Raw genomic sequence first — 72,089 nt, 5'->3', positions numbered from 1 at the left:
TTCAAAAGTGTTTTGTTTTCAAAATAAAGTTGCACAGAGGCAACTGAAAGTTAAGAAGTCTACCACACCAAATATTTACAAAAAATTAGAGTTTAAAAACCCACAAACTGGGTTGTACAGATAAAACAAAGAGATCATAAGGGTTTCAAAGTTTCCCCAGTAGTAGCATTCGTGGCTGAAGGAGGAGGAACAATATTCATAGGGATGGCGTCCACAGTCCCATCCTCCCAATTAAGAATTCGACAGTCAAGATCAGGTTGGGAATGGTTGACCTCAGTAGAAGAATTTGAAGAAGTCGTGGCCGCAGAAGCTTTGGCTGGCGGTGCAGGAGGAGGCCCGTCATCTTTATCATCCAAAGCAGGAACTATCTTGCCATCTTCCACCACATTGTCCAGGCTGAAGAGAGTGAGGTCAATCTCAGGAGCGAGAACTCAGACTTGTGCCTTTAAATTTTCATAAGCGCCTGTCACGGTATCTACAAGATGACCTTGAAGATTGGCGTAATCCGCGTGGGTTGAGTCAAGCCTCCTCCTTAGCTCCAACACCTCGGCATAGGTGCGGGTATAACTTTCCTTGTGTTTCTTCACCATCTCCTCCGCCAAGTTTGCAGCCGCCTTAGCCCTGGTAGTCCGTGCCTTTTCCTTCTCCAAATTCAACTCCAGTTTAATTACCCTGGCATCAAGCTCATCCTTCACCCCCTTGATTCTATCAAATTCCGACTTAGCATCTCCAGAAAAGCCTTGGTCGCATGAACTGGGGAACCCTGAATAGTACGGAATAAGGCTGCACCCATATGGGCCATCCGAATACTACTACTGGTGATAAAGTTCAAGTGGTGAAGGATGGACACATCATCCATTGGAAGTCGACCAAAAGGAGCAATTTGATTATCAACAAACCCCACAATATCAAAATCAGGGACATCCAAGTCATAAGGTTCAACAGTCTTTTATTTTTTAAGAGGAGGACCATCAATAGGAGAAGAGGCAGCACTAGTAGATGGTCGAACTGGGTCAGAGGGGACAATCCGGACCTGAGGAGTTGGAATAACCATCCTCAGCCCAGAAGCACCCAATGTTGCTTTCTTTGGAGGAACCTGAAGAGACTCTCCCTCCGCAGTCTTGGCCGAGATGTTTTGAGTAGCTGTCGCTTTCTTTGCCCTACGAAAATGCTTCATAGAATTCGTGGACTTCACCATCTCTGAAAAAGGAAAAACAACAAAGATCCAGTTGCAAACAAGAGAGGGACAGATCGACAATCATAAAGCCTGAATTATAAGACAAGAAGTTGGTCACTACCCAAATCAGAATGAAGAAGGGTAGGATCCCCTATAAATTTTTTGTGTCAAGATGAGGGGGCTCCCCCCAATTTTTCTCTAACACATTTACAAAGGCCTTCTCGACCTCGTCCAGACTTTCCCAAGGGTACCTAGCTACTACTACATTCTTCTGCCAGCACAAAGGGAAGGTAGGCTCATCATTTTCATCCAAAAGGAAGGGCCGAGCTCCCTCAATAGCTCGGACCTTGAAATAGTAGTTTTTAAAGTCCCTAAAGAACTCGTCATACATAGAGAAAACTTTTTTTCCTTGAGTAGCTCGGAAAGAAACCCAGGAGACTTTCTGCTTCGCTACCCCAGGCTTCGTCAACACAAAAAGATAAAGGAAGAGAGTTGTGTAGGTCAGATATCCAGTTCCTGACACAAAAATTGGAAGATTTTTATGAAGCCCCAAGAGTTCGGGTGGAGTTGAGAAGGAGCTAAATTGCAGGACCACAACAACTCGGTCTCAAAAGGGGTAAAAGGAATGGTAATATTCAATTGACTAAAGAAATAGTCATAAGTATAGAAAAAGGGACGTTCCCCTTGAGTCATAGAGGGAAAACTAACCCTCTCCTCAGGGTCAGGTGACGCTAACTCATAATTCTTCTCTTAATCCCTATCACTACAAATCCTATGGTGCCTCCTAAGTCACACATAATACTTAGGGTCAGCAACTGTAACACACATCAACACAATAGAGTCCAGCCAGTCAGACATGCCATCTGGAATCTTAGTAGACTATGCTTTCAAGGAATTGCTTTTCATCTAACAATCAACAAGTATTTGATGCATGTATGCAAGTATCATGAGGTATTTAGAAGGTTGTAATGGGGTTGGGGTAAGGGTAAGATGAATATATGGCTAAGTGGACTAAAAGATTGAATCTTTGATTAGCTCAAGTATCCAACTCAACCTATATCAATCTAATCACAATAATGCATTCCAGCCACCCATTACTTCTTTTCACACACATTCATGCCTTAGTTTCTATTCAAAATATATATGCATTTCTTATTCATTTTCTCTTTCTTTTTTCTTTGGGGCAACCTTTGTCCCCTACTATTATTATTTTTTTCATTTTATTTCATTTTTTTCTATTTTTTTTCTTTTTCTATGAGAAATGCATATGGTTAAAGCAAATTGATACAAGAATGTGCACCCATTTTTTCTAAATTTTCAATAAATACCCAAAACAAAATTTTTTCTCTACCAATGCTTCCCAAAATTTTCTTCCACACTTAAATAAAACACACTCTTCAACCTAAGCTAATAAAAGATGCAATTCAAGGTAATTCATGGTTTTCCTCTTAGGGTTGTGATGTGCTAACAATTAGAACAAAGGGGATTAAAAAGCTCAAAAGGGGTTAACAAAGGTAGATGCAAGGGTGGGTCCATATGGGTGAGTAAGTTTAATACAAAAATGGCCTCAATCATGCTAAATACAATCACAACATCAAACATTGGAAATAAAGAATCAAGCAAAACCAAGATTACAATCATAGAAGGAGCATAGCACACAATGAACAAAATTAGTGGTTAAAGTGTATAACCACTCAATATAGCTCAAAGACTCACAAGGTATTTGTTCTATCTCTCTTCTATGTTCCATAAAAATCATTCAAGCAAGTATAAAAATAGTTTTCCAAATCAATTCAATAGATTGCCCTTGAAACAAAATTCTTGGAAATCATTGTTGTTTTTCACCAAAGTTATTTCCTATATGTATGTATGATGTGATGGATGCAAAATTTTTCAAAATTTCCTAGCTTTTTTCTTAATTTTCAACAAGCAAAAATTAACATGAACAATTAGGACAAAATTGAACTAGGTGTTATACTATTCACATCATCCAATCACAACTTCTATCTATAAGCTATATATCATGCAAAAGATGTAAAATGCAATAGATATAAACTATGACTAAACTAAGATATATGTACTAGAAGAAAATGCAATGCAACAATAAAAAACACTCCAAATATCTACAAGAAACATAATAAAAAGAAGCTAAATTAAAGTGCAAAGTGTTTGGAAAAGAAAGTTTACACCCCAAAATGACGAATCTTCCCCCACACTTAAGCGTTGCACGGTCCTCCGTTGCACCTTCAGTTGGTGGATATAGAGGGCTCGGGTTGTAGTAAACTTGCCAAGCTCAATGCATTCTTGGCATCTCCCTTTTCGGCGTCCTCCTCCTCTCCCGGCTCCTTGCCTTTATGTCTCATCCTCAAAAAGAATGAATAAATTATAAGTAAAAAGTATGGGGCAAGTAGCACAAAAAGGTAAACGAGGGAGTAAATAAGCATCTAATCGAGAAAGTTTCCATAATGGTGTGGTATGATGAAAAAATTAGCCATGTGTGTGTTCCAATTATGCGCGCGGTTGGAACACACACAACGGCCGGTTAAAAAGGCATCCACACAATCAAAAAGTGAGCATGAGTTCCTCAATTAAATGGCCTAAGTTTCATGCAAAGAGTAAGCATCAACTAAGGACAAACAAACTTAGGCAACCACCAAAATAGTGAATTGAGTATATGAAGTATTGGATATTGAAATTGTGCAAGTGAAAGTGCAAGATTGATATAAAATAGCACAATAAACAACAACCAACTCAATAATAAACGGAAACTCCATATTCATCACGAAGCATAATAAAAAAGTTACATGGAAAGGTACTTGTTACAAAAAGTGATAAGCTTGATAGGAATCAAGTTAGGTCATTCAAACAAATGCAAAGCATTAATAAGGAACTAGTACTGGACATGTGATGAATTTTAATATGAAAATCATGATGAACAAGTAATTTCAACTCAGCACTTAATCCAATACACTAATATAATTTATCCTAGTGGTACAATTAAAACATGAGTTATCAAACCCACTAAGTACTAGTAAATTAAGGGAAAGTATAAGTGCATTGGTGGAAACTCTAAGCAATAAGCAACCCAATCATTATCACACAAACACTTGCAACTTATTCAATTAACGAACAACTAAAGCAAAACTCATATAACTACTAAAATAAAAATGAGATGTAATAAAAACTAAGTAAAACAAGTAGAGAAACCTGGAAAAGGCAAGAAAAGAGAGGGATGGGGGTGGCGGAAGTGCTTAGAGCTTAATTGGAAGAGAAATAAGTGAAACAGGGGATGGTGTGCGCTCGCATAGAGCGTGCAAATGCTCTGGACAGAGAGGGGGTTGGGGAGTGTCCGTGCGCATGAACATGTGCGCGCGCACAGGTGATGAGCGGATAATTTATACGCTTTTTGGCATTATTTTTAAGTAGTTTTTAGTATGATTTAGTTAGTTTTTAGTATATTTTTATTAGTTTTTTAAAAAAAATCACATTTCTAGACTTTACTATGAGTTTGTGTGTTTTTCTATGATTTCAGGTATTTTTTGGCTGAAAATGAGGGACGTGAGCAAAAATCTGATTCAGAGGCTCAAGAAGGACTGCAGATGCTGTTGGATTCTGACCTCCCTGCACTCAAAGTGAATTTTCTGGAGCTACAAAAACCCAATTAGAGCGCTCTCAATTGCGTTGGAAAGTAGACATCTAGGGCTTTCCAACAATATATAATAGTCCATATTTGCCTGAGTTTTGACGACACAAACTGGTATTCAAACGCCAACTTCCTGCCCTATTCTGAAGTTAAACGCCAAAAATAGGTTGCAAATCAGAGTTAAACGCAAGAAACAGGCTACAACCTGGTGTTTAACTCCGAGAAGAGTCTCTACACATGAAAGCTCAATCCTCAGCCCAAGCACACACCAAGTGGGCCCGGAAGTGGATTTCTGCATCATTTCCTCATCTTATGTAACCCTAGCTACTAGTTTAGTATAAAAACTACTTTTAGTGATTTATTTCACATCTTTTGGATAATTTTATGTTCATAGATCACATTTAGGGGGCTGGCCATTCGGCCATGCCTTGACCACTTTCACTTATGTATTCTTCATCGGTGGAGTTTCTACATCCCATAGATTAAGGTGTGGAGCTCTGCTGTTCCTCATGAATTAATGCAAAGTACTATTGTTTTTCTATTCAATTCAACTTATTCTTATTCCAAGATATTCACTCGTACTTCAAACTGATGAATGTGATGATCCGTGACACTCATCATCATTCTCGCATATGAACACGTGCTTGACAACCACTTCCGTTCTATCCGCAATAGCTTGAGTGTTTATCTCTTGGGCTCCTGGTTCAGATCAGAGTCTTCGTGGTATAAGCTAGAATCAATTGGCAGCATTCTTGAGATCCAAAATGTCTAAACCTTGTCTGTGGTATTCTGAGTAGGATCTGGGATGGGATGACTGTGACGAGCTTCAAACTCACGAGTGCTGGGCATAGTGACAGACGCAAAAGGATCAACGAATCCTATTCCAGCATGAGTGAGAACCGACAGATGATTAGCCGTGCGGTGACAGTGCATTTGGACCATTTTCACTGAAAGGACGGACGGTAGCCATTGACAACGGTGATCCCCCAACATACAGCTTGCCATGAAAAGGAGTATGAAGGATTGAATGGAGGCAGTGGGAAAGTAGAGATTCAAAGGAAACAAAGCATCTCCATACGCTTATCTGAAATTCTTACCAATGAATTACATAAGTATCTCTATCTTATTTTATGTTTATTTATATTTTAATTATCAAAATCCCATAACCATTTCAATCTACCTGACTGAGATTTACAAGATGACCATAGCTTGCTTTAAGCCGACAATCTCCGTAGGATCAACCCTTACTCACGTAAGGTTTATTACTTGGACGACCCAGTGCACTTGCTGGTTAGTTGTGTGGAGTTGTGAAAAGGAGTTGAGATTATAATCGTGCGCACCAAGTTTTTGGCGCCATTTTAGAGATCACAATTTCGTGCACCAAGTTTTTGGCGCCGTTGCCGGGGATTGTTCGAGTTTAGACAACTGACGGTTCATCTTGTTGCTCAGATTAGGTAATTTTATTTTAATTTTAAGCCTTTTGTTTTTATTATTTGTATTCTTATTTTTGAAAAATTTTCAAAAAAATAAATTATTCTATGTTCTTCAGAATTTTTAAGAATGAATTCTAGAGTTTCATGAGATATGTTGAATCCTGGCTGGCTGTTAAGCCATGTCTAATCTTTTGGACCGAGGTTTCAACTATCCTTAGAAGAGCTTCTTTGTCTTTCTCAGCAATTTAGCTGTTGTATATAATGATCTGCTAAAGCTTGGCTGGCCATTGGCCATGTCTAGTGTTTTGGACCGAAGCTTTCACTAAGAGCTTGGCTGGCTAGTAAGCCATGTCTAATTCCTGGACCGGAGTTTTAGACTAACATTGCATGATTCCTAGAATTCTTATTAAAAAATTTTGAAATCCTTATTTTTCTTTTTCCAAATAATTTTTGAAAAATCCAAAAAATTTTTTTTTAAAATCATAAAACCAAAAATAATTTTGTGTTCTTGTTTGAGTTTAGTGTCAAATTTTAATTTTGGTGTCAATTGTATGCTTTTAATTTTTCTTTAAATTTTCGAAGAACACATGCATTGAGTTTCTTTATTGTTCTTCATGATCTTCGAGTTGTTCTTGAGGATTTTCTATATTTGATCTTTAATTTTTCTTGTTTTGTGTCCTTTCTTGTTTTTCATATGCATTTTTGAATCCTTAGTGTCTAAAGTTTGAAAATTTCTAAGTTTGGTGTTTTGCATGTGTGTCTTTTCTTAAAAATTTTCAAAAATAAGTTCTTGATGTTCATCTTGATCTTCAAAGTGTTCTTCGTGTTTATCTAGACATTCAAGATGTTCTTGCATACATTGTGTGTTTTGATTCATAATTTTCATGTTTTGAGTCTTTTTATTGTTTTTCTCTTTCCGCATTAAACATTCAAAAATCGAAAAAATATCTTTCCCTTATTCTTCTCATAAATTTCAAAAATTTGAATTGATTTAGTTATAAAGTTTTAAAATTTAATTATTTTTTTTATGAATCAAGTCAAATTTTCAATTTAAAATTCTATCTTTTTCAAATTTTTTTTCAAAAATCAAATCTTTTTCATTTTTTCTTTTATATTTTCGAAAATTTCAAAATGATTTCAAAATCTTTTTCTTATTTTTTCGAAATTAATACAAAATATTTGATGTGATTGATTCAAAAATCTCAAGTTGTTACTTGCCTATTAAGAAAGGTTCAATCTTTAAATTTTAGAATCATATCTTTTAGTTTCTTGTTAGTCAAGTAATCAACTTTAATTTTCAAAATCAAATCTTTGTAATTCCTTTTTCAAATCTTTTTCAAAATGGATTTCAATCATATCTTTTTCAAAACTTAATTTCAAAATCTTTTCTAACTTCTTATCTTTTCAAAATTGATTTTCAAATATTTTTCAATTAATCTTATCTTTTTGTTTGATTTTAAAGTTTACTATTTCTCATATTTTTCAATTTTTATTTCTTCTTTGTATTTTCAAATTTTTAACTAATATTTGAAATAAAAACAAAAATATTTTTCTTTTATTTTAAATTAAATTCGAATTCTCTCCCCCTCTCTCATCTCCTTCTATTTATTTATCTACTAACACTCCTCTTCCACTCAAAATTTGAACCCCCTCTTCTTCACTGTGTTCAAGTTTTTCTCTTCTCCTTCTTCTATTCTTCTCTTCTTATACTCACATAAGGAATCTTTATACTATGACATAGAGGATTCCATATTTTCTTTTCTGTTCTCTTCTTTTTCATATGAGCAGGAACAAGGTTAAGAATATTCTTGTTGAAGCTGATCCTGAACCTGAAAGGACTCTGAAGAGGAAGCTAAGGGAAGCTAAAGCACAACTCTCTGGAGAGAACCTGGCAGAAATTTTTGAAAAAGAAGGAGACATGGCCGAACCTAATAACAATGGTAGAGATGCAAGGAAGATGCTTGGTGACTTTATTGCACCCTCTTCTAACTTCTATGGAAGAAGCATCTCACTTCCTGCAATTGGAGCAAACAACTTTGAGCTTAAGCCTCAATTAGTTTCTCTAATGCAGCAGGACTGCAAGTTTCATGGACTTCCAACGGAAGATCCTCATTAGTTTTTAACTGAATCCTTGCAAATCTGTGACACTATCAAGACCAATGGAGTTGATCCCGAGGTCTACAGGCTTATGCTTTTCCCTTTTGCTGTAAGAGACAGAGCTAGAACATGGTTGGATTCACAACCTAAGGATAGCCTGAACTCTTGGGATAAGCTGGTCAGTGCTTTCCTGGCCAAATTCTTTCCACCTCAAAAGATGAGCAAGCTTAGAGTGGAAATCCAAACCTTCAGACAGAAGGAAGGAGAATCCCTCTATGAAGCTTGGAAAAGATACAAGTAACTGATCAAAAGGTGTCCTACTGACATGCTTCCAGAATGGAGCATCATAAGTATATTCTATGATGGTCTGTCTGAGTTGTCAAAAATATCATTGGACCATTCTGCAGGAGGATCTCTTCATCTGAAAACCCCTGCAGAAGCTCAGGAACTCATTGAAATGGTTGCAAATAACCAGTTCATGTACACCTCTGAGAGGAATCCTGTGAACAATGGGATGCTTCAGAAGAAGGGAGTTCTTGAAATTGATACTCTGAATACCATATTGGCTCAGAATAAAATATTAACTTAGCAAGTCAATATGATTTCTCAAAGTCTGAATGGATTGCAAGCTGCATCCAACAGTACTAAAGAGGCATTTTCTGAGGAAAACGCTTATGATCCTAAAAACCCTGCAATAGCAGAGGTGAATTACATGGGAGAACCCTATGGAAACACCTATAATCCCTAATGGGGAAATCATCCAAATTTCTCATGGAAGGATTAATAGAAGCCTAATCAAGGCTTCAATAATAATAATGGTGGAAGAAATAGGTTTAGCAATAGCAAGCCTTTTCCATCATCTTCTCAGCAACAGACAGAGACTTCTGAACAAAGCCATTCTGGCCTAGCAACCATAGTCTCTGATCTATCCAAGACCACAATAAGTTTCATGAATGAAACAAGGTTCTCCATTAGAAATTTGGAGGCACAGGTGGGTCAGCTGAGTAAGAAGATTACTGAAACTCCTCCCAGTACTCTCCCAAACAATACAGAAGAAAATCCCAAGAGAGAGTGCAAGACCATAACCATGATCAACATGGCCGAACCTGGAGAGAGTAAGGAGGACGTGAGTCTCAGTGAGGAACGTCCTCTGGACAGAAAGGAGTTTCCCTTTGAGGAACCAAAGGAATCTGAGGCTCATACTGAGACCATAGAGATTCCACTGAACTTCCTTCTGCCATTCATGAGATCTGATGAATATTCTTCTTCTGAAGAGGATGAAGACATCACTGAAGAGCAAGTTGCTAAATATCTAGGAGTAATCATGAAGCTGAATGCCAAGTTATTTGGAACTGAGACTTGGGAGGATGAACCCCACTTATTCACCAATGAACTGAGTGCATTACTGAGGCAGACATTACCTCAGAAGAAACCGGATCCCAGAAAGTTCTTCATACCTTGTACCATAGGCACCATGACCTTTGAGAAGGCTCTGTATGACCTGGGGCCAGGAATAAACCTCATGCCCCTCTCTGTAATGGAGACATTAGGAATCTTTGAGGTACAATATGCAAAAATCTCACTAGAGATGGCAGACAAATCAATGAAACAGGCTTATGGACTAGTAGAGGACATGCTAGTAAAGGTTGAAGGCCTTTACATCCCTGCTGATTTCATAATCCTAAACACTGGGAAGGATGAGGATGAATCTATCATCCTTGGCAGATACTTCCTAGCCACAGTGAAAGCTGTGATTGATGTGGACATAGGAGAGTTGGTCCTTCAATTGAAAGAGGACTACCTTGTATTCAAGACTCAAGGTTCTCCTTCTGTAACCATGGAGAGGAAGCATGAAAAGCTTCTCTCAATACAGAGTCAAACGAAACCCCCACACTCAAACTTTAAGTTTGGTGTTGGGAGGCCACAACCAAACTCTAAGTTTGGTGTTGAGAGGCCACAACCAAACTCTAAGTTTGGTATTGAGAGGCCCCAACCCTGCTCTGATTATCTGTGAGGCTCCATGAGAGCTCACTGTCAAGCTATTGGCATTAAAGAAGCGCTTGTTGGGAGGCAACCCAATGTTATTTAATTATATCTATCTATTTTCCATTGTTATTTTATGCTCTCTTTAGGTTGATGATCATGTGAAGTCACAAAAACAACTGAAAAATAAAAAAACAGAATGAAAAATAGCATTAAAAATAGCACACCCTGGAGGAAGAGCTTACTGGCGTCTAAACGCCAGTAAGAGTAGCAGAATGGGCGTTAAACACCCAGTCTGGCACCATTCTGGGCGTTTAACGCTAGAAACAGGCACCAAACTGGCGTTTAACGCCAGAACAGTGCATCTACTTGGCGTTTAACGCCAAGAATGGGAGAAAAGCTGGCGTTAAATGCCAGAAACAAGCAGCAACCTGGCGTTTAATGCCAGAAGTGCACTCTAAGGGCATTTTGCACGCCTAAATGGAGCAGGGATGCTAAGTCCTTGACCCATCAGGATCTGTGGACCCCACAAGATCCCCACCTACCCCACCTTTTCTTCTCTCCTCTTCATACCCTTTCATAACACTCTTCCCCAAATACCCTTCACCAATCACCTCCATATCTCTTCCCCAAATACTCTTCACCACTCACATCCATCCACTCTTCCCCAAAAACCCTACCTACCTCCAAATTTAAAAATTTCTTTCCCTCCCAAACCCAATCCCAATACACGAAACCTAACCCTCCCCCTACCCCTATATAAACCCCTCACCACTACTTCATTTTCACACATTACAAACACTTCTTCCCCCTTGGCCAAATACACTATTCCCCTCCATCTCCTCCATTTTCTTCTTCTTCTACTATTTTCCTTCTTCTTTTTCTCAAGGACGAGCAAACCTTTTAAGTTTGGTGTGGTAAAAACATTACTTTTTGTTTTTCCATAACCATTTATGGCACCTAAGGCCAGAGAAACCTCAAGAAAGTGGAAAGGGAAGGCAATTGCTTCCACCTCTGAGTCATGGGAGATGGAGAGATTCATCTCAAAGGGCCATCAAGACCACTTCTATGAAGTTGTGGACAAGAAGAAGGTGATCTCTGATGTTCCTTTCAAGCTCAAAAGGAGTGAGTATCCGGAGATTCGACATGAGATTAGAAGAAGAGGATGGGAAGTACTCTCCAATCCTATTCAACAAGTCAGAATCTTAATTGTTCAAGAGTTCTATGCAAATGCATGGATCACTAGGAACCATGATCAAAGTATAAACCCGAATCCAAAGAATTGGCTTACAATGGTTCGGGGGAAATACTTAGATTTCAGTCTGGAAAATGTAAGGTTGGCATTCAACTTGCCAATGATGCAAGAAAACGTACGACCCTACACTAGAAGGGTCAACTTTGATCATAGGTTGGACCAAGTCCTCATGGACATATGTGTGGAAGGAGCTCAATGGAAAGTTGACTCAAAAGGCAAGCCGGTTCAATTGAGAAGACCAGACCTTAAGCCTGTGGCTAGAGGATGGTTGGAGTTCATCCAACGCTCTATCATTCCTACTAGTAACCGATCCGAAGTAACTGTGGATTGGGCCATCATGATCTATAGTATTATGATTGGGGAGGAAGTGGAAGTTCATGAGATTATACCTCAAGAACTCTACAAGGTGGCTGACAAATCCTCCACTTTGGCAAGGTTAGCCTTTCCTCACCTCATTTGTCACCTCTGCAATTCAGCTGGAATTGACATAGAGGAAGACATCCTCATTGATGAGGATAAGCCCATCACTAAGGAAAGGATGGAGCAAACAAGAGAGCCCACTCATGGACCTCAACAGGAGCATGAGGAAATTCCCCATCATGAAATCCCTGAGATGCCTCAAGGGATGCACTTTCCTCCACAAAACTATTGGGAGCAAATCAACACCTCCCTAGGAGAATTAAGTTCCAACATAGGACAACTAAGGATGGAGCACCAAGAGCACTCCATCAGTCTCTATGAAATTAGAGAAGATCAAAGAGCTATGAGGGAGGAGCAACAAAGGCAAAGAAAAGACATAGAGGAGCTCAAGAGCACCATTGGTTCTTCAAGAGGAAGAAGACGCCACCCTCACTAAGGTGGACCCATTCCTTAATCTCCTTGTCTACTTATTTTTTTTCTGTTTTCATTCTCTATGCTTTTTTTTATTTGTGTCTCCATTACATCATCATTAGTGTCTAGTGTCTATGCCTTAAAAGCTATGAATGTCCTATGAATCCATCACCTTTCTTAAATGAAAAATGTTCTAAAAGAAAAAGAACAAGAAGTACATGTATTTCGAATTCATCCTTGAGATTAGTTTAATTATTTTGATGTGGTGGTAATACTTTTTGTCTTTTGAATGAATGCTTGAACAGTGCATATTTTTTATATTGTTGTTCATGAATGTTAAAATTGTTGGCTCTTGAAAGAATAATGAAAAAGGAGAAATGTTATTAATAATCTAAAAAATCATAAAATTGATTCTTGAAGCAAGAAAAAGTAGTGAAGAACAAGGCTTGCGAAAAAAAAGAAAGAAAAAGAAAAAGCAAGCAGAAAAAGCCAAGAGCTCTTTAAACCAAAAGGCAAGAGGAAAAAGCCAGTAACCCCTATAAACCAAAAGGCAAGGGTAAAAAGGATCCAAGGCTTTGAGCATTAGTGGATAGGAGGGCCCAAAGGAATAAAATCCTGGCCTAAGCGGCTAAACCAAGCTGTCCCTAACCATCTGCTTGTGGCGTGAAGGTGTCAAGTGAAAAGCTTGAGACTGAGCGGTTAAAGTCGTGATCCAAATCAAAAAGAGTGTGCTTAAGAACCCTGGACACCTCTAATTGGAGACTCTAGTAAAGCTGAGTCACAATCTGAAAAGGTTCACCCAGTTATGTGTCTGTGGCATTTATGTATCCAGTGGTAATACTGGAAAACAAAGTGCTTAGGGCCACGGCCAAGACTCATAAAGTATCTATGTTCAAGAATCAACATACTGAACTAGGAGAATCAATAACACTATCTAAATTTTGAGTTCCTATAGATGCCAATCATTTTGAACTTCAAAGGATAAAGTGAGATGCCAAAACTGTTCAGAGGCAAAAAGCTACTAGCCCCGCTCATCTAATTGGAGCTAAGTTTCATTGATATTTTGGAATTTATAGTATATTCTCTTCTTTTTATCCTATTTGATTTTCAGTTGCTTGGAGACAAGCAACAATTTAAGTTTGGTGTTGTGATGAGCGGATAATTTATACGCTTTTTGGCATTATTTTTAAGTAGTTTTTTGTATATTTTTATTAGTTTTTAAATAAAAATCACATTTCTGGACTTTACTATGAGTTTGTTTGTTTTTCTGTGATTTCAGGTATTTTCTGGCTGAAATTGAGGGACTTGAGCAAAAATATAATTCGAAGGCTGAAGAAGGACTGTAGATGCTGTTGGATTCTGACCTCCCTGCACTCAAAGTGGATTTTCTGGAGCTACATAAACCCAATTGGCGCGATCTTAATTGCGTTGGAAAGTAGACATCCAGGGCTTTCCAGCAATATATAATAGTCCATACTTTGCCTGAGTTTTTACGACGCAAATTGGCGTTCAAACACCAACTTTCTGCCCTATTTTAAAGTTAAACGCCAAAAACAGGTTGCAAATCAGAGTTAAACGCCAGAAACAGACTACAACTTGGCGTTTAACTCCAAGGTGAGTCTGTACACATGAAAGCTCAATGCTCAACCCAAGCTCACACCAAGTGGGCCCGGAAGTGGATTTCTGCATAATTTACTCATCTTATGTAACCCTAGCTACTAGTTTAGTATAATAACTACTTTTAGTGATTTATTTCACATCTTTTGGATAATTTTATGTTCAGAGATCACGTTTAGGGGGCTGGCCATTTGACCATGCCTTGACCACTTTCACTTATGTATTTTTTAACGGTGGGGTTTCTACACCCCATAGATTAAGGTATGGAGCTCTGCTGTTCCTCATGAATTAATGCAAAGTACTATTGTTTTTCTATTCAGTTCAAGCTTATTCTTATTCCAAGATATTCACTCGTACTTTAACCTGATGAATGTGATGATCCGTGACACTCATCATCATTCTAGCATATGAACACGTGCCTAACAACCACTTCCGTTCTATCCGCAATAGCTTGAGTGTTTATCTCTTGGGCTCCTAGTTCAGATCAGAGTCTTCGTGGTGTAAGCTAGAATCAATTGGCAGCATTCTTGAGATCCGGAATGTCTAAACCTTGTTTGTGGTATTCTGAGTAGGATCTGGGATGCGATGACTCTGATGAGCTTCAAACTCACGAGTGCTGGGCGTAGTGACAGACGCAAAAGGATCAACGGATCCTATTCCAGCATGAGTGAGAATCGACAGATGATTAGCCGTGCGGTGACAGCGCATTTGGACCATTTTCAGTGAGAGGACGGACGGTAGCCATTGACAACGGTGATCCCCCAACATACAGCTTGTCATGGAAAGGAGTATGAAGGATTGAATGGAGGCAGTGGGAAAGCAGAGATTCAAAGGGAACAAAGCATCTCCAAACGCTTATCTGAAATTCTTACCAATGAATTGCATAAGTATCTTTATCTTATTTTATGTTTATTTATATTTTAATTATCAAAATCCCATAACCATTTCAATCTGCCTGACTGAGATTTACAAGATGACCATAGCTTGCTTTAAGCCGACAATCTCCGTGGGATCGACCCTTACTCCCATAAGGTTTATTACTTGGACGACCCAGTGCACTTGCTGGTTAGTTGTGCGGAGTTGTGAAAAGGAGTTGAGATTATAATCATGTGCACCAAGTTTTGGCGCTGTTGAGATCACAATTTCGTGCACCAACAGGACACACTTTTTTTTTGGATCATGTGTACGCGCGAACACAGGTTGTGCTAACGCTCCCACCAGAGGGGCTGCCAACTTGTGTGCGGATGCACAAGTCTGTGTGAAACAGGGGTTGCGTGCGTACGCACAAGAGGGTGCGCACGCACAGGCGCAAAAGATAGGGGAATGCGCGCGTACAAGGAATGCGAGCGCTGCGAGCAGAGGCTTCGCAAGGGGTGTGCGTACCACAGTTGGGTGCGTACGCACAGGACGTGAAATGTAGAGGTTTTGTGTGTGTGCACAAGTGTGTGTGCACGCACAGATGCCCTGTTTTTAAAAAAATTTTCTTCAATTTATGGGGCACCCTACCTTAGCTCAACACATAATTCAACTCCAAACATTCAAAACATCACAAAATCATGATCCATATGTAAATTAACCTATCTAAACTCGAAATTAAACCAATCCTAAGCTAACCAAGATAAACAAAGGTGCAATTAAACTTAAGACTAGAAATAAAAAAAAAGGGTAAGAAAGATGTTACTATGGTGGGGTGTCTCCCACCTAGCACTTTAGTTTATAGTCCTTAAGTTGGACTTTGTTGTGGAGACTCTTGCTAGGGTGGTTTGTGTTTCCACTCCTCTTTGAACCTCCATCCAAGCTTGCACTTCATAAGTCCTCTGGGATCCCATATTCTAGTCTCTCGTTCTCTTTCTTGCAGATTTCTATGCTCCAAGCCGGATGGACAAGCTCTCGAATGACCCTTGTAACAACCCAACACTCTCCGGAAATCACCCAGTTGTGCTCTACACACCACTTGAACTCCAATTCTTGGATTGTTCTTCTTAAAGAACCTTAAATGCACTTGGCAACCAACATCCTTTCCTCCACCATGCACCAACCCAAGAAAGGTCTTGAGTTGGTAGTCCGTCTCTAAGATAGCGTATAGATGGGGGCCAATGGAGCTCATAGGTGAAATTGCCACCCATTCAATATGTTCTTGGACCGGAATTACTTCCTCACCAACTTCCTCTTCTCCATCACTCACATCATAACAAGGAGGTTCTAAGAAGTCTACCTCCATGTTTCTCTCAAACTCAAGGGGAAAAGGCTCATTAGGATCATTAAGGGGATTGACCAAGGAGGACAAGAAATCATCAATGATGGAATCCTCATCTTGATCAATCTCCCTCAACTCCTCTTTTCTCTCCTCCGGTTCACATACTCCACTTTCTTCCTTTTGTTCTAATTCATGTTCTATCTCTTCTTCTTTCCCTTGTGGCTCCATGCTCTCCTCTTCACTACACCCTTCACTTGATCCTTCACACTCTTCAAGAGGAGTGCCTTGATCGGATGAGCGTAGCAAAACCAAGCGGTTCACCGCTTCGGCTATGGTAGCCATGAATTGCCCTTGTGTGCTTCGGAATCCTTCTTGCTCTTGGAAAAGGGCTTGAAGGTCTTGTGGTTCTTGGGCCAAGGGTGGAAAAGTTTCACATTGGGGTGAAAGAGGGGTTTTATTATTTGGGAAAAAGGTTGTATGTGTGGGGAGTGACTCATGTTGATAAGTGTTTTGAGGTGGTATGTAAGAATGTGGTTGTTGGTATGCGTGTGGTGTTTGAAAATATGGCAATTGAGGGTTGTGTTGAGGGTATGGGTCATAGGTATATGGTGGTGGAGGTGTATAGTCATAGTGAAATCCACCATATCCTTAGTTTGGATATGCATATTGGAGAGGGTACGATTCATTGTAATATGGAGGTGGTTGCTCCTCCCAAAATTGATGCTCCAAACCCATCATGCAATCCAAAATAGAAGTTATCAATCCCTACAAAATAATCACAACCAAACTCCAAACCAAGAGGGTGATAAATCATAGAAAAAATTGAAAATAACAACTAAAGACATTAATTAACAAAATAAACAAAATCCTAATTACCAAAAAAGACAAGCGAACAACCAACAAGCATGTATTCACACTATTCACATATTTACAACAACCAGAATATAGCACTCATGATGCTAGCTCCCCAGCAACGGCGCCAAAATTCGACGATTACCAATAGCACGGGTTTGGATTTTCGTACTAAAAATAGGGTTGACATTGCAAGTATTGTCCAAACCCAACCATTGATCATCAATCAAAGTATAATCCTAAAGATATCACAATCAACACAAAATAACCGGAAGTTTTAAGTCCCGGGTCGTTCTCCCTAGGAACTAATGCCAAAGAGTGCACACAATTTTGGTTGTGGGAAACAAGGGGTGTTAAATGATAAGGAAGCAATAAAGGAATAAAAGAACAAGACAAAATTAGAATTAATAAACTAATGAAGGAACAAAAGAACTATGTATGTAATATGGACAAGTAAAACTATAAAGTGACGGAAAAGTGGTTCAAAACATAAATGAAACCTTGACTTGGGATGAATTATGGAATCCTATCATTGCCACAACCACAACTATGGTAATTATCATGAGTTAATCCCACTTAATTAACCCCAACCATCAAGGAGTAAGTCAAACAAGCATAATTGACCTTAATCTATAAGTCCTAACCAACTTACCAAACTAGTTGGTAAAAGGCTAGCTTTAATGGAAACAAGAATCAACTCACTCCCCAGGAATTATCACTAAGATTGGCATTTCATCAAACACATAGAGGGCATAAACATAAAACATGGCAAAATTGAAAAAATGGTAAAAGCTATGAACCATAAATGATCAAAATCAATAAAAGCAACTCAAACAAACATATAAAAGCCATCAAACATCAAATTAAACAACTAGGAATCCAAAATTGCAAGAGTATGTATGTATTGATAAAAGGAAATTAAAGTAGAAGAAAGTGTAGAACAAGTAGTGCAATAAAAGCGGAATTAAAGAAATACTTACAATGAGATACCAAAATCTAAGAACAAAATTGAAGTATAAAATGCTACATTAAAACCCTAATTAAACCATAAGAGAGAAAACCTAAAACTAAACTACTCTAAAACTACTCCTAAAAACTATTCTATGAAGTATCGTAGTGTATGGTATGATATATGGTTGCTTCCCCCTTCAAATATGCTTAAAAGCCTTCAAAAATGGGCCAAAAAGCCCCCAAAATGCGAGTTCAAACGGATGCATAGCCGAAAGTTATGCTGGAGTGGTGCTGGATTGGTGCTGAACGCACAGCCTTACCATGCGGACGCATGGCTCATGCGTCCGCGTCATACCCCCATAATGGCCACTCACGCGATCGCGTCAATCACGCGACCGCGTCACCCTAGATTTTGGCAATACTAAGTTTCGAACAGAGAGTTGTGCGAGCGCGAGGCTGCCCTCGCGCCAGTAGCATAAACTGTGTCACGCGACCGTGTGACCGATGCGACTGCATCAATCCATATAAGTGCAAGTTACGCGACCGCGTGCCCCACGCGTCCGCGTCGCTTGCGCCGCACAGGTTATCCTAATTTGCCAAATATCTTATCTTTTCTTCCCCAATCCTAATTTTTCCTCCCTCCTTTCTTACTTACTTCTTCTTCCCTTTTTTCCCTTCCCATTCTTCTTATCTTTTATTTTATTTTACTTAATTTATTTGCATATTTCATTCATTGCATTTTAATTTAGTGCATATTTTTATTTTCTTTTCTAAATTTATTATTCCTTTGGTGTTGAATTTTCTTACTTCACTGTTGCATCTTCTCTTGAAATACTTTGGGTGCTTAGTAACTTGTTTAATTCTGATTGAGTAATATTATTTAAATCAATGTCAATATTTTATCTCTGTATTACTTTTGCATTGACATGAATTTATATTATCTCTCATTCCCCACTCTCCTCTCCTTTGTTGCAAATTCTGCACCACTGGTATGCCATGGCTTCTATTGTTTTCTCACGTACATGCTAAAACTTCCATGTAAATGAGACCCTTTTCATTTGGCATTAACCCACCCATACTTCATTTATTTTCTTATCTCTATTTCTGGGTTACATTTCTTCCCTTTTTTTCTTTCAGGATGGCCACCCGAAAGGGAACCGGAAGACGTTTACATGGGGAGACAGACAAGTCCATCTGCACAATCTTTGGAGAAAAGCGTCAGTTGGAACAACCCGTCCACTTGTACATCTTAGCATGCACCGAGGACGGTGCAATCTTTAAGTGTATGGAGGTCGATACCAACTTCCATGGGTTAGTCACTTCATATTTTAGCACCAATGTTTAAATTCCTTTGTTAAATTAGTTGTTGCATTTGCATATTTGTTTGATTTTATGCATCTAGTTACTACTTGGTTAAAGTAATAAAATTCTTTTTAAAGACCCTATTTTTGAAAAATTTTCACTAATTTAAAATCAAAATTTTTGTATTAAACTTACCAGAAGTTGTATTTGGAACATGATTTTTGAGCTAAAAAATACACAACCTATGAGATTTGAGCTTATTTATATGGTTACATTATTTAACCATAAATATTTTATTCCTGTGTGTTTCCTTCTCTATGATTGTAATCTATATTTTGTTCCAATCTATATGTCCATTATCTAGTGTATTTACATGCTTGCATAGGATTGAGGCCATTGTTTAATTTTAGCTCACTTATCCCAAATAAGCCTACCCTTTAAATCACCCTTGTTAGCCAATTTGAGCATTTTAATCCGCATTTATTCTGTATTTTACCACATCACTAGCCTTAAACAGAAAAACAATTAAATATCCCAATTGAATCTTTGGTTAGCTTAAGATAGGAATTGTGCAACAATTAAGTGTGGAGAAACTGTGGGAACTTGGGTTAATAAGGGAATGTATCATGTTTCTAATTTTGAATATTGGAAAATTTAGGTACCTACTCATGTAAAACAGAAAATTAAAAAAATTCCATATGCGTTGATATGTTATTCTAGTTTTTATGTCTCTCTAAAAAAAAGATGGAAAAAGAAAAAGAGAAAAAAATATATAATATAAATAAATAAACAAGGGGACAAAATTACCCCAATGTTAAGTAAATAAAAGATCAATGCATATGTGATAAAATTAAAGAAAAATTGATACATGAGTATGTAATGCAAAAGTGAAGACTATGGGTAGCTAGGCATGATTCTAGAGTTATATGGAGTGTATGTATGTTAGGTGAGAGCTTGGTTAGTCAAAGATTCAATTTATAGCTCACTTAGCCATATATATACCTTTACCCTTACCTTAGCCCCATTACAACCTTGAAAAAGACCTCATGATGTTTGCATTGGTACATTCAATATTTGTTGATTTGTTAAATGAAGAACAAAGTTTAGAAAGCATGATTAGAGAAGAGTAGAGTGAATTACCCTATACACTTGAGTGATTAGAGTGCATATACACTACCAATAAGGGTTCAGTGCTCAATTCTATGTTCCCTGTTTTCATGATCTATCTTCTTACAAGTTTACTTGTCTTTTATTGCATAATCTGAATTAGTGAAATATGATTTATATTTGTCTTGGAGAACTTATTTATTTTTAAACCAAGTATATAAAAACATTTTGCATGTAGTTGCATTCATATAGATAGGTTGCATTTCATATATCTTACCATTCCTCTTAATCTTTATAGCTTCTCTTGAACTTAGCATGAGGACATGCTAATGTTTAAGTGTGGGGAGGTTGATAAACCAATAATTTATGGTTTATCTTGTGCTCAATTGAGTGGATTTTATCAACTCTTTACCCACTTATTCATACTATTTGCATGGTTTTACAATTCCTTCCCAGAATTTGTGCTATGATTGAAAACATGCTTCTTTGATCTTACAATTGCTAATATTAATCCTCTCTTATCACCATTAGATGCCTTGATATGTGTGTTAAGTGATTTCAGAGATTACAGGGCAGGAATGGCTCAGAGGATGGAAAGAAAGCATGCAAAAGTGGAAGGAATACAAGAAGTTGGAGAAACTGCTAAGCTGTCTAGCCTGACCTCTTCGCACTCAAATGGCTATAACTTTAGCTACAGAGATCCAAACGATGCGGTTCCAGTTGCATTGGAAAGCTAACGTCCGGGGCTTTGATTTGATATATAGTTTGGCACAGCTGCCCCAATGTTAGGCAACACGAACGCGTGAATGACGCACCCGCGTCGCATCTGAGAACATCAATCCACGCCACCGCGTCACCTTCCCGCGACCTGAACGTAACAGAAATTGCTGGGAGCAATTTTTGGGCTATTTTTGACCCAGTTTTCAGCCCAGAACACATAGATTAAAGGCTATAAAGCGGAGGAATGATTCCTTTCACAAAAAAAGCTTTCAATATTCACAATTTTAGGATTTAGATGTAGTTTTTAGAGAGAGAGGTTCTCTCCTCTCTCTTAGGATTAGGATTTAGGATTTCTCTTACTTTTAGGAGTGCTTCTCAATCCCAGGTTCAATGTTCTTTTACTTTATATTTATCTCTTACTTTTAGATAGTTTAATGCTTATATTAGTTATGTTGCCTATTTGGCTTACGCTACATTCATGTTATGATTTTCTTAATTAACATTATTTGAGGTATTTCAGATTTAAGATTGTTTTACTTTATTTATATTGATGCTTTTAATTTAATTTAGAATTTTCCCTCTTGGCTTTGGTTGAATCATCGGAGACACTTGAGTTATCAAACTCATTGTTGATTGAAAATTGGAATTCTTCAAGAATTAATTCGAGTTCCAATAACTCTAACTTTTCTCAAGGAAAGACTAGGATCTGAGGAATAAAAATTAATTCATCCACTTAACTTACCTTCATAGTTAGAGGTTAACAAAGTGGGAGAAAAATCTAATTTTCATCACAATTGATAAGGATAACCAGGATAGGACTTCCAGTTCTTATACCTTGCCAAGAGCTTTGTTATTTATTATTTTAACAAATTGTCATTTAAATCACTCGTTCCTTACTTCCAAAACCCCCAATTTATAAGACTCATAACCAATAATAAGAACACCTCCCTGCAATTCCTTGAGAAGACGACCCGAGGTTTGAATACTTCGGTTATCAATTTATTTAGGGGTTTGTTACTTGTGACAGCCAAAACGTTTGTATGAAAGGACTTTTGAAGGTTTAGAAACTATACTTGCAACGAGGATTTATCTGCAAATTTCTAGACCACACAAAAGTTCTCTCATCACGGACGCACAGACCTGTGCGGACGCACAGGTCCTGATTTCCATTATGCCCTGAGCATGGTGGTGCATGAAATTGTGATTACACTTTTCACAACTCCACACAACTAACCAGCAAGTGCACTAGGTCGTCCAAGTAATACCTTACGTGAGTAAGTGTCAAACCCACAGAGATTGTCGGCTTGAAGCAAGCTATGGTTATCTTGTAATTCTTAGTCAGGAGATTTAAATGAGATAATTGATTTTGTTTATGAAAAATAAATAACATGAAATAAATAGTACTTGTGATTCAATAATGAGAAACAGGCTGAGGTTCCGAAGATGCTCTGTCCTCTGAATCTCTGCTTTCCTACTGCCTTCTTCTCCAAGCACGCATGGTTTCCTTCAATGGAATGCTTTATGATCCTCTCGGATGAAAAATACCAGGTACGATCTCTGCACGGCTAATCAACTATCGGATTTCTCGTCTCGGATGAAAAATTCCATGTGCAGCTACCGCACGGCTAATCATTTGTCAGTTCCCACTAGTGTCGGAATAAGACCCTTGTCCTTTTGCACACTGTCACTATGCCCAACATTCGCGAGTTTGAAGCTCGTCACAGTCATCCCCATCCAGATCCTACTCGGAATACCACAGACAAGGTTTATACTTTCAAGATCCCAGGAATGCTGCCAATGATTCTAGCCTGTACCACGAAGGTTCTAACCTCCGGACTCGGTCCATGGATTAGAAACCCAAAAGATACGCACTCAAGCTGTCGCCTAATGACCACGTTGAGCTCAGATAGAACAGAGTGGTTGTCAGGCACGCGTTCATAGGGTTAAGGATAATGATGAGTGTCACGTATCATCATATTCTCCATATTGAAGTACGAGTGAGTATCTTAGAATATAATCAAGCGTAATTGAATAAAAAACAGTAGTAATTGCATTAATCCATTGAAACGCAGTAGAGCTCCTCACCCCCATCTATGGGGTTTAGAGACTCATGCCGTCAAGGGTACAATATGAAATGTAAAAATGTCATAAGTTGCAAAATGAATCTCTAAAAGTAGTTTTTATACTAGACTAGTAACTTAGGTTTACAGAAAATGAGTAACTAAGTGCAGATAGTGCAGAAATCCACTTCTGGGACCCACTTGGTGTGTGCTTGGGCTGAGCTTTCAAGCTTTCACGTTCTTATGCCCAAAGTTTGCGTTAAACGCCACCCTGAGTGCCAGAATGGGCGTTTAACGCCGAAAAAGGTGCCAGTTCTGGCGTTTTATGCGAGAAAGTTTTAGGCTGACTTTGGACGCCAGTTAGGGCCATCAAATCTCGGGCAAAGTATAAATTATTATATATTGCTGGAAAGCCCAGGATATCTACATTCCAACGCAATTAAGAGCGCACCAATTGGACTTCTGTAACTCGAGAAAATCCATTTCGAGTGCAGCAGGGTCAGAATCCAACAACATCTGCAATCCTTTTTTAGCCTCTAAATCAGATTTTTGCTCAGATCACTCAATTTCAGCTAGAAAATACTTAAAATTATAGAAAAACACACAAACTCATAGTAAAGTCTAGAAATTTAATTTTTGAATAAAAACTAATAAAAATATAATAAAAAGTAACTAAAACATACTAAAAACTATATAAAAACAATGCCAAAAATGTATAAATTATCCGCTCATGACATGGGCACAGACCTGTGCGGATGCACAGGTCCTGATTTTGACCCCTGTGCGTGGGCACAGAAGGTGTGCGTGGGCACAGGCTGAAATATTTTTCTCCTTTGTTTCTTCATGTTTTCTCCCTTTTTACATGCTTTCTTCCACTTTTACCAAATCATTCTTGCCACTAGGACCTAAAATCACTCAACAAAACATATCACGGTATCAAATGGAATAAAAGTGAGATTAAATTACTCAATTTAAGCACAAAAATGCATATTTTCACATTTAGGCTCAATTTAGGGATCAAACACAAAAGTATGCTATTTTGGTGAATAAGTGTGAGTTTATGTGATGAAATCCATCTAATTCAAGCTAAAACATATGGTCAAATATGGGCTCATCAATAAGTACAACAAGCCAAGCTCCAAATGCATGGGGTCAAAATGAAGAAAGCTTTGAGGCATACAATAATGAGCAGCAGCCTGAGCAAGTCCAATATATGCACAACACAAACTCTTCCCACAATTATTTCCATGGGGACAAATATAACTCCTCATGGAGGAACCATCCCAACTTGAGGTAGGGAGACAACCAGAACCGATGGGAGAGGAACTCCAATTCCAATAACTTCCACAACACAAGCATCCAGAACCATCACTCCACTAACAACAATCCATACAGAAAACCACAAAATGATGTCTCCACATCCACATTCTACCCACAAAATAACCCTCCAAATATCCCAACCAACTTCCATCAACAACAACCACACCCCATGGAAGTACAACCATGTTAAAGATTTATGACAGTTCGGAATTTCACACAAATAATTCCGTTGATAGTATAGTCCAAACTGACAATCGATCCTCAAATAAAATTTTAAAAGATTGGTTGTCACAAGTACAAACCCCAATGAAAATTAACCGAAGTATTTAAACCACGGGTCGTCTCACAAGGAATTACAACGAAGTGATCAATTATTGGCTATGAAAGATCAAGGGAGGTTTGATTTGTTAAAGGGTAAGAAAGTAAATGGCAAGAAAAGTAAAGCAAACAATCAAAGAAAGCAAATAATAAAGAGAGACATTCATGGCAAGGATTGGGGACCTAAGCTTTCTATCATAGTCATACAATAATTAACAAGAGCTAATCCTATTTCATCATCTCCAACATCAGAAGAAGGTACAATGTTATCTTCAACATAGGGAGAAAGTCAAATAGGACTAGTTAATCTCAATCCAAGACTCCTAATCATCTTCCTAATTGAATTAGCAAGAGATTAGAGTCAATGGAAACAATATTAACTAATCACTGTAGATCACTGGTGCACGAAATTGTGATTACACTTTTCACAACTCCGCACAACTAACTAGTAAGTGCACTAGGTCGTCCAAGTAATACCTTACGTGAGTAAGGGTCGATCCCACGGAGATTGTCGGCTTGAAGCAAGCTATGGTTATTTTGTAAATCTTAGTCAGAAGATTAATGATAAGAGTGATTGTATTTATGAAAATAAATAACATGAAAGAAATAGTACTTGTGATTCAGTAATGAGAAACAGGCTGAGGTTCCGGAGATGCTCTGTCATCTGAATCTCTGCTTTCCTACTGCCTTCTTCTCCAAACATGCATAGTTTCCTTCAATGGCAAGCTTTATGATCCTTGATGAGAGAACTTTTGCGTAGTCCAAAAATTTGCGGATAAACACTCGTTGCAAGTATAGTTTCTAAACCTTCAAAAGTCCTTTCATACAAACGGTTTGGTTGTCACAAGTAACAAACCCCTTTGAAATTGATAACCGAGTATTCAAATCTCGGGTCGTCTTCTCAAGGAATTGCAGGGAAGTATGTTCTTATTATTGGTTATGAAGATTGTAAATTGGGGTTTTGGAAGTAAGGAGGGAATATGTTATATGACAAGTAAAATAAAATAATAATAACTATAAAATAAACTTTTGGCAAGGTATGAGAAATTGGAAGTCTAGACTTAGTTATCCTTATCAATAATAATGAAAGTTGAATCTTAATTCCACTTAGTTGACCTTTACTAAAGCAAAGGAAAGTCAAGGGATAAATTGGTTTGATCTTCGAATCCTATTTATTTCCTAAGAAAAGATTGGGATTATTGAAGTTCAACTCAATTGGCAAGATAACAATTATTAATTATGCTGTTGAATTGGATAACTCATGAGTTACTGATTTCTTAACCAAAACCAAAAGGGGAAAAGTAAATCTACTGGAATAAGAATGCCTTCAGATGGGAAGCAATAATCATGTAAATAAAAGAAAGCAATATTAAACTAAAATATCTCAAATTGCATTAACAAAAGAACTTAAATCTGACATAGACATTCATAAATTTAATTAGAAAAATAAATAAAAGAACATTGAACCTGGATTGAGAGTCACTCTTAAAACTAAGAGAAGTCCTAAATCCTAATCCTAAGAGAGAGGAGAGAACCTCTCTCTCTAAAAACTACATCTACTCCTAAAATTGTGTATGTGAAAGCTTTCTCATGAATGGATGCATTTCCTCACTTTATAGCCTCTAATCTATGTTTTCTGGGCCGCAAAGTGGGTCAGAAACAGCCCAGAATTTGCTGGTTGCGAATTCTGCCACGCTGATTTTTTGTCACTACGATGCATCCGCATGGAGTACGCGGTCGCGTTGCCTAGCGTCAGGGCAACTATGACATATTATATATCAAATCGAAGCCCCAGACATTAGCTTTCCAACGCAACTGGAACCGCATCGTTTGGACCTCTGTAGCTAAAGTTATAGCCGTTTGAGTGCGAAGAGGTCAGGCTGGACAGCTTAGCAATTTCTCCAACTTCTTGTATTCCTTCCACTTTTGCATGCTTCCTTTCCATTCTCTGAGCCATTCCTGCCGTGTAATCTCTGAAAACACTTAACACACATATCAAGGCATCTAATGGTAATAAGAGAGGATTAATATTAGCAATTATAAGTCCAAAGAAACATGTTTTCAATTAAAGCACATAATTAGGAAGGCAAATGTAAAACCATGCAAATAGTATGAATAAGTGGGTAAAGAGTAGATAAAAACCACTCAATTGAGAACAAGATAAACCATAAAATAGTGGTTTATCAACCCTCTCGGATGAAAACTACTAGGTACAATCTCTGCATGGCTAATCAACTATCGGATTTCTCGTCTCGGATGAAAAATACCATGTACAGCTATCGCACGGCTAATCATCTGTCGGTTCTCACTAGCATCGGAATAGGACCCTTGTCTTTTTGCACACTGTCACTGCGCCCAACATTCGTGAGTTTGAAGCTCGTCACAGTCATCCCTTCCCAGATCCTACTCAAAATACCACAGGCAAGGTTTAGACTTTCTGGATCCCAGGAATGCTGCCAATTGGTTCTAGCCTATACCACGAAGGTTCTAACCTCCGGACTCGGTCCGTAGATTAGAAACCCAAGAGATACACACTCAAGCTGTCGCCCAATGACTACATTGAGCTCAGATAGAACGGGAGTGGTTGTCAGGCACGCGTTCATAGGTTGAGGAAAATGATGAGTGTCACGGATCATCATATTCTCTATATTGAAGTACGAGTGAGTATCTTAGAATAGAATCAAGTGTGATTGAATAAAAAACAGTAGTAATTGCATTAATCCATTGAAATATAGCAGAGCTCCTCACCCTTAGGTTTAGAGACTCATGCCGTAGAAGATACAATATGTAGTGTAAAATGTCATAAGTTACAAAATGAATCTCTAAAAGTAGTTTTTATACTAGACTAGAAACTTAGTTTTACAGAAAATGAGTAACTAAGTGCAGATATCCACTTTCAGGACCCACTTGGTGAGTGTTTGCACTGAACTCTCAAGCTTTCACGTGAATATGCCTCAAGTTGGAGTTAAACGCCAACCTGGGTGCCAGAATGGGTGTAAAACGCCAAGAAATGTGCCAATTCTGGCGTTTTACGCCAGAAAGTTTTTGGCTAGCTTTTAACACCAGTTTGGGCCATCAAATCTCGAGCAAAGTATGGACTATAAGTATCTACTTTACAACTTAATTAAGAGCGCTCCAATTGGGTTTCCGTAGCTCCATAAAATCCACTTCGAGTGCAGGAGGGTCAGAATCCAATAGCATCTGCAGTCCTTTCTCATTCTCTGAATCAGAGTTTTGCTCAGGTCCCTCAATTTTAGCCAGAAAATACCTAAAAATTACAAAAAAACAAACAAACTCATAGTAAAGTCTAGAAATGTGATTTTTGAATAAAAACTAATAAAAATATAATAAAAAGTAACAAAAATATACTAAAAACTATGTAAAAATAATGCCAAAAAGGGTATAAATTATCCGCTCATCACAACACCAAACTTAAATTGTTGCTTGTCCCCAAGAAACTAAAATAAAAATAGGATCAAAAGAAGAGAAAATACAATAAATTTCAAATATAAATGAAGCTCAATTCCAATTTAGATGAGCGGGACTAGTAGCTTTTAGCTTCTTAACAGTTTTGGCATCTCACTTATCTTTTGAAGTTCAGAATGATTGGCATCCATAGGAACTCAGAATTCAGATAGTGTTATTGATTTTCCTATTTCAGTATGTTGATTCTTAAACACAGCTACTTTATGAGTCTTGGCCGTGACCCTAAGTATTTTGTTTTCCAGTATTACTACTGGATACATAAATGCCACAGACACATAACTGGGTGAACCTTTTCAGATTGTGACTCAGCTTTGCTAGAGTCCCCAGTTAGAGGTGCCCAGAGGTCTTAAGCACACTCTTTTTGCTTCAGACCACGACTTTAACTGCTCAGCCTCAAGCTTTTCACTTGACACCTTCACGCCACAAGCACATGGTTAGGGACAGCTTGGTTTAGCCGCTTAGGCCAGGATTTTATTCCTTTGGACCCTCTTATCAATTAATTCTCAAAGCCTTGGATCCTTTTTACCCTTGCCTTTTGGTTTAAAGGGCTATTGGCTTTTTCTGCTTACTTTTTCTTTTTCTTTCTCTTTCTTTATTTTTTTTTGCCATTTTTTTTCGCAAGCTTTGTGTTCTTCATTGCTTTTTCTTACTTCAAGAATCAATTTTATGATTTTTCAGATTATCAATAACATTTTTCCTTTTTCTTTATTCTTTCAAGAGCCAACAATTTTAACATTCATAATCTTCATTATCAAAATATACACTGTTCAAGCATTCATTCAGAAAACAAAAAGTATTGCCACCACATCAAAATAATTAGATTATTTTCAAGATAGAATTCAAAACTCATGTACTTCTCTTTTTCAGAAAAACATTTTTTATTCAAGAAAGGTGAAGGATTCATGGACATTCATAGCTTTAAGACATAGACACTAGACACTAATGATCATGTATTGAAGACACAAACATAGACAAAACATAAAGCATAGAAACGAAAACAAAAAAGAAAAATAAACAAGGAGATCAAAGAATAGGTCCACCTTAGTGATGGTGGCTTCTTCTTTCTCTTGAAGAACCAATGGAGTTCTTGAGCTCCTCTATATCTCTTCCTTGCCTTTGTTGCTCTTCCTTCATGGCTCTTTTTGAGGTTCATGAGTAGGCTCTCTTGTTTGCTCCATTCTCTTTCTAGTGATGGGCTTTTGAGATGAATCTCTCCATCTCCCATGACTCGGAGTTGGAAGCAACTGCCTTCCCTTTCCTCTTCCTAGAGGTTTCTCCGGTCTTAGGTGCCATTAATGGTTATGGAAAACAAAACGCAGAGCTTTTTTCCACACCAAACTTAAAAGGTTTGATCGTCCTCGAGCAAAATAAGTAGAAGGGAGTAGAAGTAGAATGATGCAATAAATTCTGAAAACTTATTACTTTATGCAAGAAAAATCTAAAAAGAGTTGAAAAGAATTTGAAAAGATATGTAAGTTTTGAAAACGTTTTGGAAGGAATTGAAGAATTAAAAAAGAATTAAAAAGTATTGGAAAGGTAATTAATATTTGAAAATAGAAATTGAAAGATGAACGTTTAAAATATGTTTGATGCAAAAAATTATGAATTAAAACATGAAAAATTGAAAAAAATTGAATTGGAAACAAAATTACCTCCCTTGTATCATCCTTGCGTTAAACGCCTAGAATGCTATCTATTCTGGCGTTTAACGCCCACTTGACTGCCTCTTTGGGCGTTTAACGCCCAGTCAGATACCCTGGCTGGCGTTAAACGCCAGGAATCCTTCTTTACTGGCCATTTTATTGAACGCCCAGAATGCTGCCATTTCTTGCGTTAAACGCCCAGAATGCTGCCTGCATGGGCGTTAAACGCCCATTCTGCTATCCTTATTGGCATTTAAACGCCAGTAAGCCTGTCCTCCAGGGTGTGCTATTTTTGATTCCGCTTTAATTCTGCAGCTGTTTTTATGACTCCACATGATCATCAACCTAAAGGAAACATAAACTAACAACAGAAAATGAAATGAAAAAGTATTTAACATAGATAAATAAGATTGGGTTGCCTCCCAGTAAGCACTTCTTTACTGTCTTTAGCTAGACTTTTACTGAGCTTTTAATTTAGTCTCAGTTTTGAGCACTCTTGCTCAATATTTCCTTCAAGATAATGTGTGACTCTCTGTCCATTAACAATGAATTTTTTGTCAGAATCAAAATCTTGAAGCTCTACATTACCATATGGTGACACACTTGTAATCACATATGGTCCCCTCCACCGGGATTTCAACTTCCTAGGGAACAATCTGAGCCTAGAGTTAAACAGCAGGACCTTCTGTCCTTTCTTAAAGACTCTAGATGACAGCCTTTTATCATGCCATCTTTTTGCTTTCTCTTTATAAATTCTAGCATTTTTTAAAGCATTGAGTCTGAACTCCTCCAGCTCATTCAACAGGAGTAATCTTTTCTCTCCAGCTATCTTAGCATCAAGGTTTAGGAACCTCGTTGCCCAGTAGGCCTTGTGTTCCAGTTCCACTGGCAGATGACAGGCTTTTTCATACAAAAGCTGGTATGGAGAGGTCCCTATAGGAGTCTCTCAACAATTTTCCTTCGGCAAGTATACCGAATTGTCGTCAAGTAAAAACTCACAATAGAGTGAGGTCAAATCCCACAGGGATTGATTGGTCAAGCAACTTTAATTAGAGGAATATTCTAGTTGAGCTAAGCAGAATTGGATTTGAGATTTGCAGAAAATTAAATGCCGGGAAAGTAAATAGCAGAAAACGTAAATGCTGGAAATAAAGAGCTGAATGTAAATAGCGGAAAATAAATTGCAGAATCTTAAATGGGAATGGGGAGAATGCTCATAAAAGTAGATTGCAGAATTTAAAGAGAATGGGTAAGATCAGAAATGGGGGATTCATTGGGCTTAGGAGATGTTGCATTCTCCGGATCAAGTTCATTTTCATCTCTTCCTCAATCAATGCATTCATTGATCTCCTTGGCACTCTTAAGTGATCGAATTCCAATTTCTTGGTAATTCAATCTCTCAAATCTTGATCAATAGCCAATTCCTTGGTCAATTGCTCATGAGAAGGGATGAAGTATGGTCACTGATTATACCACATGTATTTCCAAATCAAAGTGTTGGTAGGATTATATGTCACTATATCCATCCAAACCCCAATTTGGTCCAACATGAGAAAGCATTTCTAGCATGATCTCTTCATTCCTCTTCCAAAGTTCCGAAGAGATCCAAGTATGAATAGCTTCTTTTCTAAGATAACTACCCAATTGAATGAAGATTGAAAGCTTTCTAGTAAAATCAAGAGAAAAGATAGAAGAAGAATAATGAAAACTAATATTGATCCATCAAATTACAACAGAGCTCCCTAACCCAATGAAAGGGGTTTAGTTGTTCATAGCTCTGGGAATGAAAAGCATAGATGGAGAGTACATTCTAAAAATTAAACTAAAAGTTGCAGAGAAAGTAAAATACAGAGAGTAGTTCTCAAATTTCCAACCCCCTCTCTGATTCAAAACTACCCCTATATATATACTACTCTTCTGATCTTCTAGTTGGTTCTTCAAATCTTGGATATGGGCCTTTGGATCTTGAGTTTGAAGCAGTTATCCTCTTCTGTGGGCTTAGCTTTACTTGTAGAGAAAAAGTATGAAGTAGGCAGGGACTTTTAGCTTAGGACGTTAGTGGCGTTAACGTTAAGTGAAAGTGTTGGTTCGAGAACGTTAGTGGCAGTCACCTTTTTCACTAACGTTTCTAACCCAAGGGTGATCCACATTAACTTCAACGTTAGTGGCACCAACGTGACCACTAACGTTGCCTCTTGATCCTTCGCACACGTTATTGGGACTTACCTTTTCCAATAACATTGAGAATCCTCCCTTCCCTACGTTAGAGTTCACGTTAGTGTGGCTAACGTGACCTGTAACGTAGGCTTGCCAAATCTTCGAAAGCGTTAATGACACTCACCTTTGTCACTAACATTTCAAAATGCCCCTACTTCCCACGTTAGAGTTCACGTTAACTAGGTTAACGTGGTTTCTGACGTGGTGGTGATAGCCATCTCCAATGTTAGTGACAAAGGTGAGTGTCACTAACGTTGGCTCATCATTTTTTCATCCACGTTAACTAAGTTAACATGGGAGTTAACGTTGCTCATAGTGGCTCATTCCAACGTTAGTGACAAAGGTGAGTGTCACTAACGTTGGCGATTCTTGCTCCCTCCACGTTAGCTTCCACGTCAACTAAGTTAACGTGGCAACTAACGTGGCTCAAAGTGGCTTAGTCCAACGTTAGTGACAAAGGTGAGTTTCACTAATGTTAGCCATTCTTTTGCTTTCCCACGTTAGAGTCCACGTTAATTGAGTTCACGTGGCTCTTAACGTGGCCAATATGAGCTTGGTCCAACATTAGTGACAAAGGTGAGTGTCACTAACGTTGGCTTCATTTTCTTCTTCCACATTAGAGTTCACGTTAACTTAGTTAACGTGACTCTTAACGTGGGCTATGATGGCTTCGAGGATGTTATTGGAGATTACTTTTCTCATTAACGTTGCAAGCTAGCTCCCTTTCCACGTTAGTGGTCACGTTAGTTAGACTAACGTGGCTGTTAACGTGGTTCTTCCTTGCTTCCTTTGTCCTGAGATTAAGCAGTAGAGTGCATCAAAGTTCTAATCCAAGTCATGAGACATGCATCATCCAATTTGTCATTTAATTTATGCATAGTTCTCATGAAATCATGTAAAGTGCACAATGTTTGCTTGAATCAAGATGTAAGTGAAATTCTACCCAAAACTTGATTATTTCCTAAGAAAATGCATGAAACTACCCTAAAACAGTAAAGAAAAGGTCAGTGAAATTGGCCAAAATGCCCTGGCATCACAACACCAAACTTAAAGCTTGCTTGTCCCTAAGCAAGTACTGGAACAAAAGAATGATGAATGGAATGCCAAGAGAAATGAGTCATTATTGTGGAAGTCATGTCCTTGGTTTTATGGTGGTTTCATGCATAGCAACTTAAGTTCATTCCTTCACTGGCTTTCAGACCTTTATCATGTCCTGGAATACTCACTTGATTGCACCCTATGAGACTTTTATTCATTGATCCTTTTGTTGTTTTCAGGGTTTGATTGTGCTCTTAGGCTAAGTGCTCTGTGAGGGGGCGACTCTTTAAGATAAGCTTTCAGCCAGCACTCCCAAACCAGTTGGTTCAAGGTGCTAGGTGTTAAGACACCCCTAAGGACTTACTCCCTCAAGTCTCTTTCCCCCATACATACACACCACAGGCACATGGTTTGTTATTTTCTTTTCTTGAGACCTTCATGTCCAGCACCTCTTTGGGTTACTAAGTGTTCTGTAGCAAAGGTTACTCTTGATAGTGGACTTTCAGCTGATAATCCCGGGTTAGTTAACCCAAGTTACCAAGTGATAACGCACCCCTAAGAGCTTATTCATCCAAGTAAATCCCTTACACAAGAACACCACAGACACTTGCCTCAAGATTCAAACCCTTGGTGCCTAGTCTTATTTCTTACTCTTTTTTTCTTTTATTTTTTTGACTTTCATTTTCTCTTTCCCTTTTTCTTATTAGGATCTTGTTATTTAGCTAGTCTCATGGGGTGTGTTTCAAGCATATGATTCAGGACATATAGTTGCCTTCCTACCTTATTGGTGAACCAACTTAGCTAATCTATTACCACACCACAAAATTAGGAACTTACTCCACAATATGGATTCCACTCTGGTCTTTTATAACACACATTCTCTTTTTATTTGGTTTAAAAAGCACAAGCATACAAGTAAACAAGGTGAAGATGCAGCATTGACATTAAAACCAGCACATATATGACGAAAGCAATAAAAACAAACATTAAATTCTAATGATTTAAACTAATGAGTAACTATTAATCGAGGGCACCTTGGGACTTCCAATTTTTAGCATTTCAAGTATATGGAATTAAGTAACAATACAACCTTCGGGTGATGGTTTCTAGCTGTCCCCTTGTTGTCATCATCCATAGTTTTTGCTCCTTCACTTCCTTGGATGATGGTGCACCATTTCCTCAGAAGGTTCCTGCAAAGTTATTGGAAGTTGCTTGTTCCCAAAGCACTTGAGAAATAGTTAGCTTGCATGTATGCTTGTGAATTTCTGAACTTAATTTGGTGTGTGAACACCAAACTTAGTTCCTTGCCTAGTACAACAAATTGCATACTTGCAGAGAGCCTCATATGTTGTTATTAACTAAACAACTATTAACTAAAGACTAAACTACTGCTAAGTGGTTCCCCTGATTGGTTGGAGCTAGCATTTTGCCATTGGAGTGTAGTGTGATTCTAACTAATATCTTTGGTGGAACACCAAACATAGAATTACACTTTCACTCTTGGATTGTTTTGGTGTGGAACACCAAACTTAGCTCCTCGTAATACAGGGGAAACAACTTGTGATCTTTATTGAAATGAAGATGAAAAAGAAACTACCTTAGGTTGGGTTGCCTCCCAACAAAGCGCTCTTTTAGCGTCGCTAGCTCGACGATTCCTCCCTTACTTGAGATGATACTTCACTTTGGGGTTTTCCCCTATGTTGCCCATATAATGTTTGAGCCTTTGTTCGTTCACAGTGAAAGTCCTCTCCGAACTTTCATCCATGATTTCTATGTGTCCATACGGCAAGACCTTTGTGACAAGAAAGGGTCCTGACTACCTTGATTTGAGTTTTCCTGGGAACAGTCTCAGTTTGGAGTTGTAGAGGAGTACTTGCTGCCCCTTTGCGAAACTCCTGGGTGTCAGATGGAGGTCATGTCTTCTCTTCGCCTTTTCTTTATAAATCTTGGCATTTTCATAGGCTTGAGATCTAAATTCCTCCATCTCTTGTAGCTGCAGAATCCTCTTTGCACCAGCAGCAATGCTGTCAAAATTTAGTATCTTGAGAGCCCAGAGAGCTTTGTGTTCCAGCTCCAGTGGTAAGTGACAAGCTTTCCCATACACCAGTTGATATGGGGACATTCCAAGTGGTGTTTTGAATGCTGTTCTGTATGCCCAAAGAGCATCATCCAGCTTCTTCAACCAATCCTTTCTTGATGCTCCTACAGTCTTTTCGAAAATCCTTTTTAGCTCTCTGTTAGATATCTCAGTTTGCCCACTTGTTTGGGGATGGTAAGGTGTGGCAACCTTATTTTTTACCCCGTATCGTAGGAGAAGAGCTTCTAGTGGTCTATTACAAAAATGGCTCCCTTCATCACTGATGAGTGCTCGTGGGACTCCAAATCGGCTAAAGATATTCTTCCTGAGGAAGTTCATGACCACTTTGTTATCATTTGTTGGGGTTGCAATAGCCTCTACCCACTTGGAAACGTAATCCACTGCTACCAAAATGCACTTGTTTGAATATGAGGTTGGGAATGGTCCCATGAAATCGATTCCCCACACATCAAACAGTTCCAGTTCTAAGATGAAGTTTTGTGGCCTCTCATTTCTTTTGGGTAAGTTTCCAGCTCTTTGACATTCATTGCAACTCATTGCTAGTTCTTTGGTATCCTTGAAGAGGGTGGGCCAAAAGAATCTGCTTTGCAACTCCTTGGCTGCAGTTCTATCTCCTCCAAAATGGCCTCCATAGCATGAGCCGTGGCAATTCCACAGGACCTCTCGTCCCTCTTCTTCTGAAACACATCTTCTCAGGATTCCATCTGAACACTTCTTGAAGAGATATGGCTCATCCCAGACAAACTATTTTGCATCATTTATGAGCTTTCTTTTTTTATGTTTATTGATCTCTAGAGGTAAAGCCCCATTTGCCTTGAAGTTGGCAATGTATGCAAACCATGGTGCTTTGTGAACTGTCATCAACTGCTCATCAGGGAAGAGCTCATTTACACTTGTATCATGTGTTCCACCTTTATCATGAGGAATTCTGGATAGGTGATCCGCTACCTTGTTCTCCACTCTTTTCTTGTCTCTAATTTCAATATTGAATTCCTGCAACAATAAGATCCATCTCATTAGTCTTGGTTTTGGTTCTTGCTTGGCAAACAAATATTTAAGTGCTGTGTGATCTGTGAAAACAATCACTTTAGCACCAATGAGGTTTGATCTAAACTTGTCAAATGCAAAAACTATTGCCAGCAACTCCTTTTCATTAGTGGTATAATTTTTTTGCGTGTCATTGAGGACTTTGCTAGCATAGTATATCACATGGACTAAGTTATCTTTCCTCTGCCGTAACACGGCCCCAACTGCAAAATCAGACGCATCACACATCAATTCAAATGGTAAGTTCCAATCAGGTGGGGAAATGATAGGGGCAGAGGACAACCTCTGTTTCAAATTTTCGAATGCTAGCATGCATTTTTCATCGAAGACAAACGGTGTATCAGATACAAGGAGATTGCTTAAAGGCTTGGCTATCTTTGAAAAATCTTTAATAAACCTTCTGTAAAAGCCAGCATGCCCTAAAAAACTCCTAATTGCCTTGACATCACTGGGTGGAGGAAGTTTTTCAATAAGTTTCACCTTAGCTCTATCCACCTCAATGCCTTGGTTAGAAACCTTATGGCCAAGGACTATTCCTTCAGTCACCATAAAGTGACATTTCTCCCAGTTCAAGACCAGATTGGTCTCTTGGCACCTTTTCAATACCAAGGCTAGGTGATTGAAGCAACTAGGAAAGGAATCTCCGAATACCGAGAAATCATCCATAAAGACTTCAATGAATTTCTTTATCATATCCGAGAAGATAGAAAGCATGCAGCGTTGAAAATTTGCAGGTGCATTACATAGCCCAAATGGCATGCGCCTGTAGGCAAACACTCCATATGGGCAAGTGAATGAGGTTTTCTCTTGGTCTCTAGGATCAACCACTATTTGGTTATATCATGAATAACCGTCGAGAAAACAATAATATGCATGTCCTGCAAGTCTTTCCAACATCTGATCAATGAATGGATGGGGGAAATGATCTTTTCTTGTAGCTTCATTCAGTTTTCTGTAGTCTATGCACATCCGCATCCTGTGACAGTCCTGGTGGGGATTAGTTCGTTCTTCTCATTGGGGACTACAGTGATTCCTCCCTTTTTTGGAATGACAAGCACGGGGCTGACCCAGGGGCTGTCTGAGATCGGGTAGATTACCCCTCCCGGCCATAACTTCATAACTTCTTTCTGTACTACTTCCTTCATGATTAGGTTCAGCCTTCTTTGGGATTAAATGGATGGTTTGGCATCATCTTTTAACAGTATTTTATGCATGCATATGGCCGAACTGATTCCTTTCAGGTCAGCGAGGGTCTATCCAATGGCATCCTTATGCTTTCGCAACACTTGGAGTAATTCATCCTCTTGATCTTGGCTGAGGGATGAGTTTATGATCACTGGGTATCTTTTATTCTCTCCTAAGTATGCATATTTGAGAGTGGGTGGCAGTGCTTTGAGTTCAAGTTTTGCTGCTTCTAACTTTTCATTCTCTTCCTTTGGTGCACCTTGTATATGAATTTCTGCTGTTGCGGCCTCTTCACTAGACGTTGATTCATCCTCGGTCAACCCTTCAGGTTCTTCTTCTTCAAAGCTCTCCTGCACTGCATCTTCCAGTGAGTCCAACTTCATACACTCTCCCAATTGTTCTGGTGGGTAACTCATGGCCTTGAACACATTGAATGTCATCTTTTTATTGTGTAATCTCAGGGTGAGGTCACCTTTTTGGACATCAATGACAGCTCCAGCTGTAACAACCCCGATTTTCGAGTACGCGAGATCTTTTCTGAACGTACAAATTTCTCCGGAAGATCAGTAAGGGGAAAACCTTTGATATATCATCAAGAATCTCAATCCTCATTGTCATTATGTCATCTTTAAGTTAGAACCTTTCCCGAGGCAAGCTCGATGATGCAGTCGCGAAGAACCTAGTTTTTGAACCGTATCGGTTAGGAGTTTTAATTCGGTTTTTCGTAAATAGTCTCAGTTTGACAAACCGGACTCGATTTATGAGAGAAGAGAGATAATAGTATAATATTATCATTATATTAGTATTAAAAAATGCTTGAATGATATTATAAGGTTACCTGGTCTGTTTTAGTTAAAAACAGAAAATCGGTTTAACCGGGTTCACAATTTACGGGTGCAGCTTAGCACCAGCACTCTCTGATGACTTTAGCAATGCTAAGGCCTCATTATACATGTTTTATTCTCATAATAAATATGTTACTAGTGTCATTTATGCTAGTAGCTCAAAAAATAATTTTTAGAGATGTTTTCACAAGTGTTCCGACACACCTAGTTTTAGTAGTTATACATCTGAGATATTTTAATATTATTTTAATCCACCTCCAAGCCAACCAATCACAACTCACCCTACACCCCCAAAACCCCCAAGGCTGGCTCATTTTCACTTTGTGGCCGAAAATAGGTAGAGAGAAAAAGAGAGAAAAGTTCTTAGTTCCTAATCTTCAAAGCTTGATTTCTGCTAAACTAAAACTCAAATCAAAATTCCAATCCGACCAAAATGATCCTCTCTTCTTTCTCTACATGATTATATGACTTATCAAGGCTGGGATCAAGGTGAGTTGGCTGCACCATCTCTCTTTTGATTCAGTTTCAAGGAAACATGCTTAAATATGTGTTTTCTTGATGTGATTTAGGAGGAAAAAGTGCTTAAGGACCACCTGAAAATCTAACTGAATTAGGGGCAGCAAAATCAGGTAGGGTGCCACGAAATTAATCTTGATTATTTGTGTTTGAGATGTGTGAATGTTGTATAATTTGGCTGTGCTAAAAATTGGTTGCATATATGATTGATTCTTGGTGAAAATTTGGTGAAATTTTGATGAAATTTGATGAAATTCAAGCTTTAAAGTTCATGTTCTTGGGCAGCTGGAAAAACGAAACCCTAAGCTTAAATTGAGGTTCAATTTTTGTTGAAATCATGTAGAAAAGATGGGATTTTAGTGGCTGCTAATTTATTATGAATTATAGTAAAAATCGGTTGCTGAAGAGACTGAAAAACGGGTAAAAACAGAGAAAGAATCTGAAGAATTTATGAAGAACATGAAGAACACTTTGAGTGTTGTGAAGAACAATGAAGAACACCTTTTTGATTCATAAAAGGGCAAGGAAGTAATTATTTTGGTGTTTGAGGGGTTATTTGGTAATTACTGAAAGTTAGGGTGGTAAAAGTAGAAATATTAAAAGTTACGGGTGGTAAAAATTGAATTTTAAAGGTTAAAGGTTAAAGTAAAGTTAATTTTCGAAAATATATTAATAAAATAATAAATAATAATAACATATTAAATAATAATATTTAATTAAAAATAATATTTTAATAAAAATAATAAAATAATACGAAAAAGGCGGTTTTCTGTAAAAGCTTTAGAAAGACAACATTAAGTGCAGAATCTTATAATTACCTTCATAAAACACTTAGGGAGTGGTAAGAACATATTGGTGAGGCAAAGATAAATAAAAGATAAAAGTTTAAGAAAAGATAAAAATCGAAGAAAAAGTCTGTAAGATTTTAACGACAGAAAAACAGACAGAGACTAGCAAACAAACTAGGGCAACATAGTTAGTCTTTGAGTTGCGACTAAGGTTAGGTATTATATGAAAAGTTAAATTGTTTCAGTATAGACTTAATGAACCTATACTTGGAACATGCTAACTATTCATACCGAAATTTACATAAGCTTTAAATACACAGATTAAACAGAGAAATCTGAGCAGGGTAAAGAGACTAAGAGCAGAAGGCTTATTGAAAGGTTAATTGTTGCTTGAGGCAACCCAAGAGATATTGTTTGCTTATTCGTTGCTGAATGCAACCTAAGAGATAATATTTATTATCTGTTGCTTTAAGCAACCCAAGAGTTTCTGTAGGGAAACTTGGATACCTACAGCAATTTTCCGTTCCCAAGAGTATATTTTCTGCGAGTAGAAAGCAGAGGCTGTCTCAACAGAGCTGCTAATAATTATATGCGCATTTATTTGAACGGAAGATCGTATCCGGGAAATCGTGAACTCGTGACCAGATAAATGTCGGGAATGCAGGTGCTAACCGACACATGAGCTCATGGCCTGTACTAGGGCTAGACATGCATCATTCTTGTCTGCGCATCATTCTCTGTTGCTTTCCTTCTTATGAGTGAACTATTTCTTTATGTTTGTCTGCTTGAGTGTTATGTCTGTGCTTTATTCCCTTGTGTTCTTCTGTTTGTGTTCTATTTTCTGTTTTCCTATCTATTTTAACTACTGTTTACTACTTTATTGTATTCTAATATCTATCTGCTAATCGGAATCAAATAAATGAACGTAACTAATAACCCCGACCCTACTAAGAACTCCCCAGTTCTTATCCCTTCTCTCCCTTCCTCCCCCCTCAGATGGAGACGGGCGTGATCTTCTATGAGTTCGAGGACCCTTACGTCTACGAGGATCCGGTACATCACAGTTACTTCATTATGGGTTTGGAGCCTCGTATTAGACGATATGCGTTACCTAATCGAGCTTTTCAACATCCTCTGTCTAGCCCGCATTTTGACCCCGATGCTCCTTACGATTTTCCCTTATCCTGGTTACATCCTGACGCACCTGGACATCCTTTTCCTAATAATCCCGGGTACCCTATACCAGCTCAACCTTTGAATGAGGCGGTACCTGAGCCTATCATTCCTGATGAGCCTGAGTTAGCTGATGACTACGTACCTGTGATACCACCAGAGTGGGATTTTCCCCCTGAGCCGATTCTCGACTTTCCACAGCCTGATGAGCCGGCACTACCAAACGGTGGGGTAGCTCCTATATACGCGAACGAACCTGTGCTCGCGAATGGTTTTGTACATAGTGATAGCAGTGTTTCTGGTGGATCTGAGGGTATAGCTGTAGCTGCGGATGATGATGAGGAGGAGGATCCTGAGATAGAGATAGAGCAGGATGAGGAGATGGACGAGCCTCACGGCGATTCTCCGAACGGCCACGTGTAGATATAGCTTGACTGCAGAACGGGCATTCTTTTGATGACACTCTAGTCTGACATTATCTGTTAGTTAGTCTCTCACTTGTGTTAGTACACCCGAGAGCTAGGAGCTATATAGTGGTTAGGCTAGCCTGGGTGCCAGTTTAGTGGCTTTTTGTATGGGCCAGGCCCTGGGAGTGTCGTGTATATATTAGATACGTAGGATGACGAGGATGTAAACTGACTTGATCTTGTGTAAACGCTGCATGTTTTGTTATAGTGTACATGATGTATATTATCAGTTGTGTTTCTATGTTTCTTTATGCCGCTTTTCTATTACTCTCAATGTATGCTTGGTTATTTTACCTTGTTATCCGCAATGATACGATATAAAAAAAATTACCCGTAAAATTGGCATCGCTCTAACAAGGAACAGGCTCATATAGTAAATAATAGTTAATAATTAAGAGGGATAAGTTAGTAACACTTAGCTGCTTGTATGACCATGGCATACTGGGAGTTGGGTCGTTACACCAGCAGTAGCTAAGAACGGTCTTCCCAGGATGATGGAGGCCTTGGCTTCCTCGTGTATGTCCAACACTACAAAGTTTGCTGGGAAGATGAAATCCCCCACCTTCACCAGCAAATCTTCTACTACACCATGAGGGAACTTGAACGATCGGTCTGTGATAAACCCATATTTTATGAGTTATTTTATGCTTAGTTTGAGTGATTTATTCAATTCTTCACCCACTTATTCATATTAATTGCATGGTTTTACTTTCCCTTCCTTATTATGTGATGTATGTGAAAAACATGTTTCCTAAGCTTTAATATTAATTATTTTAATTACCTTTATTTCCATTCGATGCCGTGATTAGTGTGTTGAGTAGTTTCAGATTTTCTAAGGCAGAATGACTTAAAGGATGGAAAAGGAAACATACAAAAATGGAAGGAAAGCACAAAACGGAGCTTTTGAAGAAACTGGCATCCACGCGATCGCATGGACGAAGCGATCGCGTGCCAAGCGCGAATCAGCAGCGACGCGGCCGCATGACTGACGCGACCGCGCGCCTTAAGCAGAACGCACATGACGCAGTCGCATGATTGACGCGACCGCGTGGCAAAGAAATGCTCCGAATGACGCGACCGCGTGACCCACGCGGACGCGTGACAAAGGCCACGCACCAGAAATTGTAGAAAATGCTCATAGCAAATTCTGAAGCCCTTTTTGGCCCAAATCCAAGTCCAGAAGGCATAGACCAGAGGTTACAAAGTGGGGGAATGCATCCATTCAGAGGGAGCTCGCCAATTTTCACTTTCCATGATTTAGATTTAGTTTGAAAGAGGTTCTCTCGTCTCTCTCTTAGGATTAGGATTAGGATTTAGGACTTCTCTTAGTTTGTAAGAGTGACTCTCGATCCAGGTTTAATATTTACTTCAATGCTTTTATTCGTACCTATAAATGTTGCCAACTTGACTTATGAATCCTTCCCATGTTATGATTTGAATTAATGATTATTTGAGGTAGTTCAGTTATTGATTGCTTTCTCCTTAATTTGTGTTATCATTGCTTTCTATTTAAGGATATTTTTATTCCAACAATTTTACTTTTTCCCTTTTGGTCTTGGTTAAGAAATCAGTAACTCAGCATTATTAAACTCAGCATAATTGATAATCGTTATCTTGCTAATTGAACTGAACTTCAATAATCCCAACATTTTCTTAGGAAATAAAAAGGATTCGAAGGTCAAACTAATTAGTCCCTTGACTTTCCTTTACTTTAGTAAAGGTTAACTAAGTGGAATTTAGATTCAACTTTCATTATTGTTGAGAGAGATAACTAAGTTGGACTTCCAATTTCTCTTACCTTGCCAGAAGTTTGCTTTACAGTATTTATTTATTTTAATTGCCATTTACTCTACTTGTCATTCAAATCACTTGCTTCTCACCTTCTAAACCCCGATTACAACCTTTATAGCCAATAATAAGAACATACTTCCTTGCAGTTCCTTGAGAAGATGACCCGAGGTTTGAATACTCGGTTAACAATTTTTAAAAGGGGTTTGTTACTTGTGACACCCAAAACATTTCTATGAAAGGACTTTTGAAGGTTTAGAAACTATACTTGCAACGAGGATTTATCCGCAATTTTCTAGACCACGCAAAAGTTCTCTCATCAGTCTGCCAGTTGTAGGGCCATTTTTGTTGGCTTAGCCTCCTCGATCTTAATTTTTCTTATCATAGCTACTGACATTAGATTTATGCTGGCTCCTAAGTCACATAGAGCTTTCTCCACTATGATCTCCCCTATAATACAAGGGATCTGGAAGCTCCCAGGATCCCTCAATTTCTGTGGTAGTTTATGCTGAATGATAGCACTACATTCTTCAGTTAGTATCACAGTTTCGTTGCTCTTCCAACTTCTCTTCTTAGTCATTAGCTCCTTTAAAAACATGGTGTAAAGCGGCATTTTTTCTATTGCTTTAGCAAAGGGTATGTTGATCTGTAGTTTCTTGGAGATTTCCAAAAATCTTAAGAACTGATTGTCATCCCCCTTCTTCTTCAATTGCTGAGGGTATGGGACTCTTGGGACGTTTGGCTTCAGCATTTCTTCTTTTTTTTGCGGACTCGAAGTGGAAACTCGAACTCCATCTTGCTCTTCTTCCTTTTTATTTGAGCCCTTTTCTTGTGGTTTCTAGAAAGCTTCTTTCGGTTCCTTCCCACTCTTGAGGGTGATAGCCTGACACTCCTCCCTTTGGTTTAAGTCAGTATCGCTACGAGGGTTGTGGCTGGAAATTTGCTTGAATAGGTAGCCAATTTGTGTCTCAAGTTTCTTGATGGCAGCATCTTGATTCTGCATATTGGACCGCACTTCTTCTCGAAATGCCTTACTGTCTTGAATCTCTTTGCATATGCCTTCAAGTAGTTTCTCAATCCTTGAGAGTCTGTCATCAGATGATGGTGGGTTGGGATTGGATGGATGAGAAGGGTTATTTTGGTTTTGTTATGGATGTGGAGAGGTGTTGTTAGGGTGGTGTTGATATAATCTCTGTGTGGAATGTTGGTGAGCTGCATGGTTATTGGGGTTGTGACGTCTCTGATCTTGGTCTTGATCTTGTTGATTTTCCCACCCAAAGTTTGGGTGATTCCTCCAACCAGGGTTGTAGGTCTTGGAGTATGGATCATGGGTCTGCCTGGGTGAGTTTCCAATGTAGTTGGCTTGTTCATGCTCACCTTCTGCCTCTGCATTCACCCCCTCTTGGGTTGCTGATGAGGTGGTGATTGCTGCTACTTAGTTCCTCTCTATCTTCTTGGTGAGGTCGGCCAGCTGCTTGGTAATAAGCTTGTTTTGGGCCAGCAGTGCATCCACATTGTTTAGCTCCATCACTCCTCTAGTGTTGCCTCTTTCAGAAGCATAGTAGTCATTCTCTGCTACAGTCTCAATGACATCTATGGCCTCCTCAATGGTCTTCTTTTTGTTCAGAGATCCCCCGGATGAGTGGTCTACTACCTTTTTTGATTCTTAGGAGAGGCCTTCATAGAAAATGTGTAGCTGCACCCATTCATTGAACATATCTGGTGGACACGTTCTTGTCAGGTCCTTAAACCTCTCCCATGCTTCGTAGAGAGTCTCACCATCTTGTTGCTTGAAAGTTTGAACCTCATCTCTCAACCTGTTGATTCTTTGAGGAGGATAGAATCTTGCCAAGAATTTATTCACCACATCTTCCCAGGTTGTTAAGATCTCCTTCGGGAAGGACTCTAGCCATTTAGATGCTTTGTCCTTGAGTGAGAAGGGAAATAAGAGTAGTCTATAGGTGTCAGGATGAACACCATTAGACTTCACAGTATCACATATCCTCAGGAAGGTGGTTAAATGTTGGTTTGGGTCTTCTTGGACACCTCTTCCGAATGAACAGTTGTTCTGAACAAGGGTGATGAGCTGTGGCTTTAGTTCAAAGGTGTTGGCATGTATGGTTGGCTTTTGAATGATACTCCTACAGTTTCCTGGGTTTGGGTTGATATAAGAGCTTGAAACTCTTCTCTCCTGCCCAGCATGATTTACTAGACCTTCTCTGCCATGGTTGTGAGCCTCTTCTTCATGATGGTTCTCCATATTTTCCTCCATATTTGTTTCAAAATACTCCTCTTCTTCCTCTGTACCAACTACTCATTTTCCTCTTGCTTCCCTCCTTAATCTCAAGAAGGTCCTCTCAGGTTCAGAATCAAAGAAAGTTGAAGCCCCGCTTCTTCTCCCTGTCATACAACCAACAAGGCACAAGCAAGGAAATAGATGCAGAAAGTATTTCTATTAGAATTGCTGTTAGTGTGAGTGATGCAATAAATCAAACAGTTAGTGGGTTAGTGGACTGAATTGTAAACAACTAAAAAAAAGTAGGGGAAAGGGGAGAAAATAACTAAAACTGAAAGTAAATTACTCAAACAGAATTTTAAATTAAACAAAAGAAAAATGCTCAATCCCCGGCAACGGCGCCATAAACTTGATGCACGGAAACTTGTCTGTCAAAAATTTTCCTTCGGCAAGTATACCAAATTGTCGTCAAGTAAAAACTCACAATAGAGTGAGGTCGAATCCCACAGGGATTGATTGGTCAAGCAACTTTAATTAGAGGAATTTTCTAGTTGAGCTAAGCAGGATTGGATTTGAGATTTGCAGAAAATTAAATGGCGGGAAAGTAAATAGCAGAAAACGTAAATGCTGAAAATAAAGAGCTGAATGTAAATAGCGGAAAATAAATTGCAGAATCTTAAATGGGAATGGGGAAGATGCTCATAAAAGTAGATTCCAGAATTTAAAGAGAATGGGTAAGATCAGAAAAGGGGGATTCATTGGGCTTAGGAGATGTTGCATTCTCCGGATCAAGTTCATTTTCATCTCTTCCTCAATCAATGCATTCATTGATCTCCTTGGCAATCTTAAGTGATCGAATTCCAATTTCTTGGTAATTCAATCTCTCAAATCTTGATCAATAGCCAATTCCTTGGTCAATTGCTCATGAGAAGAGATGAAGTATGGTCACTGATTATACCACATGTATTTCCAAATCAAAGTGTTGGTAGGATTATATGTCACTATATCCATCCAAACCCCAATTTGGTCCAACATGAGAAAGCATTTCTAGCATGATCTCTTCATTCCTCTTCCAAAGTTCCGAAGAGATCCAAGTATGAATAGCTTCTTTTCAAAGATAACAACCCAATTGAATGAAGATTGAAAGCTTTCTAGTAAAATCAAGAGAAAAGATAGAAGAAGAATAATGAAAACTAATATTGATCCATCAAATTACAACAGAGCTCCCTAACCCAATGAAAGGGATTTAGTTGTTCATAGCTCTGGGAATGAAAAGCATAGATGGAGAGTACATTCTAAAAATTAAACTAAAAGTTGCAGAGAAAGTAAAATACAGAGAGTAGTTCTCAAATTTCCAACCCCCTCTCTGATTCAAAACTACCCCTATATATATACTACTCTTCTGATCTTCTAGTTGGTTCTTCAAATCTTGGATATGGGCCTTTTGATCTTGAGTTTGAAGTAGTTATCCTCTTCAGTGGGCTTAGCTTTACTTGCAGAGAGAAAGTATGAAGTAGGCAGTGACTTTTAGCTTAGGACGTTAGTGGCGTTAACGTTAAGTGAAAGTGTGGGTTCGAGAACGTTAGTGGCAGTCACATTTTTCACTAACATTCCTAACCCAAGGGTGATCCACGTTAACTTCAACGTTAGTGGCACCAACGTGACCACTAACGTTGCCTCTTGATCCTTCTCACACGTTATTGGACTTACCTTTTCCAATAACGTTGAGAATCCTCCCTTCCCTACATTAGAGTTCACGTTAGTGTGGCTAACGTGACCTTTAACGTAGGCTTGCCATGTAACGACCCAATTTCTGGTACGTCATGATCATACTAGAAACTGAGCGCTACCAACTTGTCTACCTAATTATTATCTATTATTTATTATATGAGCCTGATTCATTGTTAAAAGCGTAGTTATTTTACGAGGTACTTTTTTTTAAAAAACGTTTGGATTAACAAACAGTATCATTCATAATCAATTCACAACTGATAATATATAAAACAGTTATAAACAACCACACATAAATACATCACAAGCAGTTGACACACCTAGATATAGCTAAATAATATCTATATACATATATATACATACAACATCCCAGGTCCTGACCTGTTCAAGAAGTCCCTAAGCTGGCGCCCAGGCTAGCCTAGACTCTATACTCACCTAGTCCCTCTAAACTACTAAAGCGAGGGAAAGTACGTTCTACGTCTTCAAAACTCAATTCAGGTGGATCGTCATCAAAAGGTGGAAGGTCGTCTACTAATCCTCTGCACGATCATACGTCATGAAAGAGCGTTTCTCAAGTACTTCATCCAGTGGCCACATAACAGCAACATCGTACGGAGGACTTAGGTTAAAGTTTGTAGATAAGCAGGGTGCAGACGTTGGCTGGCCTCACAGTATATACATATAATCAAGTAATGGAGTTCACTCTAGACTCAGAAGACTACCTAGAGCGGAATCTTCTTTGCAGAACAGTCATCAGCAAACTACAGAAGGGTACTCATGCTTCTATCTGAAGGGGAAATGGAGAGAGAAGGGGTAAGAACTGGGGAGTTCTTAGTAGGGTCGGGGTTATTAGTTAAGTTCATTAATTATGTGTTGTTTAGCAGACAGATAGCAGAATACAAGAAGCAGTAAATAGAAGATACATATAAACAGAGGAAATAGAGAAAATAGAAAGCAGAACACAAACAGAAAAATACAAGAAAATACAACACAGACACAGAGAATAGAATACAAACAAGGAAAGCATACATTCATACAACAATCATAACAGAGGAAAATGCACAGCCAAGTATGATACATGTCCTACCCTAGTGCAGGTAATGAGCTCATTTGTCGGTTACATACCCGCTCCCGACGTTACCCAGCAACCTCTGTCTGGATAAGGCTTTCCTGTTGGCAATACTCACTGCAAGCAACCTTTGTCTTGCAGGGTATCCACTGCAAGCAACCTTTGTCTTGCAGGGAGGCACTTATTAGCCAATATACGCCCAACAGACTCACTGTAAGCAACTTCTATCTTACAGGAGCAACAACACACTCACTGTAAGCAACCTCTGTCTTACAGGAGCAACAACACACTCACTGTAAACAACCTCTGTCTTATCGGAGCACACTCATGTCGATACCTCTGTAAGCAACCTCTGTCTTACAGCAAAGCATTATAGCAAGGTATCCCAGGAAAGCGTTCTCAGTGGTCGTACCACCGTCTATCTGACTGCCTCTCTGCAGCAGATTCTTACATAATCATTATCATTATCATCATTCATTAACATTCTCATTATTCATCATCACTTTCACATTCTTATGCAATACTTCTTTCTTCCTCTGTTCAATCATGCTATACAAACTCTACAACTTTTACTTTTACAACATCTTAATTCAAACCATTTCTCTTTATCACATTACTCTTTTCTCTTTGTCTTTTTACTTTACTCTGATTACTCTTTTCTATGTATCCCTTTATTCTGCTCTGGTTACTCTGTCTCTGTGTTTCTTTACTCTGTTCTGATTTCTCTGTTTAACGTATGTATTTAAAGCTTATGTAAATTTCGGTATGAATAGTTAGTCTGTCCCAAGTATAGGTTCATTAAGTCTATACTGAAACAGTTTAACTTTTCATATAATACCTAACCCTATTCGCAATTCCAGGACTAACTATGTTGCCCTAGTTCATTCACTAGTCTCTGTCTGTTTTTCTGTCATTAAAACATTACAGACTTTTTCTTCGATTTTTATCTTTTCTTCAACTTTTTATCTTTTATTTATCTTTGCCTCACTAATATATTTTTACCACTCCCTAAGTGTTTTATGAAAGTAATTATGAGATTTTGTGCTTAAAGTTGTCTTTCTAAAGCTTTTACAGAAAACTGCCTTTTCTGCATTATTTTATTATTTTTATTAAAATATTATTTTTAATTAAATATTATTATTTAATATTTTATTATTTTTTTATTATTTTATCATTAAATTTTCGAAAATTAACTTACTTTTACTTTTAACCTTTAAAATTCACGTTTTACCACCCATAACTTTTAATATTTCTACTTTTACCACCCTAACTTTCAGAAATTATCAAATAACCCCCCAAACACCAAATTAATTACTTCCTTGCCCTCTTATGAATCAAAAAGGTGTTCTTCATTGTTCTTCATCACACTCAAAGTGTTCTTCATGTTCTTCATAAATTCTTCAGATTCTTTCTCTGTTTTTACCCGTTTTTCAGTCTTTTCAGCAACCGATTTTTACTATAATTCATAATAAATTAGCAGCCACTAAAACCCCATCTTTTCTACATGATTTCAACACAAATTGAACCTCAATTAAAGCTTAGGCTTTCATTTTTCCAGCTTCCCAAGAACATGAACTTTAAAGCTTGAATTTCATCAAATTTCATAAAAATTTCACCAAATTTTCACCAAGAATCAATCATATATGTAACCAATTTTTAGCACAGCCAATTTATACAACATTCACACAACTCAAACACAAATAATCAAGATTAATTTCGTGACACCCTGCCTGGTTTTGCTGCTCCTAATTCAATTAAACTTTCAGGTGGTCCTTATGCACTTTTTCCTCCTAAATCACATCAAGAAAACACATATTTAACCATGTTTCCTTGAAACCGAATCAAAAGAGAGATGGTGCAGCCAACTCACCTTGATTCCAGCCTTGATAAGTCATATGATCATGTAGAGAAAGAAGAGAGGATCATTTTGGTCGGATTGGAATTTTGATTTGAGTTTTAGTTCAGCAGAAATCAAGTTTTGAAGATTTGGAACTAAGAACTTTTCTCTCATTTTCTCTCTACCTATTTTCGGCCACAAAGTGAAAATGAGCCAGCCTTGAGGGTTTTGGGGGTGTAGGGTGAGTTGTGATTGGTTGGCTTGGAGGTGGATTAAAATAATATTAAAATATCTCAGGTGTATAACTACTAAAACTAGATGTATCGGAACACTTGCAAAAACATCTCTAAAAATTATTTTCTGAGCTACTAGCATAAATGACACTAGTAACATATTTAATATGAGAATAAAACATGTATGATGAGGCCTTAGCATTGCTAAAGTCATCAGAGAGTGCTGGTGCTAAGCTACACCAGTAAACCGTAAACCCGGTTAAACCAATTTTCTGTTTTTAACTAAAACAGACCAGGTAACCTTATAATATCATTCAAGCATTTTCTAATACTAATATAATGATAATATTATACTATTATCTCTCTCCTCTTATGAATCAAGTCCGGTTCATCAAACAGAGACTATTTATGAAAATCAGAATCAAAACTGCCAACCGATACGGTTCAAAAACTAGGTTCTTCATGACCGCATTATCGAGCTTGCCTCGAAAAAGGTTCTATCTTAAGGATGACATAATGACAATGAGGATTAAGATACTTGTTGATATAGAAGAGGTGTTCCCTTTACTGATCTTCTGGCAAAATCCGTGCCTTCAGAAAAGATCTCGCATACTCAAAAATCAGGGTTGTTACATTCTACCCTCCTAAAAGAAAATTTTGCCCTCAAAATTTAACATGCGCATAAGAAGTTATAGTATTATCTATCACAAACAAAACAATAGTGTGGTACTCACCTCGAGTGGAAGAATTATGTGCATTAGTGTTGCCAGCAGTTACGGTAAAAACCCTTCCTTGTTGTTGTGGCCTAGCTGGATTTCGAACAAACCTTTTTGGGCAATTCCTCGATATATGTCCATACTCTCCGTAAGAGAAACAAGTGTGTGTCCCATATCTACAAGCTCTATTACCATGATCCTTCCTAAACCTTGAGCATACTGAAATATCTTGAGTTTGCTGAGATTGACCTCCTTCTTCCTCTCCGAAATTATAGTTGTCGTGGTTGCCATTGTTACGAGCATGAAAGTTACCATTCCGTTTATTTCCATTTTGGCGCTGGAACTGACCATTGACCTTAAAGTTACGACCTTCAGGGGCTAGATCATGAATAAAGTCTCTTCTTGAGGCCTCCCTACGATTTGCTCAAGCTATCGCCACCTTCTTCGAACATTCTTCCACTAGTTTACTTTTATTCACTAGTTCAGCAAAATTTCTTATCTCTAGCGGAACAACGGAGTTCATTAGTTCTTCTCAGAGTCCTCCTTCAAATTTCAAACACTTCCATTCCTCAAAGTCAGCAGGATTCCCTTGGTAGATCTTGGAGAAACGGCACAAGTCATAAAACTTATGGGCATATTCTACAATAGTTGTATTACCCTGTTTCAGCTGCATAAGTTCCATCTCCTTAGTGTCACGAGCTGCCCTCGGAAAATACTTCTTATAAAATTCATCCTTAAAAGTATTCCAAGGAACATCGCCTTCATCTTGTTGCAACAGTCGCTGTATCCCCTGCCACCAATGCTCAGCTTCTCCTTCCAGCATATAAGTAGCAAACTCCACGTGTTGGCCTTCCGGAACATGCTGCGCTCGCAGTGATCATTCGATAGCTCGAAACCAGTTGTCAGCATCAGTCGCAATGAGTGTACCTTTAAACTTAGGCTGTTTAACCTTCGGAAAAGTCGCAAGGGTCATAGGTCTTTCGAGATGCCCCAAGTTATTCTCATCATTTCCACTATCTTCCCCATGCTCATTCTCATTCCCGTTTCTCACTCCAAGACGGTCAACAGCCCTAGCCGCTACTACTGCAGCCTCACGCACTACCTCAGCCACAGCATTCATGGTAGTCATAAACGTTTCCTGTTCCCTCTCGTAGTCAACATTAGGAATTCCTTCCCGTACGCCTCGTCCCCGTGAACCCATTGTAGTCCTATTCACACCAAATAATCATTATTAAGGTGATCAGTCTTAACACTTCAAGTAAAGTGTGAAAATTCCCAAAATGAAAATACAGAGACAATCATGCAACACATATCATCAAGATATCCTATAAGCATGAGACACACAAGCAGAGTATGCAATGAAGCATAGTAAGTCCACTCCCCAGGCTCTACCGGGAACAAACTGCTCTGATACCTAATTGTAACGACCAAATTTCTGGTAGTCATGATCATACTAGAAACTGAGCGCTACTAACTTGTCTACCTAATTATTATCTATTATTTATTATATGAGCCTGATTCGTTGTTAAAAGCGTAGTTATTTTACGAGGTACTTTTTTTTTAAAAACATTTGGATTAACAAACAATATCATTCATAATCAATTCACAACTGATAATATATAAAACAGTTATAAACAACCACACATAAATACATCACAAGCAGTTGACAATATTCGGTGATCCAACCTTTATTAGAGTATAGACTTTTAGTTAGAACACACCTAGATATAGCTAAATAATATCTATATACATATATATACATACAACATCCCAGGTCCTGACCTGTTCAAGAAGTCCCTAAGCTGGCACCCAGGCTAGCCTAGACTCTATACTCACCTAGTCCCTCTAAACTACTAAAGCGAGGGAAAGTACGTTCTAGGTCTTCAAAACTCAAGTCAGGTGGATTGTCATCAAAAGGTGGAAGGTCGTCTACTAATCCTCTGCACGATCATATGTCATCAAAGAGAGTCTCTCAAGTACTTCATCGAGTGGCTACATAACAGCAACATCGTACGGAGGACATAGGTTAAAGTTTGTAGATAAGTAGGGTGCAGACGTTGGCTGGCCTCACAGTATATACATATAAATAGATAATGGAGTTCACTCTAGACTCAGAAGACTACCTAGAGCGGAATCTTCTTTGCAGAACAGTCATTAGCAAACTACAGAAGGGTACTCATTATTCTATCTTAAGGGGGAAGGGAGAGGGAAGGGGTAAGAACTGGGGAGTTCTTAGTTGGGTCGGGGTTATTAGTTAAGTTCATTAATTCCGTGATGTTTAGTAGACAGATAGCAGAATACAAGAAGCAGTAAATAGAAGATACATATATATAGAGGAAATAGAGAAAATAGAAAGCAGAATAAAAACAGAAAAATACAAGAAAATACAACACAGACACAGAGAATAGAATACAAACAAGGAAACCATACATTCATACAACAATCATAACAGAGGAAAATGCACAGCCAAGTATGATGCATGTCTGGCCCTAGTGTAGGTAATGAGCTCATTTGTCGGTTACATACCCGCTCCCGACGTTACCCAGCAACCTCTGTCTGGATAAGGCTTTCCTGTTGGCAATACTCACTGCAAGCAACCTTTGTCTTGCAGGGCGGCACTTATTAGCCGATATACGCCCAACAGACTCACTGTAAGTAACTTCTATCTTACAGGAGCAACAACACACTCACTGTAAGCAGCCTCTGTCTTACAGGAGCAACAACACACTCACTGTAAACAACCTCTGTCTTATAGGAGCACACTCATGTCGATACCTCTGTAAGCAACCTCTGTCTTACAGCAAAGCATTATAGCAAGGTATCCCAGGAAAGCGTTCTCAGTGGTCGTACCACCGTCTATCTGACTGCCTCTCTGCAGCAGATTCTTACATAATCATTCTCATTATCATCATTAATTAGCATTCTCATTATTCATCATCACTTTCACATTCTTATGCAGTACTTCTTTCTTCCTCTGTTCAATCATGCTATACAAACTCTACAGCTTTTACTTTTACAACATCTTAATTCAAACCATTTCTCTTTATCACATTACTCTTTTCTCTTTGTCTTTTTACTTTACTCTGATTACTCTTTTCTCTGTATCCCTTTATTCTGCTCTGGTTACTCTGTCTCTGTGTTTCTTTACTCTGCTCTGATTTCTCTGTTTAACGTATGTATTTAAAGCTTATGTAAATTTCGGTATGAATAGTTAGTCTGTCCCAAGTATAGGTTCATTAAGTCTATACTGAAACAATTTAACTTTTCATATAATACCTAACCCTATTTGCAATTCCAGGACTAACTATGTTGCCCTAGTTCGTTCACTAGTCTCTGTCTGTTTTTCTGTCATTAAAACTTTACAGACTTTTTCTTCGATTTTTATCTTTTCTTCAACATTTTATCTTTTATTTATCTTTGCCTCACTAATATGTTTTTACCACTCCCTAAGTGTTTTATGAAAGTAATTATGAGATTCTGTGCTTAAAGTTGTCTTTCTAAAGCTTTTACAGAAAACTGCCTTTTCTGTATTATTTTATTATTTTTATTAAAATATTATTTTTAATTAAATATTATTATTTAATATTTTATTATTTTTTTATTATTTTATCATTAAATTTTCGAAAATTAACTTACTTTTACTTTTAACCTTTAAAATTTACTTTTTACCACCCGTAACTTTTAATATTTCTACTTTTACCACCCTAACTTTCAGAAATTACCAAATAACCCCCAAACACCAAATTAATTACTTCCTTGCCCTTTTATGAATCAAAAAGGTGTTCTTCATTGTTCTTCATCACACTCAAAGTGTTCTTCATGTTCTTCATAAATTTTTCAGATTCCTTCTCTATTTTTACCCGTTTTTCAGTCTTTTCAGCAACTGATTTTTACTATAATTCATAATAAATTAGCAGCGACTGAAACCACATCTTTTCTACATGATTTCAACATAAATTGAACCTTAATTTAAGCTTAGGGTTTCGGTTTTCCAGTTTCCCAAGAATATGAACTTTAAAGCTTGAATTTCATCAAATTTCATCAAAATTTCACCAAATTTTTACCAAGAATCAATCATATATGCAACCAATTTTTAGCACAGCCAATTTATACAACATTCACACAACTCAAACACAAATAATCAAGATTAATTTCATGACACCCTACCTGGTTTTGCTGCTCCTAATTCAATTAAACTTTCAGGTGGTCCTTAAGCACTTTTTTCTCCTAAATCACATCAAGAAAACACATATTTAACCATGTTTCCGTGAAACCGAACCAAAAGAGAGATGGTGCAGCCAACTCACCTTGATTCCAGCCTTGATAAGTCATATAACCATGTCGAGAAAGAAGAGAGGATCATTTTGGTCGGATTGGAATTTTGATTTGAGTTTTAGTTCAGCAGAAATCAAGCTTTGAAGATTTGGAACTAAGAAATTTTCTCTCTTTTTCTCTCTACCTATTTTCGGCAACAAGGTGAAAATGAACCAGCCTTGAGAGTTTTGGGGGTGTAGGGTGAGTTGTGATAGGTTGGCTTGGAGGTGGATTAAAATAATATTAAAATATCTCAGGTGTATAACTACTAAAACTAGATGTATCGGAACATTTGCAAAAACATCTGTAAAAATTATTTTCTGAGCTACTAGCATAAATGACACTAGTAACATATTTAATATGAGAATAAAACATGTACGATGAGGCCTTAGCATTGCTAAAGTCATCAGAGAGTGCTGGTGCTAAGCTGCACCAGTACACCGTAAACCCGGTTAAACCGATTTTCTGTTTTTAACTAAAACAGACCAGGTAACCTTATAATATCATTCAAGCATTTTCTAATACTAATATAATGATAATATTATACTATTATCTCTCTCCTCTCATGAATCGAGTCCGGTTCATCAAACAGAGACTATTTACGAAAATCAGAATCAAAACTGCCAACCGATACGGTTTAAAAGCTAGGTTCCTCATGACCGCATTATCGAGCTTGCCTCAGAAAAGGTTCTAGCTTAAGGATGACATAATGACAATGAGGATTGAGATACTTGTTGATATAGAAGAGGTGTTCCCTTTACTGATCTTCTAGCAAAATCCGTGCCTTCAGAAAAGATCTCGCATACTCAAAAATCAGGGTTGTTACATGCCAAATCTTCGAAAACGTTAGTGACACTTACCTTTGTGGTAGCACAAATCACGAATCACACTTTTCACAACGCGTGCCACTGACCAGCAAGTGCACTGGGTCGTCCAAGTAATACCTTACGTGAGTAAGGGTCGAATCCCACAGAGATTGTTGGTTTGAAGCAATCTATGGTTATCTTGTAAATCTTAGTCAGGAAATCAATTATGTTTATCAGTTGAATTATGAATAACCAGTAGAGCATAAATTAAAAGTTACTTGTTGTGTAGTAATGGAGAATATGTTGGAGTTTTGGAGATGCTTTGTCTTCTGAATCTCTGCTTTCCTCTGTCTTCTGATTCCCGCACGCACGTCCTCCTATGGCAAGCTGTGTGTTGGTGGATCACCGTTGTCAATGGCTACCTTCCATCCTTCCAGTGAAAACTACGCTCACGTGCTATGTCACAGCACGGCTAATCACCGGTTGGTTCTCGATCCGGTTGGAATAGGATTTACTATCCTTTTGCATCTGTCACTAACGCCCAGCCTTCAGGAGTTTGAAGCTCGTCACAGTCATTCAATCCTTGAATCCTACTCGGAATACCACAGACAAGGTTTAGACTTTCCGGATTCTCATGAATGCTGCCATCAGTTCTAGCTTATACCACGGAGATTCTGATTAAAGAATCTAAGAGATACTCATTCAATCGGATATAGAACGGAGGTGGTTGTCAGGCACACGTTCATGGTTTGAGGAAGGTGATGAATGTCACAGATCATCACCTTCATCACAGTTAAGCGCGAATGAACATCTTAGATAGGAACAAGCGTGTTTGAATGGAAAACAGAAATACTTGCATTAATTCATTGAGACACAGCAGAGCTCCTCACCCCCAACAATGGGGTTTAGAGACTCATGCCGTCAGAGAATACAAAGTTTAGATCTGAAAATGTCATGAGATACAAAATAAGTCTCTAAAAGTTGTTTAAATACTAAACTAGTAGCCTAGGGTTACAAAATATGAGTGGACTATGATGGATGATGCAGAGACCCACTTCTGGGGCCCACTTGGTGTGCTGGGGCCCACTTGGTGTGTGCTGGGGCTGAGATTTCGTGCAGAGGCCATTTGTGGAGTTGAACGCCAGTTTTTGTGCCAGTTTGGGCGTTCAACTCCAGTTTTTGATCCTTTTCTGGCGCTGGACGCCAGAATTGGGCAGAAGGCTGGCGTTGAACGCCAGTTTACGTCGTCAATTCTTGTGCAAAGTATGGACTATTATATATTGCTGGAAAGCCCTGGATGTCTACTTTCCAAAGCAATTGGAAGCACGCCATTTCGAGTTCGGTAGCTCCAGAAAATCCACTTTGAGTACAGGGAGGTCAGAATCCAACAGCATCAGCAGTCCTTTTTCAGCCTGAATCAGATTTTTGCTCAGCTCCTTCAATTTCAGCCAGAAAAATACCTGAAATTACAGAAAAACACACAACTCATAGTAAAGTCCAGAAATATGAATTTTTCCTAAAAACTACTAGAAATAGACTAAAAACTAACTAAAACACACTCTAAACTATATGAAATTATCCCCAAAAAGCGTATAAAATATCCGCTCATCACAACGCCAAACTTAAACTGTTGCTTGTCCTCAAGCAACTAGACAAATAAAATAGAAGACTAATAGGTTGAGAAGCAATAATATCTCAGAGTTTTTGATTGAAGCTCAGATTCTAATTAGATGAGCGGGACTAGTAGCTTTTTGCTTCTGAACAGTTTTGGCATCTCACTTTATCCATTGAAGCTCAGAGTGATTGGCATCTATAGGAACTCAGAATTCAGATAGTGTTATTGATTCTCTTAGTTCAGTGTGATGATTCTTGAACACAGCTTCTTTATGAGTCTTGGCCTTGGCCCTAAGCACTTTGTTTTCCAGTATTACTACCGGATACATAAATGCCACAGACACATAATTGGGTGAACCTTTTCAGATTGTGACTCAGCTTTGCTAAAGTCCCCAATTAGAGGTGTCCAGAGTTCTTAAGCACACTCTTCTTTTTGCCTTTGGACCTTGACTTTAACCGCTCAGTCTCAAGTTTTCACTTGACACCTTCACGCCACAAGCACATGGTTAGGGACAGCTTGGTTTAGCCGCTTAGACCAGGATTTCAGTCCTTTAGGCCCTCCTATCCACTGATGCTCAAAGCCTTGGGATCCTTTTTAATTGCCCTTGCCTTTTGGTTTTAAGGGTTATTGGCTTTTTCTGCTTGCTTTTTTTTTTTTTTTTTTTCTGCAAGCTTTGTTCTTTGCTGCTTTTTCTTGCTTCAAGAATCATTTTTATGATTTTTCAGATTATCAATAACATGTCTCATGTTCATCATTCTTTCAAGAGCCAACATATTTAACAGTCTTAAACAACAAATTCAAAAGACATATGCACTGTTCAAGCATTCATTCAGAAGACAGAAAGCATTGCCACCACATTTAACCAATTAGAATTTATTTTATTTAAACTCGAAATTTTATTGCTTCTTATTCAAAAGATCTACTATTTTATTCATGTTTGCTGATGATGAGAAAAATAAACTATAGCTTAATTGGAGATAAAATCAAAATAGATACTAATTACTACTATATGACGTCTAAGGTAAACTTTTTATAAGGACACTGTCACAGAGTTAAGGCAGAAATTGGAAATTAACAACCTTTATCTGGGGGTATGGGGGTTCCTCTGATCCTTGGGAGGCTTGGTATCACAGAAGATTTTTGGCGCTTCAGTTCCCTTAAGTCACGTCCCTGCTCCTCTTGTTCTTTAAGCATATGGGTTAGCATTTGACTGTGTTCCTTCTGTTGTTTTATTATTTGCTCCATAGCTTCCTGTATCTTGGTGACAGACGTCTCAAGATGTTCCCAATATTCTACTTGAGGAATCTCTGGAAGGAATTCCTGTGCTCTTTTCTTTATAGGATCCTCCTGTGCTTGTTGTCTCTCCATTGATGCTTTGGTGATTGGCCTTTCAATTAGGATATATTCAGTTATTCCCATCTTGACTCCAGCGTCCTTGCAGAGCAGAGAAATCACGCTTGGATAAGCCAACCTGGCCTCTCTTGAATTTTTGTTAGCAATCTTATAGAGCTCTGTTGAAATCAGCTGATGAACCTCCACTTCCTTTCCCATCATGATGCAATGAATCATTACTGCTCTTTTAACTGTGACTTCAGAACGGTTGCTGGTGGGCAACAGAGAATGCCCAATGAAGTCCAGCCATCCTCTGGCAATTGGTTTGAGATCCTCCCTCTTGAGTTGATTTGGGACGCCCTTTGTGTTGGTGGTCCACCTGGCTCCAGGAATACAGATGTCCTCCCCAATTTTTTTCAGGCCAATGTCTGCTCTCATCATCCTCCTGTTGAAGGAGTCTGGATCATCCTTTAGCTGAGGTAGCTTTAGTATCTCTCTGATCTTGTCAGGGGTGGTATGAACAATCTTTCCCCTGACCATGGTTCGAAATTCGTAGCAGGCTGTTCCAGATAGTCTTTGCTTGTCAGTCTGCCACATATTAGCATAGAACTCCTGGACCATGTTCCTTCCTACTTTCGTTTCAGGATTAGCTAGGACTTCCCAGTTCCTGATTCGAATTTGCTCCTGGATCTCCGGATATTCATCTTCTTTCAGATCGAATCTAACTTCCGGGATCACTGATCTCAGACCCATTACTTTAAGATAATGGTCTAAATGCTCTTTAGATAAGAACTTCCCTTGATTCCAAAGTGGTTTTGGAACGCTCTCTTTCTTGTCTCTAGGAGTGTATTGTTTCCCTTTGGGAGCCATGATCTTAGTGATTTCGGAAAAACACACCAAACTTAGAGGTTTGCTTGTCCTCAAGCAAAAGAAGAGAAAGGAGAGGGATAGAAGGAGATGGAGTAGCACTTGTTGATGAAGGAGGGGGGGAGGCCGAACCCAATTTAAAGGGGGGGGGAGGGGTGGATTTTCGAAAAATTGGAGGAGATAAGATAAAAAGATTGAGTTGAAAAAGATAAGATAGAAGATATAGTTTAATTTTGAAAAGATAGGATAGTTTTTTTTTTTTTTTTTTTTTTTTGAAAAAGATAATTCTGGATTTTGAAAAAGATAATATGAAAAAGATATTGAAAAAGATATGGATTAGTTGAAAAGATTTTTGAGTGAAAAAGATAGATTTTGAAAAAGATAGATTTTTCAGAAAAGATTTTGAAAAGAGTTGGATTGAATTTGGAAAATTGGATTTTTTTAAAAATTAAGGATTTTAGAAATCAGGGTTCTTGATATATTCATGTAAAAATCATGCATTGAAGCATTCAAATTTTAAAATTAAATTGGAAATTCGTGTGGAATCACTGAAAATGGCTCCTCCCTGTCCTCCTGGCGTTTGAACGCCCAAACACTGCCTGTTTTGGGCGTTCAGCGCCCAAATGCTGATCTCCTGGGCGTTCAGCGCCCAGTTGCTGCCATTACTGGCGTTCAACGCCCAGTGGGTGGCCATTCCTGGTGCTGAACGCCCAAATGCTGCCATTACTGGCGTTCAGCGCCCAGTGGATGCCCATTTTGGGCGCTGAACGCCCAAAATGCCCCTTTACTGGCGTTTTCTTGCCATTGAGCTCTTTTACTCTGTTTTGTGTGCCGAGGTCTTCTGTAAATGATTATTTACCTTGTTGTCAATGAACTATATATAAAATATAAAGATAGAAATAGGGCAAAATGCTTGGAGGATTGTTGCCCCATGGCTGGGTTGCCTCCCAGCAAGCGCTTCTTTATTGTCTTTAGCTGGACCTTGCTGAGCTTTTAATCTAGCTTCAGCCTTGAGCATTCTTGCTCAGTGTTGCCTTCAAGATAATGCTTGATTCTCTGTCCATTGACAATGAACTTCTTATCAGAATCAATATCTTGAAGCTCCACATAACCATATGGTGACACACTTGTAATCACGTATGGTCCCCTCCACCGGGATTTCAGTTTCCCGGGGAATAGCCTGAGTCTAGAGTTAAACAACAGGACCTTCTGTCCTGGTTCAAAGATTCTAGATGACAGCTTTCTGTCATGCCATTTTTTTTTATTTTTCTTTATAAAGCTTGGCATTTTCGAAAGCTGTGAATCTGAATTCCTCTAGCTCATTTAGCTGGAGCAATCGTTTTTCTCCTGCTAATTTGGCATCTAAGTTTAGGAATCTGGTTGCCCAATAGGCCTTATGTTCCAGTTCCACGGGCAAGTGGCATGCCTTACCATACACGAGTTGGTATGGAGAGGTCCCTATAGGGGTCTTGAATGCTGTTCTGTAAGCCCACAGAGCATCATCCAAGCTCCTTGCCCAATCCTTTCTACGGGTATTTACTGTCCGTTCCAGGATTCTCTTTAATTCTCTGTTAGAGACTTCAGCTTGCCCGTTTGTTTATGGATGATAAGGAGTGGCCACTTTGTGGCGAATTCCATACCGAACCATGGCAGATTAAAGCTGTTTATTGCAGAAGTGAGTGCCCCCATCGTTGATTAACACTCTAGGGACACCAAACCTGCTAAAGATATGTTTCTGGAGGAATTTCAGCACTATTTTAGTATCATTGGAGGGTGTGGCGATAGCCTCAACCCATTTTGATACATAGTCAACTGCCACCAGAATATAAGTGTTTGAGTATGATGGTGGGAAAGGTCCCATGAAGTCAATTCCCCATACATCAAACAACTCTATTTCCAAGATTCCTTGTTGAGGCATGGCGTAACCATGAGGCAGATTACCAGCTCTTTGGCAACTGTCACAATTACGTACAAACTCTCGGGAATCTTTATAGAGTGTGGGCCAATAGAAGCCACATTGGAGGACCTTGGTGGCTGTTCGCTCACCTCCGAAATGGCCTCCATATTGAGATCCATGGCAATGCCATAGGATTCTCTGTGCTTCCTCTCTAGGGACACACCTACGGATAATTCCGTCTGCACATCTCTTAAAGAGATAGGGCTCATCCCACAAGTAGTACTTTGCATCAGTAATTAGTTTCTTTTTTTGTATTCTATTGTACTCCTTGGGTAAGAACCTTGCAGCTTTATAGTTTGCAATATCGGCAAACCATGGTGCTTCTTGAATGGCAAATAGATGCTCATCAGGGAACGTCTCAGAGATCTCAAGGAAGGGGAGGGACGTCCCTTCCACAGGCTCTATCCGGGACAGATGATCAGCCACTTGGTTCTCTGTCCCTTTTCTGTCTCTTATTTCTATATCAAACTCTTGCAGAAGCAATACCCATCTGATGAGCCTGGGTTTTGAATCCTGCTTTGTGAGTAGATACTTAAGAGCAGCATGGTCAGTGTACACAATCACCTTTGATCCTACTAAGTAGGATCTGAACTTGTCAATGGCGTAAACCACTGCAAGTAATTCCTTTTCTGTGGTTGTGTAATTCTTCTGGGCATCATTTAAAACGCGACTGGCATAATAAATGACATGCAGAAGCTTGTCATGCCTCTGTCCCAGTACTGCACCAATGGCATGATCACTGGCATCACACATTAACTCAAATGGCAATGTCCAGTCTGGTGCAGAAATGACTGGTGCTGTGACCAGCTTAGCTTTCAGCGTTTCAAACGCCTGCAGGCATGCTGTGTCAAACACAAATGGCGTGTCAGCAGCTAGCAGATTGCTTAGAGGTTTTGCGATTTTTGAAAAATCCTTTATAAACCTCCTATAGAATCCTGCATGCCCCAGAAAGCTTCTGATTGCCTTAACATTGGCAGGTGGAGGTAATTTTTCAATTACCTCTATTTTTGCTTGATCTACCTCTATTCCCTTGTTTGAGATTTTATGCCCAAGAACAATTCCTTCAGTCACCATGAAGTGACACTTTTCCTAGTTTAAAACTAGGTTGGTTTCTTGGCATCTTTTCAGAACAAGTTTCAGGTGATCAAGGCAGGAGCTGAATGAGTCTCCATATACTGAGAAGTCATCCATGAAGACTTCCAGAAATTTTTCCACCATATCAGAGAAAATAGAGAGCATGCATCTCTGGAAGGTTGCAGGTGCATTGCATAGCCCAAAGGGCATCCTTCTATAAGCAAACACTCCGGATGGACATGTGAATGCTGTTTTCTCTTGATCCTGGGGATCTACTGCAATCTGGTTATAGCCTGAGTAGCCATCCAAAAAGCAGTAATAATCATGACCTGCTAGTCTCTCTAGCATCTGGTCTATGAATGGTAAGGGAAAATGATCCTTTCTGGTGGCTGTATTGAGCCTTCTGTAGTCAATACACATGCGCCACCCTGTAACTGTTCTTGTAGGAACCAGTTCACTTTTTTCATTATGAATCACTGTCATGCCTCCCTTTTTTGGGACGACTTGAACAGGGCTCACCCAGGGGCTATCAGAAATGGGATAAATAATCCCAGCCTCTAGTAATTTGGTGACCTCTTTCTGCACCACTTCCATCATGGCTGGATTTAGCCGCCTCTGTGGTTGAACCACTGGTTTGGCATTATCCTCCAATAGAATTTTGTGCATGCATCTAGCTGGGCTTATGCCCTTAAGGTCACCTATGGACCACCCAAGAGCTGTCTTGTGTGTCCTTAGCACTTGAATAAGTGCTTCCTCTTCCTGTGAATTTAAGGCAGAGCTTATGATCACTGGAAAAGTGTCACCTTCTCCTAGAAATGCATATTTCAAGGATGGTGGCAGTGGCTTGAGCTCTGGTTTAGGAGGTTTTTCCTCTTTCAGAAGAAAGTTCAGAGGCTCTTTCATGTCCCCTGAATCCTCCAAATCAGGCTGAACATCTTTAAAGATGTTTTCCAACTCTGATTCGAGACTCTCAGCCATGTTGATCTCTTCTACCAAAGAGTCAATAAGGTCAACTTTCATGCAGTCTGTTGATGTGTCTGGATGCTGCATGGCTTTGACAGCGTTCAACTTGAACTCGTCATCTTTGACTCTCAGGGTTATTTCCCCTGCTGGACGTCAATGAGGGATCGTCCAGTTGCTAGGAAGGGTCTTCCTAGAATGAGAGTAGCACTCTTGTGCTCCTCCATTTCCAGCACAACAAAGTCAGTGGGAAAGGCGAATGGCCCAACTCTGACAATCATGTCCTCAATCACGCCTGATGGGTATTTAGTGGAACCATCAGCAAGTTGGAGACATATCCGGGTTGGTTTAACTTCATCAGTTAAGCCAAGCTTTCTGATAGTGGATGCAGGTATCAGGTTGATGCTTGCCCCAAGATCGCATAAAGCCGTCTTGGTGCAATCACCTTCTAATATGCATGGTATCAGAAAACTCCCAGGGTCTTTAAGCTTTTCAGGAAAGCTTTTCAGAATGACTGCACTGCATTCTTCAGTGAGGAGAACTCTTTCTGTTTCTCTCCACTCCTTTTTATGACTCAAGATCTCTTTCATGAACTTGGCATAAGAAGGTATTTGCTCAGGTGCCTCTGCAAATGGAATCTTTATTTCAAGAGTCCTTAGATAATCTGCAAAGCGAGCAAATTGCTTATCCTGCTCCTCTTTCCGGAGTTTTTGAGGATAAGGTATCTTGGCTTTATATTCCTCAACCTTAGTGGTTAAAGAAGCCTTTTTAGAGGGGTTGTTATCAGCACTTATGTGTGTCTGATCCCTCACTGGCAATTGCGTACCAGAGTTAGAAGCTGGAGTGACGTTAGACGCCAACTCACTGTCTGTTCCTGGCACCTGAACGCCAGAAATGTGCCCCTGTTGGGCGTTCAACGCCAGATTCTTGCCCATTTCTGGTGTTGAACGCCAATCCTGCCTTGTGTCTGGCGCTGAACGCCAGTTTTGGGCATGGTCTGGGCGTTCAGCGCCAGCCTTCCACCTATTTTCTGGCGTTTTAGTGCCAGAATTATTTTTCCCTGGGCTCTTACTGTCCTCAGGGGAATCTTTGGTGGGTTGCTCATTTCTTGAATTTTTGATGCCTTGAGGTGGGGTATTTAATGTTTTCCCACTTCTTAATTGAACTGCTTGGCATTCTTCTGCTATTTGCTTTGATAGCTGCTGCTTTGTTTGCTTAAACTGTTCTTCCATATGCATATTAGCTATCCTTGTCTCCTGTAACCTGTCTTTGAATTCAGCTAGCTGCTTTGTTAGAAAATCTAATTGCTGATTGAATTCAGCAACTTGTTTTACAGTACTGAATTCAGCAGTTACTGTTTTAACCTCTTCATTCATGGAAGGGTTGCTGCTTAGATACAGATGCTGATTCCTGGCAACTGTATCAATGAGCTCTTGAGCTTCTTCAATTGTCTTTCTCATATGGATAGATCCACCAGCTGAGTAATCAAAAGACATCTGAGCTCCTTCTGCAAGCCCATAGTAGAAGATGTCTAACTGAACCCACTCTGAAAACATTTCAGAGGGGCATTTTCGTAGCATCTCTCTGTATCTCTCCCAGGCATCATAAAGAGATTCATTATCTCCTTGTTTAAAGCCTTGGATGTCCAGCCTTAGCTGTGTCATCCTTTTTGGAGGGAAATATTGATTCAGGAATTTTTCTGTCAGCTGTTTCCATGTTCTTATGCTGGCCTTAGGTTGGTTATTTAACCACCTTTTAGCTTGATCTTTTACAGCAAATGGAAACAGTAATAGTCTGTAGACATCCTGATCTATTTCCTTATCATGTACTGTGTCAGCAATTTGTAAAAATTGTGCCAGAAACTCTGTAGGTTCTTCCTGTGGAAGACCGGAATACTGGCAACTTTGCTGCACCATGATAATGAGCTGAGGATTCAACTCAAAGCTACTAACTCCAATGGAGGGTATGCATATGCTACTCCCATATGAAGCAGTAGAGGGGTTAGAATATGACCCCAGAGTCCTCCTGGACTGTTCATTTCCACTTATGTCCATGATGGATTTCTATGGATATAACTTGGACTGATTTATCTTTTTATTTATTTTATTTTATAAGAAGTAAATACTTAAATAAAATAAAATAACTAAAAAGAATTTGAATTTTGAAAATTTTTTTTTTTTCGTAAAAAAAAATTTAAAATTAATTAGTTAAAAAAAACAAAATTTTTGAAAAAGAGGGGAGATATTTTCAAAAATTTGAGAGAGAGAGAGAGTTAGTTAGGTAGTTTTGAAAAATTTAAGAAACAAACAAAAAGTTGGTTAGTTAGTTGAAACAAATTTTGAAAAGATAGGGAGTTAGAAAAGATATTTTGAAAAGATATTTTTTTGAATTTAGTGATGAGAGAGAAAAACAATAAGATAGTACAAGATTTAAAATTTTTAGATCTAATGCTCCTTGTTTTCGAAAATTTTGGAGGGAAAAACACCAAGGAACACCAAACTTAAAAATTTTAAGATCAAGACACAAGGAAAACTCAAGAACACTTTGAAGACTCACAAGAACACAAGAACATGAAGGAAGAACACCAAACTTAAAAATTTTTTGAAAACCAAACAAAATTTTCGAAAATCAAAGGGAAATCAACAAGAAAACTCCAAACTTAAAGTTTGGCACAAGATTTAATAGAAAAAAATTATTTTTGAAAAAGAATGTTTTGAAAAGAGTATAAAAGATTCTAACCCAATCAAATTAATGTTGTAGCCAAATGAGTTATGGGACCTTATTTTAAGAAAGATTATTTCTGAAAACACCAAACTTAAAGTTTGGCACAGGATTTAATAGAAAAATTATTTTTGAAAAAGGTTTTAAAAGATATGATAGCCAATTATCATGAACATAAACACCACGTTCTAAATAACTGAGCTATAAATTTAAAGTGTTTTAACAAGGGATAAATAATAAAAGACTCTAAACCAAAAAAAAAGAAGATTTTTCCTAATCTAAGCAACAAAATAATCCGTCAGTTGTTCAAACACGAACAATCCCCGGCAACGGCGCCAAAAACTTGGTAGCACAAATCACGAATCACACTTTTCACAACGCGTGCCACTGACCAGCAAGTGCACTGGGTCGTCCAAGTAATACCTTACGTGAGTAAGGGTCGAATCCCACAGAGATTGTTGGTTTGAAGCAATCTATGGTTATCTTGTAAATCTTAGTCAGGAAATCAATTATGTTTATCAGTTGAATTATGAATAACCAGTAGAGCATAAATTAAAAGTTACTTGTTGTGTAGTAATGGAGAATATGTTGGAGTTTTGGAGATGCTTTGTCTTCTGAATCTCTGCTTTCCTCTGTCTTCTGATTCCCGCACGCACGTCCTCCTATGGCAAGCTGTGTGTTGGTGGATCACCGTTGTCAATGGCTACCTTCCATCCTTCCAGTGAAAACTACGCTCACGTGCTCTGTCACAGCACGGCTAATCACCGGTTGGTTCTCGATCCGGTTGGAATAGGATTTACTATCCTTTTGCATCTGTCACTAACGCCCAGCCTTCAGGAGTTTGAAGCTCGTCACAGTCATTCAATCCTTGAATCCTACTCGGAATACCACAGACAAGGTTTAGACTTTCCGGATTCTCATGAATGCTGCCATCAGTTCTAGCTTATACCACGGAGATTCTGATTAAAGAATCTAAGAGATACTCATTCAATCGGATATAGAACGGAGGTGGTTGTCAGGCACACGTTCATGGTTTGAGGAAGGTGATGAATGTCACAGATCATCACCTTCATCACAGTTAAGCGCGAATGAACATCTTAGATAGGAACAAGCGTGTTTGAATGGAAAACAGAAATACTTGCATTAATTCATTGAGACACAGCAGAGCTCCTCACCCCCAACAATGGGGTTTAGAGACTCATGCCGTCAGAGAATACAAAGTTTAGATCTGAAAATGTCATGAGATACAAAATAAGTCTCTAAAAGTTGTTTAAATACTAAACTAGTAGCCTAGGGTTACAAAATATGAGTGGACTATGATGGATGATGCAGAGACCCACTTCTGGGGCCCACTTGGTGTGCTGGGGCCCACTTGGTGTGTGCTGGGGCTGAGATTTCGTGCAGAGACCATTTGTGGAGTTGAACGCCAGTTTTTGTGCCAGTTTGGGCGTTCAACTCCAGTTTTTGATCCTTTTCTGGCGCTGGACGCCAGAATTGGGCAGAAGGCTGGCGTTGAACGCCAGTTTAAGTCGTCAATTCTTGTGCAAAGTATGGACTATTATATATTGCTGGAAAGCCCTGGATGTCTACTTTCCAACGCAATTGGAAGCACGCCATTTCGAGTTCTGTAGCTCCAGAAAATCCACTTTGAGTGCAGGGAGGTCAGAATCCAACAGCATCAGCAGTCCTTTTTCAGCCTGAATCAGATTTTTGCTCAGCTCCTTCAATTTCAGCCAGAAAAATACCTGAAATTACAGAAAAACACACAACTCATAGTAAAGTCCAGAAATATGAATTTTTCCTAAAAACTACTAGAAATAGACTAAAAACTAACTAAAACACACTCTAAACTATATGAAATTATCCCCAAAAAGCGTATAAAATATCCGCTCATCACTTTGTCACTAACATTTCAAAACGCCCCTACTTCCCACGTTAGAGTTCACGTTAACTAGGTTAACGTGGCTTCTGACGTGGTGGTGATAGCCATCTCCAACGTTAGTGAAAAAGGTGAGTGTCACTAACGTTGGCTCATCATTCTTTCATCCACGTTAGCTTCCACGTTAACTAAGTTAACGTGGCTCAAAGTGGCTTAGTCCAACGTTAGTGACAAAGGTGAGTGTCACTAACATTGGCCATTCTTTTGCTTCCCCACATTAGAGTCCACGCTAACTGAGTTAACGTGGCTTTTAACGTGGCCAATATGAGCTTGGTCCAACGTTAGTGACAAAGGTGAGTGTCACTAACGTTGGCTTCATTTTCTTTTTCCACGTTATAGTTCACGTTAACTTAGTTAACGTGACTTTTAACGTGGGCTATGATGGCTTCGAGGACGTTATTGGCGATTACTTTTCTCATTAACATTACAAGCTAGCTCCCTTTCAACCTTAGTGGTCACATTAGTTAGACTAACGTGGCTGTTAACGTGGTTCTTCCTTGCTTCCTTTGTCCTGAAATCAAGCAGTAGAGTGCATCAAATTTCTAATCCAAGTCATGAGACATGCATCATCCAATTTGTCATTTAACTCATGCATAATTCTCATGAAATCATGTAAAGTGCACAATGTTTGCTTGAATCAAGATGTAAGTGAAATTCTACCCAAAACTTGCTTATTTCCTGAGAAAATGGATGGAACTACCCTAAAACAGTAAAGGAAAGGTTAGTGAAATTGGCGAAAATGCCCTGGCATCAGCTCACCTCCAAAGTGTCCTCCATATTGTGATCCATGGCAATGTCATAGGATCTTCTGTGCCTCTTCTCTAGGCACACATCTGAGGATTACTCCATCTGCACACCTCTTAAAGTGATATGGTTCATCCCACAAGTAGTACTTTGCATCAGAAATCAATTTTTTTATTTGTTGCTTACTGTACTCTTTTGGTATGAATCTCACAGCTTTATAGTTTGCAATGTCTACAAACCATGGTAATTCCTAAATGGCAAAGAGTTGCTCATCCGGAAAGGTTTCAGAGATCTCAATAGGAGGGAGGGATGCCCCTGCTACTGGTTCTATCTGGGACAGGTGATCTGCTACTTGGTTCTCTGTCCCTTTTCTGTCTCTTATTTTTATATCAAACTCTTGCAGAAGCAATAGCCATCTTATGAGTCTGGGTTTTGAATCTTGCTTTGTGAAGAGATATTTTAGAGCAGCATGGTCAGTGTACACAATCACTTTTGATCCTACGAAATAAGATATGAACTTGTCAATGGCATACACCACTGGAAGCAACTCCTTTTCTGTGGTTGTGTAATTCTTCTGTGCGTCATTCAAGACACGGCTAGCATAGTAAATGACGTGCAGAAGCTTGTTATGCCTCTGTCCCAGTACTACACCAATGGCATGGTCACTGGCATCACACATTAGTTTGAATGGTAATGTCCAATCTAGTGCAGAAATGACTGGTGCTGTGATCAGCTTAGATTTCAGAGTTTCAAATGCCTATAGACACTCTGTGTCAAATACAAATGGTATGTTAGGAGCTAGCAGATTGCTCAGAGGTTTTGCAATTTTTGAAAAATCCTTTATAAACCTCCTATAGAATCCTGCATGCCCCAGAAAGCTTCTGATTGCCTTAAAATTGGCAGGTGGTGGTAATTTTTCAATTACCTCTACCTTAGCTTGATCCACCTCTATTCCCTTATTTGAAATTTTATGCCCAAGGACAATTCCTTCAGTCACCATAAAGTGACATTTTTCCCAGTTTAAAACTAGGTTAGTCTCTTGGCACCTTTTCAGAATAAGTGCTAGATGGTTGATGAGCGGATAATTTATACGCTTTTTGACATTATTTTTAGTATGTTTTTAGTAGGATCTAGTCACTTTTAGGGATGTTTTCATTAGTTTTTATGTTAAATTCACATTTCTGGACTTTACTATGAGTTTGTGTGTTTTTCTGTGATTTCAGGTATTTTCTGGCTGAAATTGAGGGACTTGAGCAGAAATCAGATTCAGAGGTTGAAGAAGGACTGCTGATGCTGTTGGATTCTGACCTCCCTGCACTCAACGTAGATTTTCTGGAGCTACAGAAATCGAAATGGCGCGCTTCCAATTGCGTTGGAAAGTAGACATCCAGGGCTTTCCAGCAATATATAATAGTCTATACTTTGGCCAAGAATAGACGACGTAAACTGGCGTTCAACGCCAGCTTTCTACCCAAATCTGGCGTCCAGCGCCAGAAAAGGAGCCAAAACCAGAGTTGAACGCCCAAACTGGCACAAAAGCTGGCGTTCAACTCCACAAATGGCCTCTGCACGTGCAACACTCAGGCTCAGCCCAAACATACACCAAGTGGGCCCAGGAAGTGGATTTATGCATCAATTACTTACTCATGTAAACCCTAGTGACTAGTTTATTATAAATAAGACCATCTTACGTCTTTTTTACCATCTTTGGATCCTGGATTGTATTTTGATCCTGTGATCACATTTTAGGGGGCTGGCCATCTCGGCCATGCCTGGACCTTCACTTACGTATTTTCATACGGTAGAGTTTCTACACTCCATAGATTAAGGTGTGGAGCTCTGCTGTTCCTCAAAGATTAATGCAAAGTACTACTATTTTCTATTCAATTCTTCTTATTTCTCTTCTAAGATATCCATTCGCACCCAAGAACGTGATGAAGGTGATGATTATGTGTGACGCTCATCATCCTTCTCCCTTATGAACGCGTGCCTGACAAACACTTCTGTTCTACATGAAATAAGCTAGAATGAATATCTCTTAGATCTCCTAACCGGAATCTTCGTGGCGTAAGCTAGAATGATGGCGGCATTCAAGAGAATCCGGAAAGTCTAAACCTTGTCTGTGGTATTCCGAGTAGGATTCAATGATTGAATGACTGTGACGAGCTTCAAACTCGCGATTGTTGGGCGTTAGTGACAGACGCAAAAGGAGGGTGAATCCTATTCCAGCATGATCGAGAACCGACAGATGAATAGCCGTGCCGTGACAGGGTGCGTGAGCATATTATTCACTGAGAGGAGGGGATGTAGCCACTGACAACGGTGATGGCCTTGCATACAACCAGCCATGGAAAGGAGTAAGACAGATTGGATGAAGATAGCAGGAAAGCAGAGGTTCAGAGGAACGAAAAGCATCTCCATTCGCTTATCTGAAATTCCTACCAATGATTTACATAAGTATCTCTATCTCTATTTTATTATATCATATTCAAAAACACCATTATCACTTTATATCTGCCTGACTGAGATTTACAAGGTGACCATAGCTTGCTTCATACCAACAATCTCCGTGGGATTCGACCCTTACTCACGTAAGGTATTACTTGGACGACCTAGTGCACTTGCTCGTTAGTTGTATCGAAGTTGTGACAATTATGAATTAAGATCAAAGCACCAAGCTTTGGAGCCATTACCAGGGATTGTTCGAGCCTGGACATCACAATTTCGTGCACCAAGTTTTTGGCGCCGTTGCCGGGGATTGTTTGAGTTTGGACAACTGACGGT

General features: G+C 38.8%; 1 non-coding gene across 1 annotated transcript; it reads left to right on the top strand.

The window, feature by feature from the left end:
* Nucleotides 1-44,866: 44,866 nt before the first annotated feature.
* Nucleotides 44,867-44,973, top strand: LOC148545092 (small nucleolar RNA R71). The gene has a single exon (XR_015901195.1). It is a non-coding gene; the product is annotated as a small nucleolar RNA R71 (small nucleolar RNA).
* The last annotated feature ends 27,116 nt before the right edge of the window (nt 44,974-72,089 follow it).

Source organism: Arachis ipaensis, chromosome B9, assembly GCF_059453495.1.
Source record: "Arachis ipaensis isolate K30076 ecotype BB chromosome B9, ASM5945349v1, whole genome shotgun sequence".
In the NCBI taxonomy this organism is placed as follows: Eukaryota; Viridiplantae; Streptophyta; class Magnoliopsida; order Fabales; family Fabaceae; genus Arachis; species Arachis ipaensis.
Note: the sequence above shows the minus strand (reverse complement) of the source record. Positions and strands in the feature narration are given on the sequence as shown.